The sequence below is a fragment of the Mus musculus genome, chromosome 14 (assembly GCF_000001635.26).
Source record: "Mus musculus strain C57BL/6J chromosome 14, GRCm38.p6 C57BL/6J".
Taxonomy (NCBI): Eukaryota; Metazoa; Chordata; class Mammalia; order Rodentia; family Muridae; genus Mus; species Mus musculus.
In genome coordinates this window covers 109930006-110002094 of record NC_000080.6, presented here as the reverse complement: position 1 = coordinate 110002094, position 72089 = coordinate 109930006, and positions in this window count along the sequence as shown.

Genomic DNA, 72089 nt, shown 5'->3' with positions numbered 1-72089 from the left:
TAGATATTATCAGTAAATGCCTAGTGTTTCTAGTGCAATAAAAGTCAGAGATTTTTTTCCCTTCCCTTTAGAAAAGTAGACTGGCATTCAGTGCCAGCTCATATTGCTTAGCTCCACATTAAACCTCTATTTTGGGTACATGGATGTTTTCATCTTGCTTTTTGTCCACGGAAGGGAGTGAAAGCATTTTTTTGATGTCATCATTATTTTATTTTCTTCCACCAACTGTCATATCGAATCAGATTCTAATTCATTTTTAAAGTTGAAGTTACTGTACCCAGGTATAACACTGTCTAAATAAAAATAAATAAATAAATAAATAAATAAATAAGTCTACTTTTGACTATTGTCAGGGCAAAGAAAAATGAAATTTTCTATCCTAATGATCTATAATTTTGCAATGTATCTAAATTGGACTTCCAATAATGTACCTTCTGAAATGAGAAATAAATACTTATGTTTTATTTGTTTTGATTTTGTGCCTACACCATATTTGATGAAGCATTGTCCATGTAACAAGGCATAGTATATAAAATTATGAGTGTAGGTTTCAAGTGTCATATGTAGAGATTATTAAGTGTTCTTTTCATCTTGGCCAGTAACAAGACAAAATGAGTGTTTTACAGAAGTCTCCATTTCTTTTTCTGAGGAAAATTATCTTTGCAATATACTCTTTCCAAAAAAACATAGAATCAATCCTTATGTCCTCATATTAAGAGACTAATATTACTAAAGTTCAACCTATAGTCACTGCCCCTTATTTTTCCCTTTTCCACAAGTGTCTTAAAATGTTTAGTTGATAATAAGATGATAAATCCCATTTCAAAAGCTTTAAATTCTACTGATACCATTTGTCTAATATACCCAGAACATACCAATTCAATGTTCTCTTTACTAGGAGCACAGACAATATCATGCCTTCTCCCCTAAATACTAAAATTGCCTTCAATCTTGCTATATCATGCCAGTGTTTCATGAAACTTCATGACTTCACTCTACTTATTTGTCTTGGGTAAAACAGAAGAAGTTGTGATCCATTGCTTTCCTGTATAGGTTGAGATTCGGTTTCACTTTGACTCAAATTATATTAGGTTTGAAGACTGTTAGAATATAAATATATATGTATTTGGTTCCAGAAAAAAATGGTTAGCCAGAGATTTACACACAATGTGGCTCTCATTATTCATATGGACTGGAACTTAGATACAAAGTGGGAACAAAGAAGCCAACAAAGGCATCCACAGTATTGTTTGTTGACCTATCATGGTAATAGCATAGTTTCCATGCAGGCTTAACCTCAATGTTGGGTTGAATCTTCTACATTTGTGATCCAAAATAAACTCATCTTTCTTCAGTTGGTCTCTGCCTAATTTTGTGGTTAAAATGGCAAAATAAATAACAAACAAAACTAGTACCAGGGTTAAAACTTGTATGATTATTTTTGTCAAGTAGTCTTTGGGCTTTGCATCCAGTTTGTGGAAAAATTTGCAAGAATTTGGAAAGGGTGGTTAGAATACATAAATTGTGATGTAAGCAACACACTGTTCTCTTTTATTTGATTGTTTAGTTCAGGTTTGGTGATTCTGTATATAGATGAGAAGAAAATTCTAGAAAAAATATATCAAGTAATAACTATGCTGGTGAAATGTCAAACAAAAACAAGAATTCTGTTCAGAATTGAATTTCAAGTCTTTCCTCTTAGATGCTTGAAACTATTTCATCTACATTCCTTTTTAATAAAACTTTCTGGAAGATGATAATGAGAGATGATGGGCCAATTAATTTGATGAATGAAATTTAAAAGCTGCCATCCAGGAGCCTACCATAACATTCCTCTGGGAGGCTATACCCAGCAGTAGATGGAAACAGGGACAAAAACCCACACCAAAACATTAGCAGAGTTTGGGAACACTCATGGAAGATTTGGGGAAAGGGTTGAAGGCCAAAAGGAAGATGGGAACTCCCTAGAAAGACCAACAGAGTCAACAAATCTGGACCTGTGGGAGCTCTTAGAATTGAGCCATTTACCAAAGAATATGCATGTGCTGGAAAGAGCACCCTTGGTACATATGTAGCAGACAGGCTTCTCAGTCTTCATGGCCTCTCTGTCTGGACATTGCAAGTGCTTTTGATTCTTCTTCAGCCTCCTATCTGCCTAAATCACTTGTATCCAGTTGCCATCAACCATGAGTCCTGTTCTCATGAAAGACACTTGTGGGAGAGCATTTGCTGAATCTGGTATAGACTTGATGTGCCAGGGTAAGAGGGTTCTCAGGGGAGTCCCACACTTTCAGAGAGAAGAGACAGAACTGGAGGAAGGACTTGGGGAGGAAGAGACTGGTCAGGGTATCAGTATTTGAGATGTATCAAACAGATAAATTAATAGTTAATTAAAAGAAAGATATTTAAAGGCCACATCGTGAAAAGTTCATGTCACAGTCATTGCTAAATATTTTTAGGTTTGGTTACAGTTAGAGTTGAAAATTCAAACCAGACCAGAAGGTTGAGAAAAAAAAATGTAACGTGTTTTTAAAGATTTTTGAATTTTAAAGATGTTACTAGCTTCTGTACTAAGGAGACAAGAGTATATACTAAAGTCATCAGTGAAATTTATGTTACTCACCTCATCCCAAGCTCCAGGTATATAGCTATAGCTATGTCCTATGTGAATCAGTCAGAATTGTATACGATAAAGTTAAAATGGTAGTGAAATCTTGGTGTTGTGGAGAAGGGACAAGAACAATAGGCATGAAGAATGTAATAGCTATAAAATGATGACCCAGAATTGTTTTCCTTTTCTATTATTTTAGAATTTCATAGATGCACAAAACATTTTTTAAGCAAATGCATCCTGTTTTGTTTTGTTTCTCTACAGTCCCACTCCTATGTCCTACCGATTTTTCTAGCAAATGTCCTGTGCTCTGTTTCTTTAAGGTAACTGAGTTCACTTAATGAAGTTGATGTGTACATACTCTAGGACCACATGCTCTAGCCTAGAGTCTCCTACATTATGTCCACATTCTTGAAGAACAACGCTTCCACATACCACAGCTGTCATTTATTGCCAGTAGATCCTCAGGTTGTAGAACTTCATGGCAAACATACTTACCCATGTTGGGATTGTATGTAGCATATATTTGTGTCAGTCTTGGGCCTGTTGTCACTACTGTCATGAGTTCATGTGTGGAAGTGCCTTGTTGTGTCTAGAAAACACTGCTTTGTGGTGGTCATTCACTGTCTCTGCTTCTTACAGTTTCTCTGATGCTCCCATCTTCAGGATAATCTCTGACTCTTGCAAATGGTATATCAATATGGGTGCCAGGCAATCAGTAATCTCTTGTACTATGCAGAATTGATTGTTTGTGGTTCTCTGTGTTAGTCACAATGAAATGCAAACAAAAATGATTTTCCATTTAAGATTGAGAAATGTATAAGTCATTAGGAATTGTCTTGACACTATATCCTTTTAGCAGCAATTGGAACTAGGATCTCACTTAGGGACTGTGAATTTTTAAGCCACAGTTTCTGGGCACTGATAGTGGTGCTAGGCATAGATTATTGAGTGGGGCTTTAATTACATTGGAAAGTGGTTGGGTGCTCCAATAACATCTGTACCAGTGATATACCAGCTGTATAGTGTTCCAGTCAGATTATCCTGCTGGAGTATTCATCATTGTAGCATGCAGGCTTTCACTTTGGGTAATACAGATACTTACTATTGTCCTTTATGGTATTACAGGGACTTAGGGGACAACTCACTAAACTTGGTGAAAAACACATTTACTTACCAAGAGATCTCACTGGTACAATACCAAAGAGACCCAAATTGGGATCCAACTCAAGGGGAAACCCCAAGTCCTGAAATCTTACTGAGACTATGATGTGCTCACAAAAAGAGGCCTATGATGACTGCCCCCGAAAGGCTCAACAAGCAACTGACTCTTACAAGCAACCAATGGACAGAAACTGCTGACCCCTGTAGTTGAATTAGGGAAAAGCTGGAAGAAGCTGAAAAGGAGGGTAACCGTATAGGAAGACCAGCAGTGTCAATTAAACTGGACCCTGAGATCACTCAGACACTGAGCCACCAACCAGGCAGCACACACCAGCTGATATGAGGTCTCCAACATGTATACAGTAGAGGACTGCTGGGACGGAACTCAGTGGAGAAGATGCACCTACTCCTCAAGAGACTGGAAGCTTAAGGGAGTGGGAAGGTCTGGTGGGGTGGGACTTTGGAGGTGGGGACATCCTCTTGGAAACAGGGAGAGGAAGTATGGGATTTGGAACAAGTCAGAGTGTGGACCAGGAGGGGGATAAAATCTGGAGTGTTAAAAAAAGATTAAATAATAAAGAAAAAAAAGTTATTCAGTCTCAGTGAGCATGGAATTCATTTTGGGTGTCACCCCTCAATTTTATTGATTCTTCATGATTTTCACAAAGAATGAATCATGCACCCCCAGTCCTTTTAATCACCCCATCCCTTCATATCCACCTTCCCCCCCCCAAACAAACAAACAAACAAACAAACAGAAAATAAATAACCAAACCAAACCAAAACAAAACATAGAAAACATCTTATCATGGAAGCTGTGTATCACAGTTTGTCCCACCGGATATCCTTCTGTCCACACATATTCACTTGCAAATAATCACTTAAATGAGTCATTGATCTGGCTCAAGGCCTCTGGCTACTACCATCAATATCAGATTCTCACTGGGACTCCTCCTATTGTTGCCCTGTGTCATGAAAAGCCTGCAGCTTTGTATCAACAGGACCAGCCCTTTCGTGTACTCTAAGAGTTCATGGATGCTGGAGATTTAGGGGTATACCAACTCAAAGCCCTGAATCTGGGGCTGAAGGTAGCAAAGTTGTTCATCCATTTTTTTTCTCCATAATGTGCTCCACTAGGGTGAGTGGTGGTGCAGAGGCAAAATCACTCAAGGAAGGCTTAGCTCTCCAGCTCTTGTGCCTTCGTGTGGGGTCACTAACATCCAGATCATCAGAGCCAAGAAGAGTGCTGTCCAGTAGAGGTTCAGAGTTCACTCACCAGAGTGCTATCCTCAGTGAGAAGCAAGGTCTCTTCTCCATCTCTCTGGACCTGTTCTCCTGATTACTCTGCTGTGCTCGACAGGCAAGGTGCAGGGCCTGGAGCCTCGTATTCTTAAACGTTATATGATTTTTACCCTTTAAAGACTTACTAGATTTAGAATAAAGTTACAACATAGTAAAATAGATTGTATGAATAAAGTTATATAACCAGGCTGGGGTCAAACTCAAGATGCTCCTCCCTCTTCCTCCTTCAGCACATCCTATCTGCATGTACTGCTCTGGATCTTGTCAGAAAACACTCTTTTCTGAACTTTATCCATGTTTGTGATGTTATCCGTTCTCATTTTCCATGAAAGGCCTATATAAGATAGTTGTACTGTTTTTATGGTAACACTTCAGGAGTAGATGTTAATTTTGACTTGAAGTAACAAGAGAACTTTTTCTTGGTGTAGAAGTTAAGAACAAGAACAATCATTGGAAGCAAGACTGCATGATCCATATGTTAAGGTTGGGTATGCATAGACAGTGAAATAAAATTTGAAAAATAGCAGTCAGGATTAAATCTCAGAACAATTGTGTCTACGGCAAAAACAAATATCATGTAGTATACAAAAGACAATAGAAGAGTCTGGAAAATGTATGCTTAAAAACAGAGTGAATCACATTTTTATTATAAAACCCACATTATGCATTCGCCTATGAATGTTACTGACCAAGCCAAAGGGAAGAGAAGACAGGCAAGAAAATGCCTGATATCAACAAGTGAACACAGCCAGGCAGTGGTGGGGTATCCCCTTAATCCCAGGACTTGGGAGGCAACAGCAGGCAGATTTCAGAGTTTGAGTCCAGCCTGGTCTACAGAGTGACTTCCAGGACAGCTGGGCTACACAGAGAAACCCTGCCTGGCAAAAACCAAAAACCAAAGACCAAAAAAAAAAAAAAAAAAAAAAAAAAAGTGAACCTGTTTAGTACAAGAGAAGTTATGGGAAGGGTGACTTCTTGGAAGAAATAGACATTTATCTGTTGTTTTAAAAATAGAAGGATAGGAATGCAAGGGTAGAATTAACGAATGGAAATGGAAAAGTTTCTGTTTTTGTCCTTAGATTGGCTGTTCTTAGGATCGACTCAAAAGTAATGGGTAGTGAGTAGAAGCCAGTAATTGAAGAGGTCATCTGGGTTAAGGTTGGCAAAAATGTAGAAAAACAACTTAGTCAAGTTCTGAGAATGCTAATCACTTAGGATTTGAAAATTAGTATCAATTAACCAAATTTGCAGAGTTTTATGAAAACGTGTTCATGTATGATTACAACATTTGATTATTTATAAACAAAATTTAATATTAAGTAATTACAATATATTTTATATTTGTGCACATGAGCATGTGCACACACACACACACACACAGACACACACACACACACACACACACACACATCCTCTGAAGGTGATAATGCCAATAGTTATATGTCCAAAAAATAATGTTTCAAATAAGTAGTTAATGTACATAAAAATATAGTTGATAACATTTCTGTATATCTCATCAAATGTGTATTATTTATGGGAGTGTAGTAGCTAAGAAAAGGATTCTTAAAATTATTGAAAACTTCCAGTCCTTTTGAAAAGTAAGTTGTCTTGAAATCAATGTCAAATTTGAGTAGTTTTACTAATTAAATAATGTATTTAGTTTACAAATTAGATCTTACAACTAAAATATTGAATCATTATTGTATTGCTACATAATGTATTTACATTTAGAAATATAGAATATTTCATAGCTGACTAGGCTGTTTGTCTTAAACCATATCTTATTTTAGAATATATCAACTGTAAATTGTTTAGATGACAGAAATCATGCAATTACTACAAACAGAAACATGGGCTTATAGAAGAATATATTTCTTGATACATAGTTTCTTCCAGTTTAGAATCTTAAGGTTGTCTAAAGAACTAGAAAATTTTTCCCTGAATGAAGATAACATTGAAATAATATGATGAAACTTTTCAATACTAGACCTACAAACATTAAATAAAATAAGCTGTGCAAATTTCAGCAATGTGGCTTTTATTATAAATGTGTTATTGTTCTCTGCATGAAAGTTTTTTTTTACAGCAATCAAAAAAGGCAAAACATGATAATGGCAGGCTCACAGAGAAAAGATATATGAAGTAAGGACATTTGCTATGCATTGTTACTCTTGCAAAAATGTAGGCACATAGAATCATTGTTGATTTGCTTAATGTTCAAATATTGTTTCATCTATTTGTTTAAGGATTGTATCAGTAAGCATTCATCAAACAATGGAACACAATCGAAGCAAAGACTGAAAAACTCTGGAACAAATATTATAAAGACATTGAACAGAATGCCATCTCTGAATCAATAACATTTGCCTATATAAAAGAACAATTGATAATGCAATTGCAAAGGTTCTTATTATTTTGATGGCCATGTGTAATGCAGTAGGTATGATATCCAATGAGTTTTCACATTTTCCATCCACAATATATTATGCTACAACGTTTTTACTCACTTAACTTGAGTCTGATTTGTTTGATATTACAGAAGGTTGACTTGATTGTGTTTAAAATGAGTAGATCCTTCTCAATACTTAACTTTTTACTCATTGAAGGGAACTAGAGGACATGAAGTTCTCCTTAAGGCCCTGAAAATGGGCAATGCAGGCTCCATCTTCAGGTTCATTTGGAAATGCAACCAGTGATAATACTAAGCAAAAGACTTGTAATATGTGCTAGCTTATAACTGTTTCCTCTCTAGGGAATGTCACAACACATACATGTTCTAATACATGTTGTAAACTCTCTTCAAAATATTATGTGCATAAAACTTGTGTCTTTGGTTAGTGTTCTAGGCTATTTATTTCATTAAAATAAACTCCCTCTAGACTCAGAATCCAGTGCCAATATAACCAACTGCTTCATATGAATATATAAAGTGTGTTCAAAATGTAAGATTTTAAATTATTATTGCGAAATAAATTTGACTTTGCATCACTGTGGAGACTTAACACTACAATAACACATTTTTATAATGATTTATTTTATTGTATAAAATCTTATATATCCTTATATTAATAATTTTTAGCCAATAACTTTTACATGCTTAGAATATATTACTAACATCCAAAAATATTAAATACAGCTTATCAATATAATATCAAACAAGTATATTATGGGTAATTGTGAAATATATAAATATAAAAGATTGACTTCCCATCACAATAAATTTATGACATGATGATTGACAATAATAATTCTTTTTTTTTATTATGTATTTTCCTCAATTACATTTCCAATGCTATCCCAAAAGTTCCCCCCCTCCTCACTCCCCTCCCCACCCATTCCCATTTTTTGGCCCTGGCGTTCCCCTGTACTGGGGCATGTAAAGTTTGCCTGACCAATGGGCCTCTCTTTCCAGTGATGGTCGACTAGGCCATCTTTTGATACATATGCAGGTAGAGTCAAGAGCTCTGGGGTACTGGTTAGTTCATAATGTTGTTGCACCTACAGGGTTGCATATCTCTTTAGCTCCTTGGATACTTTCTCTAGCTCCTTCATTGGGGGCCCTGTGATCCATCCAATAGTTGAATGTGAGCATCCACTTCTGTGTTTGCTAGGCCCCGGCCTAGTCTCACAAGGGACAGCTATATCACAGTCCTTGAAACAAAGGCTAATTCTTTTTGTTTGTTTATTTTTACTAGACATTTTCTTTATTTACATTTCAAATGTTATCCCCTTTCCTAGGTTCCCCTCCAAAAATCACCTATCCTCTCCCCCCTTCCACCTGCTAATAACAATTCTACTATGACTGATAACCTCACCATGGACAAAGGGGCTGCAACGGAATCTTTTTAAAATTCAGAAAGAGTCTACCTACCTAGCACACCAGAGTTCTAGAGAATATTGTAACTTTCTTGATAGAATTGCACTTCAAAGTGATTAAAATACTAAAAAGCAAAAATGGTTCAAGTTTGATTACTTAACTTGAATATTTAGAATTCTATTCACAAACACTGTTCATGGCAAAAGATCAATAAATACATCTAAACAGACAGATGAATAAGGGTCAGACATTTGCCTTTTCTGCTTTTCTCTGAGTTTCTTTTATTTTTCAACAATAAAATATGTTGAAAAGACCTATCTTTTTTTTTTCAGTAAGTTAGCTATAAGATACATACTCATGCATGAAATTGAATCTTGTTTTCCTCAGGGATTTTCTCCTGGCTTCTAACTATGTCCCTGCCAAGTTTGTTACAACAAAATTGGTTACAGTGGGAAGAGGTGAGTTTGAGAAGCTTAAATATTGAAAAAAACTCATAATAATTAGATGCTATTATTAAATAATTAGCATTCTCTAATTTATTGGAAATTTATTATAAATTATATTTCAATCCATGAGTGTATAGCTGTATTTTAAACTTTTCCTCACTTTATGGAAGTCTTATAACAACTATCACATATTAAAACAAAATGTAAAACTATTCAGTAACACATGTAACTCTAAATGATTTATGAAATAAAGAACAACTTTTTATGGTTGCATATTTTAAAAAGTTAATGAAGTAAGACTTTTCCTAACATTTAAAACAAAAATAATGAAGCATTACTATGATTCTTAAAAAGTCATTAGAAAATAGTGTGCCTTTTATAATCAAGGAAGAACAGGTACTCTGCCTTAAGACATTCCCTTCTGTTCCCCTAGACCCAAGCCTTAAGGCTGTTGCCTGTCAAGGAAGCAGATTAGGACTTGTGGCCTTTCTTCTCCCTTCTTCAAGTGCCCTATAAGTCCCAAGGAGCATCTTCTCCTGTCCTTCCTCTTGGCAGTCATCACTGCCTCCCAGGTTTCAACATCAGCAGACATTCCCTGTGGACACACCAGCTAAACAAGCCAGCCAAACAGGAAAGTCACAGTTAGGTCATCACATCATCTAAAAATGCAGATATGAAACAAAACAAACAAAATCCTCACCAAACAATAACAAACATGGATATCAGTATCTAGCCCTATATTCTATAACAGTAGGACATAAATATTCCAACATAGCCAAAAAAAAAAAAAAAAAAAAAAAAAAAAAAAAAAAAACGAGAAAAAGATCTTAAAACCAACTATATTGGTACTTAAAGAGGAAATGAATGCATCCCTATAGAAATCCAAGAAAGCATAAACAAACAAACAAACAAAAAAAACTAGAGGAAATAAATATTTGCATTCAAGAACATCAGGAATATAAAAGCAAGTGTAGAAAATAAAATAAAAAATGCTTAAGAAGGTCAAGAAAAAGAAACAGTGGAAAGAAATGAATAAAACTCTTAAAGTCCAAAAAAGAGAAATCAAAGCAACACAACTCTGTTGTATAAATTTGCCTTCATCTTAAAATTTAGATATCCATAGGTTTGCAAATTTACATCTCCATGAATTTATATCTCTGTCTCTGGTCAATTCTATTGATCAATCTGTCTGTTTTAATTCGAATACCATGTGATATTGTTAATGGATATCTGTAGTGGTGCTTGAAATCAAGTATAGTGATATCTTCAGAAGATTTTTCTACTGTACAGGTTTTTAAAAATTTTCCATTTTGTTTTTTTATTGTTCAAGAATAGTACTAAAATATGCATTTTCAATTAAAATTGATGAAGCAATTATGACATATTTACATCTTGTATTATTATATCTACTATGCTTCTAGAGAACTGAATTCTGATTTATTCTAATGTTCCAGTATTTCTTTATAAAAGCATCAACAAATGGTGGTAGTATAACTACATGTCAGCATATAGAAGAATGCAAATATGTTCATACCTATTGTACTGCACAAAACTCAGGTCCAACTGTATCAAAGACCTCAATATAAATTCATATACACATAAATTGATAGAAGAGAAAATAAGGAATAGCCTTGAACACATTGGCACAGGAGACAGCTTCCTGAAAAGAATGCCAATACTACAAGCACAATAAATAAAAAATTAATAGCGTGATTTCATGAAACTGAAATACTTCTGTAAGGAATAAATATCAGCAAGACAAAAAGGAAGCCTTCAGAAGGGAAAATTTTTTCACAAAATCTACATTTCAAACAGGGCTAATTTACACATATATTACTCATACATATATAATATATTCATATATATTACATGTACACATATTATATATGTATATTACACACACAAACACACATACACACACACACATACACACAAATATATATACCTAATCATAGTAAAAGGAATATACAGCAAACCAGTAGCCAACTCAAACTAAATTGACAGAAACTTGAAGCAATCCCACTAAAATCAGGGACTAGACTAGGCTGTGCACTCTCACACTACCTATTAAATATAGTACTGTAAGTCATAGTCACAGCAATTAGACAACCAAACAAGGTCAAAGGGTTACAAACTTGAAAGGAAGAAGTCAAAATATCACTATTTGCAGATGATATGATAGTATACTTATGTGCCCCCAAAAATTCATCCAAGCAGCATTTAAACCTGATAAACAACTTCAATGAAGTGGCTGGATATAAAATTAACTCAAACAAATCAGTAGCCTTCCTATCCTCAAAGGATAAACAGGCTGAGAAAGAAATTAGGAAAATGACACCATATACAATAGTCACAAATAATATAAAATACCTTGGTGTGACTCTAACTATGTAAGTGAAAGATCAATATGACAATAACTTCAAGTCTCTGAAGAAAGAAATTGATGAAGATCTCAGAAGATGGAAAGATTCTCATGGACTGGCAGGATTAATATAATAAAAATGGTCATCATGTTGAAAGCAATCAACAGATTCAATGCAATACCAATCAAAATTCCAACACAATTCATCATGGTGTTAGAAAGAACAATTTGCAAATTCATTTGGAATAACAAAATCAAAAAAACAAAGCAAACAAAAAACCACAATAGCAAAATTTGTTTTATTCTCAACAATAAAAGAACATCTGGCTGAATCACCATCCCTGAACTCAAGTGTTAAATCTGCAGAGTATTTGTACAGTGACAGGCAGGCAGATCAATGGAATAGAATTAAAGACCCAGAAATGAATCCACACACCTATGGTCACTTGTTCGTTGATAAAGGAGCCAAAACCATTCAGTGGAAAAAAACAAAACAGCATTTTCAACAAATGGTGCTGGTTCAACTGGTAGTCAGCATGTAGAAAAATGCAAATTGATACATTAGTATCTCCTTGTACAAAGCCCAAGTCCAAGTAGATCAAGGACATCCACATAAAACCAAATACACTAAAAGTAATAGAAGAGAATTTTTGGAATAGCCTAGAGCATATGGGCACAGTGCAAAATTTCCTGAACAGAATACCAATTGTTTATGCTCTAAGATTAAGAATTGACAAGTGGACCAGGTGGTGGTTGCACATGCCTTTGATCCCAGCACTTGGGATGCAGAGGCAGGTGGATTTCTGAGTTTGAGACCAGCCTGGTCTACAGAGTGAGTTCCAAGACAGCCAGGACTGCACAGAGAAACCCTGTCTCGAAAAACCAAAACCAAAACCAAACCAAACCAAACCAAACAAACAAACAAACAAACAAAAAAGAATTTACAGACAGGACCTCATAAAATTGCAAAGCTTCAGTAAGGCAAAAGCACTGTCAATAGGCAACCAACAGATTGGAGAAAGAGCTTTATCAATCCTACATATGATACAGTGCTAATATCCATTATATACAAAGAACACAAGAAGTTAGACTCCAGAGTATCAAATAACCCTATTTTTAAAAATGTGGTACAGAGCTAAACAAATAATTCTCAACTGAGGAATATCAAATGTCCAAGAAGCACCTAAATAAATGTTCAATATCCTTAGTCATTAGGGAAATGCAAATGAAAAAGACCTTGAGATTCCCCCTCACATCAGTCAGAATGGCTAAGATCAAAATCTCAGGTGACAGCAGATGATGGGGAGGATGTGGAGAAAGAGGAACACTCCTCCATTGTTGGTGGGATTGCAAGCTGGTACAACCACTCTGGAAATCACTCTGGCTGTTCCTCAGAAAATTGGAACTGGTACTACCTGAGGATCCAGGTATACCACTCCTGGGCATATATCCAGAAGATGCTGCAACATGTAATAAGGACACATGCTTCACTATGTTTATAGCAGCCTTATTTATAATAGCCAGAAACTGAAAAGAACCCAGATGTCCTTCAATATAGGAATGGATACAGAAAATGTGATACATTTACACAATGGAGTACTACTCAGCTTTTAAAGACAATGACTTCATGAAATTCTTAGGCAGATGGATGGAAATAGGAAATATCTTCCTGAGTGTGGTAACTCAATCAACGAAGAACACACATGGTATGCTTTCACTGACAAGTAGATATTAGCCCCAAAGCTCAGAATATCCAAGATACAATTTACAGACCACATGTAGCTCAAGAAGAAGGAAGACCAAAGTGTGGATGCTTCAGTCCTACTCAGAAGGGGGAACAAAATACTCACAGGAGGAAATACTGAGATGAAGCTAAACAAAATTCTCAACAGACTCATCTCAATGGCTGAAAGGCAATTGAATGTCATTAGCCCTCAGGTAAATGCAAATCAAAAGGATCCTCAGATTCTAACTTATACCTTTCAAAATGGCTAAGATCAAAACCACAAGTAACAGCTAATGCTGGTGAAGATGTGGAACAATACTGTGCCATTGTTTGTTGGTTTGTACAGTCATTTTGCAAATCAATATGGCTGTTTCTCAGAAAATTGGCAATCAATCTACCTCAAGCCCTAGTACTCCACTCCTTGGAATATACCAAAGCACTCCACCATAGCCAAGAACACTTACCAAACTATGTTCATACCAGTTTTATTCATAGTAGCCAGAAACTGGAAACAACCTAGGTGTTTCTTAAATAAACAGATAAACAAAATGTGTTACATTTACACACTAGTCAGCTAACTTTTAAAAAATGAGATATTTGGCAAATGTATGGGTCTACAAAGCAATCATACTGGGTAAGGTGACCCAGGCCCAGAAAAATAAATATGGCATGTATTCACAAATACAATATATATACAACACTGAGAAAATGATACATCTATAATCTATAGACATAGATAGGTTAGGCAAAAAGTAAGGATCCTGGGGCTAGGGATTCTCCCTAGGAAAGGGAAATGGAATAGATTTTGCAGGTAGACTCACAATAGGTGGGGATTGGTGTAGTAAGGACCAGGTATAAGAATGGGAGAACTGGGATGAAGAGAGAAGGTATGCTAAGAGACTGCTGGAATTTGGAGTCATTTAGGCTGTGGCATGGAGATCTAGTGCGGGGGAACCTTCCTGGAATCTATGAGGTTTATCTAGGTGAGGACTTCTAGTAATAAGAGTCATGGAATCTCAAGTGGCCATTGCTTGTAGGTAGGCAAAGATTCCAGTACCAGGACATAGTTGTGCTCAGTTGAGATGTCCAAAAGGATCATGTGAAAATGCAAACAACACAGGCTGGTGTTAGGATAGAGGGGTGTTCTATACAAAGTGACAGCAAAGCCCCTTTGCTGAGGACAACCACAGAGCTCACTGTATAAGGAGAGGTGGAGCTGGTGCCTTCATGGGAACTTCACCCATGCAATCTAGTCTCTTTGCTGTAGGAAGAATCTCTACAGGTTACAGAAAGAGAAAAGTGGACACCACCCCAGTCATACACCTTTAGTCAACAATTAATCTTTTCTGCAAGATATGTTGGGGCAATTGTGGCACAGAGTTTGTGGGGGTGGCTAATCACTATCTGATTTAACTTGTGTCCTCTTCTAAAAAAGTAAACCCATGTCTTATACTTTTCAGAGGGCCAGGAACCAGAGACCTAGAGAAGAGACAAACGTAATTTGTGCAAAAATAATAGTGAGATGATTCTTAATGTTATTCTGTTATGCTCATAGATTTGTGCTTTGTTCCGTTGTTATATAATAGAACTTTCCTCCAGCAGGAGATGAGAGTGAATGCAAAGATCCACAGAAAGGACGGCATTACATAAAGAAAGAGTCTAAATTGGAGGTGTCTATCAGATTGGGTCCCTCTCCCTGAACTCTGAACTCTGAGTATCCCATAAAATAGAGAGCAGTAAGGGTGTAGGAGTCAGAGCATGGAAGACACAGGAGATCAAGGCCCACTAACTCAAATAGTGAGGGCTCATATGGGATCACAGAGATTGAAGCCGTAAGGCTGTGGCCTGCATGGTCTTCACTAGGTCCTCTGTGTATATGTTGTGGCAGTTAGCTTGGTGCTTTGTGGGACTTGAAACAGTGGGAGCACATATGTCTCAGACTCTTTTGTCTACTTTTAGGACCCTTTTTCTCCAACTGGGATTTCCTTGTCTTAGTTTTTTTTTTTTTTTTTTTTTTTTTTTTTTTGGATTCGGGTGCAGTCTCTCAGGTACCTGTGCTTTTTTTATGTGAGCAGATAGATTGGGTCAAGCCAGGAAGGGAGGTAGGAGCTGAATCTGAGAAGACTGTAGTGAGAAGAAGCTATGGTAAAGATTTATCAGATGAGAGAAGAGTCTATTGTCACTTTAAAAAAATCCTTATAAATCACCAGTTAAGTTAATAATGAACAGCAGTTTCTTTATTTCAAATGAGTCCTGGATTTCAAGTATGCAAATATCTTAGTTCTTCATATAAGCTTATATAGACAATTCTTTTTTACAACTGTAAGTCATCAAGCAGTTGCTGGGATTTGAACCAGGGTCCTTTGGAATTGCAGTCTGTGATCCTAACTGCTGAGCCACTGTTCCAGCACAACAATTCTTTATCACTGTGTTCATTTACCCACTAAAAAGCTCTTCCTGCTATTCTACTGTATTGTTTATTATTGGGTATGCTCATATGTTTTGTTTATTGCATTAAAATGGATTATTGAGAGCCAGGGAGATGGCTCTGTAGTTGGAAGAACTAGTTTCTTTTTCATAACCCTTGAGATCAATTCCCAGAACGACAAGGTGTCTCACAACCATCTATAGCTGTAGTCCCATGGGAATAGATGCTCTCTTCCACTGTAGAGATAGAAAGATATATATGCACATTAAACATCCACATACATAAAATAAATACTTTTAAATGTGTATTGTCCTAAACTATATAATTTAATAAACCCACATAGATTTTGCAATCTTTATAAACCTTAAATAAATTGTTTGAAAATATGCTAGATGTTACATAACTTCTCTAATACATTTATAGAAAAAAGTGCCAGATTCAAATGTCACAGAATGTGAAATTCTTGCTTTCTATAATGCTGTCATTAAAAGGAATCCTTCTAATAAAGTTCTCTAACATTGCATAATAAAAATTGAATTCTTCATCCTCATATGAACTAGTAGATTAAAAGTGCCAAGGTTTTAACAGTTACATAATTGAAGTACATTGTTTAGAGGTTATAAAAATAAAACTACTCACACACTGGCTGAACAGAATAGTCACCTCAGTAACAACAACTTGCACATCCCTGTTTCTTTGCAGGAATTGGGACTTTCAAAAGGCACATTTTAGGCTATTTTTGTCTATTTGTTTTTGTTTCTAAAGGGAAGCATTAGAGATTATGCAGTAAGTCTGTGTTCACATAAAATGAAGTCAAGTCTATTGCACCCGGATTTTCAAGGCTAAATCCTCTGCTCAAGGAAAACTATTTTATTTTAATCCGTTTCAAATGTACAGTCTAAATTCATAATTAAATTTTCTCAGTGTGAGAAAAGTATAGCATGTATTTCGGGTGTCACTATTGAGTGTCATGAGTGCAATTATCCATCTTATACTAGTCTGACCCTGTCTGAAGTTGTCTGTGTTCTCTCACAATTGACCATGTGGCGAGGCATATGGTATTAAACACTGGCATGAACAGACAGCATTAGCCAGCTTGAAATGTTATCAAAATCTGTCAAAAGGTCTTCTAACATTCTGGTATAAATATAAGTCATCTTTTATTTGTAAAAAAAAAAATAAATGTAAGGCATAAAAACCTACCAAACAACACAATAACGATTATATTTTTGTTAATTGTTGATCCACATTGTCAAACTATATCCTGATCATCTTGTTGCAAAACAGTTTACTCTGCTAAAAGTCTTTTAAACAATTTTTCTAAGCCTCAAAATAATATGGTAAATGTATTTACATATAAGGAAGGTATTCTCAGTTTTAGAATATTGTTCATATAACTACAGTGAATATAAACTAGATTAAAACGAGAATCTGTGAACTTTGTTTCTTTTACAATCATTTGTACATCTATTCTCACAGTGGTAATTAGCCTTATGTGAACCACAAGCATAAAATATACATTATCATATTCAATAAATTATTGTTATATGTAATAAGATTTGTCATAATAAAATATTAAAACAGAATATTATCCTATTAAAACATATATTTTATTGCATGTAGTGTAATATGTATTTACGTAGTGAGTGTATAGGGTTATGGGGGTACTCAAAATCTATTGTGCATTTGTGGAGGTGTGAGAAAAAATTTCACTGGCTCAGTAAATTTTTTAGTACAACTTTGCATCAAAACATGAATCATATTTCTACACTAATAATTACACAGCTAGATATTGAATCTGGGTTTACTTTGCTGTCAACATTTATAGATTCATTATTAGATGCTCAGAATATTTTAACCATCACAATACACATTCTCTTAAGCTGTCTTAGTAACTGCTATGGAAAACTCTGATGCTGTTCCACAGGCCCATGGTACCTTACTAAATATACTCTTCACACTTTTATAACCTGCTCTGAGTGCAAACCAATATCTATTATCCCAAGGGGCATTGCTTTTGTTTTTTTGCTTTTTTTCTTTAAAGAATATAAATACACATTTTTTTCTGTCATATACATATTGATAAGATCTTTTTTATTAGATATTTTCTTTATTTACATTTCAAGTATTATGGCTTTTCCTGGTTTCCCTTCTGAAACCCCCCTATACCCTCTCCCCTCCCCTTGCTCTCCAACACACCCACTCCTGCTTCCTGGTCCTGGCATTCCCCTACATTTGGTCATAGAGCCTTCATAGTATCAAGGGCCTCTCCTCTCACTGATGAACAACAAGGCCATCCTCTGCTTCATATGCATCTGGAGACATGAGTTCCCCCCCCCCATGTGTCTTATTTGATTGGTGGTTTAGTCCCAGGGAGCTCTGGGAGTACTAGTTAGTTCATATTGTTGTTCCTCCTAGGGGGCTACAAAACCCTTCAGCTCCTTGGGTCCTTTCTCTAGATACCCCATTGTGGACCCTGTGCTCAGTTCAATGATTGTCTGAGAGCATCCACTTGTGTATTTGTCAGGCTCTGACAGAGCCTCTCTGGAGACAGCTATATCAGGCTCCTGTCAGCAAGCACCCAAGGAGCATTGCAATGCTAGTTGAATGTTAGATATTATATGCAAAGAAAGTAGAGAGTTTTCCTCTGCTTTTCTACTATTTGTGTTTTGTTTTGTTTTGTTTTTTGATATTTTATCCTTTGTCAGCAACCCAGCTGTTCTTAATAATCATGCCCCAAAGGTAAAGTTTACCTCATTCCACAAATACTCCTACTTCTTACTTTCCTTTTCCTTGAACAGATAAACCATGATTTATCCTAAGTAAGATGAATATTTTCAAAATTAAGTTTGAGGACAAATTTTACAGGAATGTATGGTAAATCTACTTTATTCTTGCTCAAAAAAGTAGCAAATGCTATCAGAATTCCAGGAACAGAGTCTGAAAATTTGGAACACATTGTCCACATATATAGAATAAGAAATATTTTCTTCTTAGAAGAAATAGAGAACTAGCATTCTTGTTACTTTAGCAAGGTAAATTATCACTATATCACTCTCAGCCATAGATAGCCAGCGGTACAAACACAAAGTACTTTTAACCCGCTTATTGGTACAACTTTTATGGTAAGAAGAATGATAGTAAAGGTTTTATAATCATAAAACTGTCCCTGGTCAGTTTATGTTCATTCAATGTGTATAACTATGAATATATGTATAATAATATACTTGTAAAACTGTAAGTCTTGGGGATTTTTCAGAGCTAGAGAAAGTACCCAAGGAGCTAAAGGGATCTGCAACCCTATAGGTGGAACAACATTATGAACTAACCAGTACCCCAGAGCTCTTGACTCTACCTGCATATGTATCAAAAGATGGCCTAGTCGGCCATCACTGGAAAGAGAGGCCCATTGGACACGCAAACTTTATATGCCCCAGTACAGGGGAACGCCAGGGCCAAAAAGGGGGAGTGGGTGGGTAGGGGATTGGGGGTGGGTGGGTATGGGGGACTTTTGGTATAGCATTGGAAATGTAAATGAGCTAAATACCTAATAAAAAATGGAAAAAAAAGGTAGTAATCTATCAAATGGTTTAAAAGTGTTGTTACTGACTCTACTCATTTTCTAGTAACTGGCAAGGAAGTTCTTTTAATGATAGCTGTTTTCCTAATCTAGAAAAGGAGTATATGATTTTAACCCATACATATGCAGGTATGTGATTTGGTATCAAAGAAAAGTAATTTTTCCTACAATAGAGAGTACTGAAAAATTTTATCATGAATATATCAACATGTGCAAATCTGAAATAATGACTCTTATATGAGAGGATTCTGAATAGATGGTCATCCCTCTAATATAGAGTATTTATACATAGGCATGGATTTTTCAAGCTTCCAGAATAAAAAGTATTACTCAGTTGATAGACAACAAAATATCTGCAGAGGTATTTATTGTTTTGTAAGGAAACAAAAGTAATAAATACACAAACAGGTCTTTTGGTATAGTGTGTCTGTATCCATCATATTAATTTAACCTAACATATAATGTACTGAAATAATCAACACATGTGTCAATGTCTATAGGTTACATGTAACCATCTTTGTAAATCTTTACCTAATTAAGACATATGTAAAATGAAGCCAGGCATGGAAATTTATGACTATATGCCCAGTACTACAAAAGACTAAGATAACCAAGTGTTTGAAGACAGATTTGCTTGTGATATCAGTAGCTTTAGATGCTGAGGCAGAGGTTTGCTCAAATTTTAGGAAGGCCTAGTAAAATATTTTTAAAAACACTATCATAAAAGCAAAAGCAAAAATCAATAAAACATAAAGATAAAAGACCACTTGACAGTCCCTAAGCCTCAAAGTCACATATTTTCCTTTTATACAAGAGAAACTTTATGAACTTTGTTATCTATTATTACTGAATTTAGGTTTATAGGGTTTTAGAAATAATGCTCAAATATTCCTGAGGGGGGGGAATATGTTTTTTCTTAGTATGCACTTTCCTGTGAAAAAATTTTAGGGCTAGAAATCAAGACCACTTTCTCTTCATTTTACATATTTTTATTGGTTATTTTATTTATTTACATGTCAAATGTTATCCACCTTCATGGTTTCCCCTCTGCAAACCCCCTATCCACTCCCCTTCACCATACATCTATGAGGAAGCTCCCTCACCCACTCACCCACACTGCCTCACTGCCCTGGCAGTACCCTACACTGGGGCATGGAACAACCACTGGACCAAGGGCCTCCCCTCCCATTTGTAGATTGTTTAACTTTTTATAATTTTTAAGATGGTGTCACGTTGTAATTTATCTCAAAATGAATTATCCTGTTTTCTAAAGATATTTTTGCTTTATATATATAAAACGAGTATATATTTTCATTTGTCATCCCTTTGTTGTTGTGGAGCTTCTAGCATCACAACATGGACCTCAGCACAGTATCAAACTTAACCAAAGAAATCTTTTGTTGAAAGTCCATCCTCTATCAAAAGAAACTATTAAATAAGGAAGTAGGCAATTAAATATGGGGAAGTTTGACCTTTCATTTTCTTTTAAGTAGAGGAAATTTGAAACTGCTTAGATACAATTTTATTATAACTGCTAAAGAATATGAGTTAATAACAGTGACAGATATAATTTCCATAGTGTGACACATTCTGCACACTTTATTATATTTTATTTATTTATTTAATTATCATATATGACTTTAAAATAGAAATATATTTACATTTTATTGGTAAAACAATATTTGCTGCTTTGAGAATATAAAATTATTACAACATACTTTAGGAATAAATAGATCATGTGTAAGGACAGACCTTTCCTCAGGGGAATAAGATAGAAAGTGATAGAGAACAATACAGCCCATTCTCCCATGACTTCCTCCCATTCTCCCACACATGCACACCTGCTTACAACTGTATGCATACTTTAAATAAACTTACTCCATGCACATACAGAAGTAAAGTCAATCTAAACTATCGCATTTTCCTAGCTAGTATCTATTATTTGACTGAAAGGACAAAGCTGAACCTTGAAGTATTTTTATCATGTTCAAAGTTTTCTTTACAAGTCATTGCCAACCATTGGGCCAATGACCAGGAATAGGTTCATGATTTCAATCACTCATATCACATTCCATAATAAGACACATCATTTATTTTGTCTATTAAATCTAACACCTTAGAAATTTAATCTTAAATCTATTTTGTACTTTTTCACCTGTGAGTGACAGAAAAATTGTATGATTTTCTGATGTAAAGTTCATTACAAATAATCAGAGGATCTTTTTCTGGAACTGTCAAACTGACACATCAGTACTTTTCCTTTATTTTTTATTATTTATTCTTTCTATAGTTCTGGAATGTGTCCTTAAATAGCCAAACAAAGGCCTATAAGTTTCTTTGTATGAATGCCATATGATTGTCTTCTTTAAGAATCTGAAGTACAGTGTCTAGGTTTGGTAACTGTATATGGGATTGATCCCCAGGTGAGGCCGTCTCTGGGTAGCCTTTCCTTAGCCTCTGCTCCAAAGTTTGTCTCTGTATCTCCTCTTGTTGGTATTTTGTTCCCCATTCTAAGAAGGACTGAAGTATCCACCCTTTGGTTTTCCTTCTTAGATGGGGGAACAAAATACTCATGGCAGGAAATACAAAGACAAAGTGTGGAGCAGGGACTAAAGGAAAGGCTATCCAGAGACTGCACCACCTGCGGATCTATCCCATATACAACCACCAAACCCAGACACTATTGTGGATGCCAAAAAGTGCATGCTGACAAGAGCCTGAATTAGCTGTCTCCTGAGAGGCTCTGCTAGAGCCTGACAAATACAGAGGTAGATGCTCACAGCCAACTATTGTGCTGAGCATGTGTTCCCCAATGGATGAGCTAGAGAAAGGACTGAAGGAGCTGAAGGAGTTTGCAGCCCCATAGGAAGAACAACAATTTAAAAAAAAAAAAAATCAGACCCTCAGATCTCTCAGAGACTAAACCACCATTCAAAGAGTACACATGGAGGGAAATATGGGTCCAGCCACATATGTAGCAGAGGATGGCCTTGTCTGGCAACATTGGCAGGAGAGGTCCTTGGTGCTGTGAAAGCTCGATGCCCAAGTGTAGGGCAATGGGAGGGCAGGGAGGCAGGAGTGGGTGGGAGCAGCATAGAAGCATGGGGAGGGGGATGGTATAGGTGGTTTCTGTAGGTGAAGTAGGGAAAGGGGATAACATTTGAAATGTAAATAAAGTATCCAATAAAAGAAAGGAAAAATGGTATATAAACAAAGAAACTAAGGATTAAGAGAGCAGATAAGATAAAATAAATAAAATAAAATAAAATCAGAGTATAGACATCCAGAACCTAAGAAATTTCCTAATTATATAAGGCATAAAATGATAGTAAAACTTGGGAATACATCAGACTTAACAGGAATACAACTTCAAGAAAGGTAACCCATGCCTGTCACTAGACTATTTGAAAGTCTCTGTTTTCTTGTAGAGACACTATTGTCCTATTATGTGTGTGTATATATATATATATTATAGGAAGCTAATAGCAGGTCTCCATATCACCTTGAAGTGGAAACTTCTGGTTTGTTTGGAAAGTCAATTATGTCAAATGATGTTTTGCTGGGGCACACAGGTGAAAGGATGCCTCTTTAAGCAGACACATGAAATCATGTATTCCTAAAGCAGACACAGGTGAAAGGATGTTTTGCTACAGTGGACACATGAAATGATGTGTTATGAAGGATTATAAATATATTCCCACAGAGTGGGAGAAGAGCATAAGTAGGGTTGTCTCTGCCTTGCTATTTTCCCCTAACAACAGGCTTGTACAGTTTCACCATGCATAGCTTTCGTTAGTTGTGCTTATGATAATGCCGAGATTGAGAGAACCTCATCAAAGAACTGCTCATGAGGTTTACAGAAGCAGCATCCCACTTCAGGGTTGTTGCTTCAGACTGGTTGGCAAACATTGTGGCTTAAAGGATGTAGCTCTAGCTACAGGTTCATGTGTTGTGTCTGTCTGCCAAGAGAGAACTAGACTGAAGCTACTGGATCATATTTGGTATTTGTTACAGGACTGAACTGCTGGAAAAGAAGATTGAGTTTGCTCCTAAAGAATTATTGCTAGACAGGTTCACTTCCCCCATATCCTAATAACTTTTTTCTTCTACTACATCTGGTGGGTGGTGCACAAGAGGAAATTTATAATGGTTATTAAAAGTAGGTTGCAAAAATTATGCCTACATCACCTTTTTCAAAATGGCTTTACTATTAATTCCCTCTACTTTCCAATATGAGGACCAAGAACTTGTGGCTAGAAACAATAGAAATAGTTTTAAATTTAACCTATAGAATAATATGTTTTTATTATTTTTTTCCATTTTTATTAGGTATTTAGCTCATTTACATTTCCAATGCTATAGCAAAAGTCCCCCATACCCACCCACCCCCACTCCCCTACCCACCCACTCCACCTTTTTGGCCCTGGGATTCCCCTGTACTGGGGCATATAAAGTTTGCAAGTCCAATGGGCCTCTTTTGCAGTGGTGGCCGACTAGGCCATCTTTTGATACATATGCAGCTAGAGACAAGAGCTCCGGGGTACTGCTTAGTTCATATTGTTGTTCCACCTATAGGGTTGCAGTTCCCTTTAGTTCCTTGGGTGCTTTCTCTAGTTCCTCCATTGGGGGCCCTGTGGTCCATTCAATAGCTGACTGTGAGCATCCACTTCTGTGTTTGCTAGGCCCTGGCATAGTCTCACAAGAGACAGCTATATCTGGGTCCTTTCAGCAAAATCTTGCTAGTGTATGCAATGGTGTCAGCGTTTGGAAGCTGATCATGGGATGGATCTCTGGATATGGCAATCACTAGATGGTCCATCCTTTCGTCACACTTCCAAATTTTGTCTCTGTAACTCCTTCCATGGGTGTTTTGTTTCCTATTCTAAGAAGGGGCAAAGTGTCCACACTTTGGTCTTCGTTCTCTTGAGTTTAAAATGTTTAGCAAATTGTATCTTATATCTTGGGTATCCTAAGTTTCTGGACTAATATCCACTTATCAGTGAGTACATATTGTGAGAGTTCCTTTGTGATTGGGTTACCTCACTCAGGATGATGCCCTCCAGGTCCATCCATTTGGCTAGGAATTTCATAAATTTCATAAATGTTTTTAAACTTCCCCAAATGGCTATTCACATTGCTCTTAGTTTCATTCAAGAACTTGAGAATAGAAAACCAAAACTAATATAACATCATATTCTTCACTTGTATAACATGGATAAATTAAGTTGATACTGGCAAGCTGATGCACTATGCAGCAACTGCTAGAAAGGAATATACCTGATATCGCAGGTTAAATTTATCAAGAACCTTATTCATCTGTGAACCATCCAAGCTACAAAGATGAATGTTCTGATGGATACATATGATGGAGCTACAGGGGTAGTAATGCCTTAGAAGGAACCAAACTCTTACTACATTTAAGGTCTTTCCTACAAGATAACCCCCCCTCTTTCACTGGAAATAGATTCTTTTATCCTACAATATATCCTGACAGTAATTCACCCTCCCTATACTTTTGCCAGTTCCTCCTCACCTCACTTGTCTCCTGGATCAACTCCTTTTCTGTTTCTCAGTAGAAAACCAAACTAATTCCATCCATTTGCCTAAGAATTTCATGAATTCATTGTTTTTAAAAGCTGAATAGTACTCCATTGTGTAAATGTACCACATATTGTGTAACCATTCCTCTGTTGAGGGACATCTGTGTTCTTTCCAGCTTCTGGCTGTTATAAATAAGGCTGCTATGAACATAGTGGCACAAGTGTCCCTACTACATGTTAGAGAATCTTCTGGGTATATGGCCAGGAGTGGTATAGCTGACTCCTCAGTTAATAATATGTCCAATTTTCTGAGGAATAGCCAAACTGATTTCCAGAGTGTTGTACCAGATTGCAATCCCACCAGCAAAGGAGAAGTGTTTCTATTTCTCCATATTCTTGCCAGCATCTGCTGTCACCTGAGTTTTTGATCTTAGCCATTCTGACTGGTGTGAGGTAGAGTCTCAGGGTTGTTTTGGTTTGCATTTCCCTGATGACTAAGGATGTTGACCATTTCTTTAGGTGCTTCTCAGTCATTCATTATTCCTCAGTTGCGAATTCTTTGTTAGTTCTATATCCCATTTTTAATAGGGTTATTTGGTTTTCTGGAGTCTTTCTTCTTGAGTTCCTTATACTGGATATTAGCCCTGTATTTGATGTAGAGTTGGTAAAGATCTTTTTCCAATCCTTTGTTTGCTGTTATGTCATATTGACAGTGTCCTTTTCCTTACAGAAGCTTTGCAATTTTATGAGGTCCCATTTGTGAATTCTTGATGTTAGAGCATAAATTATTGATGTTTGATTCAAGAAATTTTCCATCATCCTGAGTGAGGTAACCAAATCACAAAAGAACACCAATGTTATGCACTTACTGATAAGTGGATAATAGCCCCAAAGCTCAGAATACACAAGATACAATTCACAGACCACATGAAGCTCAAGATGAAGGAAGACCAAAGTATATATACTTCAGTCCTTCTTAGAAGGGGGGATAAAATAACCATGGGGGAAGATACAGAAACAAGTGTGGAGCAGAGACAGAAGGAAAGGCCATCTAGAGACAGCCCCACTTGGGGATCTATGCCACATATAGTTACCAAGCACAGACACATTGTGGATGCCAACAAGTGCTTGCTGAGAGAAGGCTGATATAGCTCTCTCCTCAGAAACTCTTCCAGAGCCTGAGAAATACATATGAGAATACTCACAGGCAACCATTGGACTGAGCATGTTGTCCCCAATCTCCATTGAGTTAGAGAAAGGACTCAAGGAGCTAAAGGGGTTTGCAGCCCCATAGGAGGAACAACATCAACCAACCATTATTCCTGAAGCTCCCAGAGACTAAACCACAAACCAGAGTACATATGGAGGGACCCATGGCTCCAGCCACATATGTAAAAAAGGGAGGCCTTCTTGGACATCAATTGGAGGAGAGGCTTTTTGCCTTGTGAAGGCTTGATGCCCAGTGTAGGGTAATGATAAAACAGGGAAGTGGGTATAGCAGGGGGTAGGGAAGTGGGATAGTGGTATTTGGAAGGGAAACCAGGAAAGAGGAAAACATTTGAAATGTAAATAAAGCAAATATCTACTAAAACCAGGAAAAATAAACCGAGTTTTTCATTTGTACATTTTGCTATTTAATTTAGGAAAGAGGGTACATCTGGTGATGAAATATCGTGAACACATCTCATATTCTGCACCTTTTGCAGTAACTCACAGCCAATGTTAATGATATTCCTTCAGGGCACTCAATATTTAAGGCTGATATCATCCTGTGTATTGAGTCTTTTTCTTATCTGCTTTAAGGAAACAAGGTAACAACCAGCGTTCCTTGAATTAATGTCCCATGTAATCAAATTTTACAACTTAAGCTAATGTGTAGCTCTTAAGTTTCTTTCTCTTCCTTGGCTTTGATTCAAAGGTAATGCAGATGTATTAAGATGACAATTTGCTGGGATAAGAAAATAGGCTAAAAGTGTTCTCATACGTGAATATATACCATAAATACCAGAACTACCAAACGAATATTGATTGATAAACAGTAATATTTGTTAAATTGTTTATTATGTTCGTGAATTGGATTCAGAATTAGTGACTCTTTATTCCTTGCAATCTTATGTTAAACCTGAATGCTAGAGGCACAGCCATTTAGCACCAGTACTCGAGAGTCTGAAATGTTGTGGCACATGCATTTAAGACCACTGTGCAGAGTTACATACCAGTCTGTTTGAAAGTTTAATTTCCAGGACAGTCAGGACTACATAGACAAACTCTGTCTCAAAACAAAGAAACAAACAAGCAAATGAACCAATGTTTGGTAAAATACTTCTAATACATTTCTGCTATGATGGTTTCTGTCCTGTTCAATGAGAGAGAGAGTGGGGAGGAGAGAATCTCTTTGTTAAGGACACACAGACACAATTGGAATAACGGAACAAGACAGCATAAAGTAGCAATTTCATATATAGGTTCACTCTTGGATAAATAATACCAAGGGGAAGTGGGAAAGTGCTTGGATTTCTTTCCTTAAAGATACTGACATCTTTTAGGGGATTCAGAGTTTGCTATTAATGTGTTCAATTGAACCTCAATTTTATCTAAGTCTCTTAAAATGAAATGTACTTCAAGAAATTAATTTTAAGGTCTCAAACATTAGTTGTATGTGATTCTGCTTTCTGTCTCTCCACCTGAGGTGTCCAGAGGCTGCAAGAACACTGGATCAGAGAGAACAAGATGAAGTCCGGAGTGGGCAGGATCTGGGACTTGTTGGGAGCCAGTGTGTGGGCAGAGGCTTTCTTCTGCAATGTTTAATGAAGAGGTTCTCTGAGTTGATCTTAACTTGTTTGGGTGGGTTTGAATTTATAAATCCTATTAGGGCTGATCCAATGTTTATATAATTTTGGAGAGGGAAAATATCCAGAGAAGGAAAAGGTCATTTGCAGAAGGTTAGGGCAACTAAGATGTCTCATTTGCATGTGGAAGAATTCCAGATGCTGAGCTGTATTACAGACTACCTATGACCACCTTCTTGGGGGTTACCCCGTCTATGTGCTCATAGGCAGCCAAAGTAGAAATTAGTTCCACTCATGCCAGTCTCAAGTTTTGTAATTTCAGGATTTGAAAATGTTCTACCTCAAAATTTTCACACCAGTTCCTCTAAGTGACAAAGTCCAGGGACTCCACAGTTGTATTCTGAAAACATTGTGCAATCTGTGACTTTAATTTTCAGTGTCACAGAATGAAATATTTATATTGACATTCATTTTATACTCTATTCTTGTTTTATACTTTCATTCAAACGAGCCAATTCAAACGTAAAAAAAAATTCACTAAAGTAATGCATTGATTTTTATTCTTCAATAATAAGAACCAGTTCTTTAACATGCTGGGTTTAATTTACTTAGCTTAATCAATAGCAATTTAATCACATTGATTTGTGTCCTTGGAGAGGTAGTTAACACATTTTATTATTACTACTTTTTTAGGCTAGAACTGCAATTCCCTTTGAATTTATCCAAGTGTATTTAAAGAAGAGGCTAAAGATATTACTTAAATTTTACTATCTAGGAGAAAGTGTGTGTGTGTGTGTGTGTGTGTGTGTGTGTGTGCGCATGTGTATACTGACTTAAAAATATACTTCCAGAAATAGCACAAAACACACTAAATTTAAAGCTAATAAATATCTATAGCTTATTCTCTTTATATATTTTTAATTTTTCTGCCATGATGGATACAGTATCTTCTTGAATCATAACTCCAAAACAGCCCATCCTTCTTTGAGTCGATTTTGTTGGGACTTTTTCTATTTTCTTTTTTCTTACATATTTTCTTTATTTATTACATTTCAAATGTTATCCTCTTTCCTATTTTCCTCTCTGAAAATCCCCTATCCCCCCCCCTCCCCCTGCTCACCAACTCATCCACTCCCACTTCCTGGCCCAGGCATTCCCCTATACTGGGGCATAGAACCTTCACATGACCAATGGCCTCTCATCCCATTGATGACCAACTAGGCCATCCTCTGCCACATATGCATCTAGAGACATGAGTCCCACCATGTGTTTTCTTCAATTGGTGGTTTAGTCCCAGGGAGCTCTGGGGGTACTGGTTAGTTCATATTGTTCCTCCTATGGGGCTGCAAACCCCTTCAGCTCCTTGGGTCCTTTCTCCAGCTCCTTTATTGAGTACCCTGTGCTCTGTCCAATGGATGGCTGTGATCTTCCACTTCTGTATTTGTCAGGCACTGGCAGGGCCTCTTAGGAGACAGCTATATCAGGCTTCTGTCAGCAAGCTCTTGTTGGCATCCATAATAGTGTCTGTTTTTGGTGGTTGCTTATGGGATGGATCCCCAGGTGGTACAGCCTCTGGATGGTTATTCCTTCAGTCTATGCTCTGAACTTTGTCTCTGTAAGTCCTTTCATGGGTATTTTGTTCCCCCTTCTCAGAAGGATCAAAGTATCCCCACTTTTTTCTTCTTTCTATTTTCATTGTAGTCATTGACCAAGTGTCATTCTGTGTGTGTGTGTGTGCACATCATGTGTGCACACGTATGTGTGTGCTTCTGTGTATAATGAATATAGAGACCACTGATTGAACTTGACTACCTAGCTTCTTGCTTGAGATAGCATCTTCTCCCTTACCTGAAACTTGACAAGCAAAACAGACTGGCTGCTCTTGGGGGCCAGAAGGATCCACGTGTCTCCATCTACATTAAAGTTTACACGCATTCCACCATATATTCCCTTTTTAAAACACGGTTCTTGAGATCAAATTTATGTCTTCAAACTTTCACAGCAAGCACATATAGAACTGAATCAGATCCCAGCCTAAGGAAAGTGATTGTTCAATTAACTTTTTTGAGCTGTTATGAAGTACTTCCGTTAAGACACTGTAACGATGTGATTATACAAATTGCTTTTTGAGTTTGAGCCCTGCAGTAATTGTGGATGTCTGAGAATCTCATTCTTTTATTTCATATTTGATTAAATTGTCAAAAGCATCACATGCAATTTTTGCAAGTTTTCTCTCCCTCCTTTCTCTACCCCTTTCTACCTCTACCAACTTCACTGCTCTGATAGTCTAAATATGAGAAGATGTAAAATGTTTTCTTGAAATCTTCTGAGCACAAAATTTGATTCTATATTGCACATGCATATCCTTGTTTAGAATTTAAGAGCAAACTAAAAGAAAACCGTATGTAGCATAGAAATAAAGTAAAAGTTTAATGATTTGTGTTATTGACTTGACAACAAGAATATGTTTGCTTATAACAAATATCTTTTTAAGAGCAATAAAAATAAAGAATATGAATTATACAAATAAATCAACTTTATTTTTTAAGTTATGAAGAAAGGAGGAAATGCAAATTTCCCTGGAACAAATAAAGCACTATATAAATATCTAATTCCACTATTAAATTAAATTGAGAGCATTTTCATATAAAATTCTACTATATTGTTGATAGTCTTAATTCATCTTCCTAATTACTACATTACTCCCTAATTAAATGCTAAAACAAAATATTCATATTGAAAAAGGACCAATAAATATATAATAAACTTCTAATGAAACACTCTGGAGTGCAACACCATTCTGTAAGTTGGTGAGCAGGATTCAACATAAAAGAGGGAGCAGTGGAGTACCAGTTTGATTTTTCTGTATTGTGACTGGGCATGCAATGTGGCTAGCTGCATAACAATCTTGCAGTGTGGCTAGCTGCATAATCCTCTTGCTATCATGTTCTCCCCATCACAATAAATTGTATGGTCAAATTTACAAAATAAGCCATTCCTTTCTTTAAAAAAAAAATGAAGAAAATCAAAATAAATCTAAGCTAAGCAAGGAGAAAAGATACACACACACACACACTAGATTTGTATATATGTGTATATATACATTATTATCTTAATACATCTGCAATACTATTGAATCAGAGGCAGGGAAGAATACCTAGTTTAAAGTTAGGTTGTAAAATGTGATTACATGGGATATCCAAGGCAAGGAATGCTGGGTGTTACATAGCTTCCTTAAAGCAGTAAAAAATAGACTCAATACACTGCATAATATCAGCCTTAAATACTAAGTGCCCTAAAGCAATGTTATTAACTCTGGCTGTGAGTTCCAGCAAAAGTTATAGTCTCATAGAGTAGGAGATATTTTCATGATGTTTCATCACCATATGTACCTTCTCCCTAAATTAAATAGCAAAATGTAAAAATAAAAAAAAAATTCTGATATTTTCTACTGAGAGGCAAAAAACAGTGTGGATCCAGAAGACAAGCAAAGTGGGAGGAGCTGAAAAGGATGGGGGGAGGGGGTAATTATAATCAGAATATATTTTATGACAAAAGAATCTATTTCCAATGAAAGGAAGGGGGTCATTTTCTATAAAAGACCTTAATTGTAATAAGTGTTGGTTCCTTTGAGGGCATTAATGCCCCTATTGCTCCAGTGAATATATCCTTCAGGACATTCATCACTGTAGCTTGTAGGTTTTACAGATGAGTAAGGTTCATGAATATTTTTGACCTGTGCTATCATGTATTTGACATTCCATCACTATGGAAGTTACACCTTAGTGAAGAAGCTTGTCAACATCAACTTAATTTATCCATGCTATACAAATCAAGCATGTGATGTTATTTAGCATCGGGTTCTCATTCTCAAGTTCTGGAGTGAAATTAAGAGAATTTAGTTAGCCAGTAAAGCTTGGGAATATATCAGACTTAGCAGGACTACAGCTTCAACAAAGGAAACATATTCCTGTAAGTGCAGGTTTGATTGCTCTGAATACCCAAGATACAATTCACAGACCAAAAGAAGCTCAAGAAGAAGGAAGACCAAACTGTGGATACTTGGTCCTTAGAAGGGGGAACAAAATACCCATGGGGGGAGATACAGAGACATGGAGCAGAGACTGAAGGAAAGGCCATCCTAAGACTGTCCTACCTGGTGATCCACCCCACATACAATTATCAAACCTAAACACTATTGTGGATGCCAAAAAGTGTTTGCTGACAGGAGACTGATATTGCTGTTTCCTGAGAGGCTCTGCCAGTGGCTGACAAATGCAGAAATGGATCCTCACAGCCAACCATTTGGACTCAGCACGGGGCCCTCAGTGGGGGAGTTAGAGAAAGAACTGAAGAAGCTGATGGGGTTTGCAGCCTCATAGAAGGAACAACAATATGAACCAACCAGTAACCCCCTAGAGCTCCCGAGGACTAAACCACTAAGCAAAGAGTACATCTGGAGGGACCCATGGCTCCAGATGCATATGTATCAGTGGGAGGAGAGGCCCTTGGTCCTGTGAAGATTCATTGCTCCAATATAGGGGAATGCCAGGACAGGGAAGCAGGACTGCGTGGATTGGTGAACAGGGGGAGAGGGGATGGGATAGGGTGTTTTCAGAGGGAAATCAGGAAAGGGGATGACATTTGAAATGTAAATAAAGAAAAAAATTAAGAAAAAGGAAAAAAGAAAGTGTCTGATATCTATTAGAGGCAATAGTGTTCAATTATTATGTAAATCAATTAATATTATTTTATATTTATGTATTATAAGAACCTAGTAATAGATCTTCATATCACCTTCTCAAATCATTTTATTGTTAATTTCCTCTATTTCCTAATATCAGGGCCAAGAACTTGTGGCTAGAAACAATATTGTCCTTGAGGAAGAATGTATTACTTTTAGTAGGCTGAATAGAAGTTGTTTTAACTTGAACCTATAGTTTAATGTGTCTTCTAACTTCGTCCAAAATCTTCTTATTGTAATAGATGATAATATACGATGAATAGAGATTCGCGACTGGTCAAGGTGCATAGAATGAGATACCATGCAATGCTTATCTACCCTAAAGGAGATATCTTGTCACACTCTAGTTTTCAAGTCTCAGGGATCATTGAGAAAAAGAAGGCAGAAAGAATATAATAACACAAAGAATTATCAAAAAAAAATACAGTAAATTCTTGACACAACAGGGAATTTGATCACAGGGACTCAATACAGTAGCAAACAAAACCCGTGCAGCAGCTCAACCAAAAAACAAACAGACAAAAAACCAAACAAAACCAAAAAAACAACAAAAATTCTCAACATAGAGATCTATGTAGAGCATGAAATCTTACCTTGTACTAATTGCTAGCTTCAGGAGAGGAAAAAATTATGTTCTTTATGGAAATATGTCTAGATTGGTTTACCATGCTTAGGTGGAAGGTCAATTACCCTTGTAAATGTGTGGAGAAATGCTTATGTAGAAACATGGCCTCCCTGACAAAGGATCACATCCCAACGCTCTGGAACATGACAGAATATGGCTGTAATACAGAATATGGCTGACACATTCTCAGTATATACCCATTATCTCAATGATGAGAGTAGATTGAAGCTGCCATATTTGAAAGTGAGGACTCGTTGAGGAACAGACAAGGTGGAAAATCTGAAAAAGGTTTAACAGAATGAGTTAGAGAGAAGGAAAGAGGGAGAGGGGTGGTGGATGGGCAAGGGAGGAAAGGCAGAATGACCTGCAGAATTCTAAGGACCCAGAATACTATAAGAGTTGGTCTGAGGCCAGGCAGAATAGTTCAGTTAGAACCTGAGAGAATCCGGATTGAATCAGTCAGCTTGGAGAGGAGTTTGAGCCCTAACAGCGAAGTTAATCCAGACACCCAGAGTCTAGAGAGAACTGAGAAGTGTTACATTATTGAGCAGTAAGGCTCTGAGATGACAATTATCAGGTGAATAACAGTTACATTTACATAAATGAACAGCTAAAATTGTATTTGATGCATTTGAAAAGCCTCTAGCTGCATATGTAGCAGAAGATGGTCTAGTCAGCCATCACTGGGAAAAGAGGCCCCTTGCTATTGCAAAGTTTATATGCCCCAGTACAGGGGAATGCCAGGGCCAAGAAGTGGGAGTGTGTGGGAAGCAGGGTGGAGAAGGGTATAGGGAACTTTCGGGATAGCATTTGAAATGTATATAAAAAATATCAAAAAATAAATTCAAAAATTACTGAAAGAACACAAGGATAGGCAAAGGAGAAGGAGGTGGATGGTGGACCTGGAAGAAGCTGAAGAAGAGAATATACTCACACTATAGTTTATAAAATTATCCCCAAATGTTCATTAGATTTTTTTTTTTTTTTTTTTTTTTTTTTACAAAATGGGACAGGAAAATGGCCAATGCCCTTATAGCACAAATGGTGCAGCTAGGCTTTGTAATAGTGAATCATGATTATAACATTGGGGTTATTTTGAGTCATAATGAAAAAGAAATTAGTGTAGGGTCTTTGTGGAATTTTGTAGATTATGTTAACTCAGTTAGAAATATCAACACTAAATTGAGGAAGGCTATCTCATGGGTTGTCTTTTTGAACTACATAAAAATGGGGAAAGAAATATCTGGGTCCTTTCAGTAAAATCTTACTAGTGTATGCAACGGTGTCAGCATTTGGAGGCTGATTATATAGGATGGATCCCCGAGAGTGGCAGTCTCTAGATGGTCCATCCTTTTGTCTCAGCTCCAAACTTTGTCTCTGTAACTCCTTCCATGGGTATTTTGTTCACAATTCTAAGAAGGGGCAAAGTGTCCACACTTTGGTCTTCGTTCTTCTTGAGTTTCATGTGTTTTGCAAATTGTATCTTGTTTCTTGGGTATTCTAAGTTTCTGGGCTAATATCCACTTATCAGTTTTAATTAACATATTGTGTGAGTTCTTTTGTGATTGGTTTACCTCACTCAAGATGATGCCCTCCAGGTTCATCCATTTGCCTAGTAATTTCATGAATTCATTCTTTTTAATAGCTGAGTAGTACTCCATTGTGTAAATGTACCATATCTTCTGTATCCATTCCTCTGTTGAGGGACATCTGGGTTCTTTTCAGCTTCTGGCTATTATAAATAAGGATGTATGAACATAGTGGAGCATGTGTCCTTCTTACCAGTTGGAACATCTTCTGGATATATGCCCAGGAGAGGTATTGCCAGATCCTCCAGTAGTTCTGAGGCTATGCTGGGGTCTAGCAAACACAGAAGTGGATGCTCACAGTCAGCTATTATATGGATCACAGGGCCCCCAATGGAGGAGCTAGAGAAAGTAACCAAGGAGCTAAAGGGGTCTGCAACCATATAGGTGGAACAACAATATGAACTAACCAGTAAACCCCAGAGCTAACGTCTCTAGCTGCTTATGTATCAGCAGATGGCCTAATTGGACATCATTGGAAAGAGAGGCCCATTGGTCTTGCAAACTTTATATGCCTCAGTACAGGGGAATGCCAGGGCCAAGAATTGGAAGTGGTTGGGTAGGGGAGTGGGGGGGGGTATGGGGGACTTTTAGGATGGCTTTGGAAATGTAAATGAAGAAAATACCCAATTTTTAAAAAATGGGGAAAGCATACTGAGCCACTCACAATAATAATTGTCTTACATCTACTACAGATGCATCCCCATATTCGTGATGCCATGTTTCTCTTTCAAGACAGAATCTGTTCCTTAATATGGTGTATAAACTAATCCATATGCTATGACTATCATCTTCAAGTTCAAGTACACTGGACTTATACCCAATTATAGACTATGCTCATTATCTGTAAGCCTGAATAAAACTTTTCTTCTATTAGTTTCTTGTCAGAATATTTCAATATAACAACAGAAGAAGAAAGGAAAATCAACTGTAGTTAAAAATGTTCAAATTGCTCAATTTACCTTACCTTTCTATACTTTGAATACTAGTTAATACATTAATGCATTCACAATTAATATGTTACATAACGATAATAAAGAAATTATGTGCTTGACAACTTGAATTAAAGTGGCAACTATTTTTGGTTTTGTTTGTTGGGTGTTTGTTTGTTTGTTTGTTTGTTTTGAGGCAAAGATGATTGGATTGCCAAACACAGTCACTACCCTGACACAGTCTGCCCTTTGGTCCATCATTCACTTTTGATCCGTTTACTTTCCCATTGTAGGTATTCTGGCTAGGGGGCATACCTTCCACCCCTCTAGAAAGCCTCCTTGAGAGAGCTGAAGATGCACCTAAGTTGGTAGAATGCTTTCCTCATGTGGGCAAAGCTGAGGGTAAACCCAGTAGAGCATAAACAAAGTTTGAGGGTGAATTTCTATAATTCCTGAGTTCTAAAGGCAGAAATCTCCCTGGCCTTATTGGCTTAGAGCCATATCATAATGAAAAATGGGTTTAGCCCAACTTCAAAACTTCCTGTATTCTACAACAGTTCAAAGTCTGATATTCATGACAATCTCTTAATTAGTCTCCCCGGTAAAATCGAACAGAAAAAGCAGATCACATTCCTTCAACCTATTGCACAGTATATACATTACTATATCAAAATGAATGAAAGAGAATATTGAAGAAATACTGAACAAAAATAAGACTGAAAATTGGGTAGGCAAACTCCAGTTTCTGTATCTCTATAATTTGATGCCGAAGTGCTCTGCTGAACTCCAACTCATTTTAGCTTTGTTTACTACTACACATTTCTTTCTCTCAGGATGTTTCTATTCCTTGTTAACAGATTTTCTCGACAGGCATACCATTACCCTGACATCTCAGCTAGGGGTCTCTAAGGAAATCTAGGTTTCACAATTACAGCTTCATGCCGGCCTTTATAGGTCTTCATGCATAAATATAGTCTGGACATGCTTGGCCTCAATAGATTTTCTTCATTGTTAAGAGAGGATCTGTAAGTCCTTCTCATATCTTGATTCTAAAACAAAACCAAACCATGTGGCTAAAGCTGCCATGTTCTGCTCCTTACTGAGCCTAGAACATGGACTTCTATCATTAAATCTGCATCAGCTTTCTGCTTTCAGTGGTTTCCTTTATTGTTTAATTTTGGCTTTCCTGGAACTTTGCTATGTGGACCAGACTGGCCTTGAAGTCAGAGATAGGCCAGCTTATGGGATAAAGACATACACCACCACACCTAGTTTTACCTTTAATTATTTTATTCACAAATTTGATGTTTAGCTTAGTGGGTCTTGCCCTGAGGTCACCACTCCATTTATTCCATTTATAATCAGGCTTTTCTTTTAACTTTTTCATGGTGTTACTTTTTTCCTCAAACTGTACATTTTGTAATTTTCCTTGCTCAGCTTGCTCCTTTTCAGTATAAGTCTGTATGAGAATGACCACAGAGAACCACATGATACAGTCAACACTAGGATGTTTTCAAATCTCCTATGCCAAAACATTTTGTGAGGAGCCGCCCTCACATTTGCCATTATAAGATGGCGCTGACAGCTGTGTTCTAAGTGGTAAACATAATCTGCACACATGCAGGGGCAGTTTTCCCGCCATGTGTTCTGCCTTTCTCGTGATGACAACTGAGCCGATGGGCTGCAGCCAATCAGGGAGTAATACGTCCTAGGCGGAGGATAATTCTCCTTAAAAGGGACGGGGTTTTGCCATTCTCTCTCTTGCTTTCTTGTTCTTGTTCTTTTTCTCTCTCTTGCTCTCTTTCTCTCTTGCTCTCTTGTTCTCTTGCTCTCTTGCTCTCTTGCTCTCTTGCTCTCTGGCTCCTGAAGATGTAAGCAATAAAGTTTTGCCGCAGAAGATTCTGGTTTGTTGCGTTCTTCCTGGCTGGTCACGAGAACGCGTGTAAGAGTTGGTGCTGAGACCCGGGACGAGAAGACCCGGGACGAGAAGACCTGGGACGAGAAATCCCGGGACGAGAAATCCTGGGATGAGAAAACCTGGGACGGTTACCATCACCGGCGCAAGGAAGATCCCTCATTCTGGAACCAGAACTGCGGGTCATGGTAATGAAGTGTTCCCGTAAAACAGACTGTTGAGAAGGATTCAACTGCGTGAATTCAGAACTCTTCAGCTGGGGAATGGTGGTAATGAAGTGTTCCCGCAACACAGACTGTTGAGAAGGATTCAACTGCGTGAATTCAGAACTCTTCAGCTGGGGAACAGGGTACCCGTAAGTATAGCTTTACAAGGTAAGTCTGGCCTTGAACTTTCTAACGAAATTCAAGACAGTCTATCAGAAGTAAAGTGGGAAATAGCTTTACAAGGTACATCTGGCCTTGAACTTTCTAACGAAATTCAAGACAGTCTATCAGAAGTAAAGTGGGAAATAGCTTTACAAGGTAAGTCTGGCCTTGAACTTTCTAACGAAATTCAAGACAGTCTATCAGAAGTAAAGTGGGAAATAGCTTTACAAGGTATGTTTGGCCTTGAACTTTCTCCAGTGTTAGGAGCCTTTTTGTTCCTTTTCACATGTTATCAAGCGGTTAAGGCAGGGCTGAAAATTCTGGATGAAATTCAGGGCAATCTATCAGAAGTAAAGCGGGGAGAGAGAGTAGGAGCAAAGAGGAAATATGGTACACAAAATAAGTATACAGGCCTTTCCACGGGTCTTGAACCTGAGGAAAAGTTTAGGTCAGGTAAGAATACCTGGGGAGAGATTAGAAGGAAGGAAAAGAAAAAAGATCAATCAGCGGAGGTTTCTAGGAGAAAAAGCCTATACTCATCACTAGGTGAGCTCAAGGAGCCAGTTCTTAATAGTTCTGAATCAGATGAAAAGGCTATTAGGGCCTGGAAGGCGCTCTCCCAAGCAGGTGAAGCCACTGGACAACTAACAAAGATCGTCCAGAGACCTCAGGAGTCATTCTCAGATTTTGTGGACAGAATGACAGAGGCAGCAGAGCGTATTTTTGCAGATTTGGAGCAAGCCGCACCTCTGGTAGAACGCAGGAATGCAGAGCGGCCATAGCCCCAAGAAAGAACAAAGGTTTACAAGACTGGCTTAGGGTTTGTCGGGAGCTTGGGGGACCTCTCATTATGCGTTACTTCCATTCAGTATGAGAAATTTACTAGGGCAGCTAACTTGTCAAAAAGTCTTTCTCAGTATATGTTACAGAATTGGACGGCTGAATTTGAACAGACACTTCGGGAATTGAGAATTGCCATCATTCAGGTCAACTCCACGCGCTTGGACCTGTCCCTGACCAAAGGATCACCCAATTGGATCTCCTCAGCATTTTCCTTCTTTAAAGAATGGGTGGGATCGATATTATTTGGAGATACACTTTGCTGTGGATTAGTGTTGCTTCTTTGGTTGGTCTGTAAGCTTAAGGCCCAAACTAGGAGAGACAAGGTGGTTATTGCCCAGGCACTTGCAGCTCTAGAACATGGTGCTTCCCCTGATATATCTATGCTTAAGCAATAGGTCGCTGGCCATTCAGCTCTTGCACCCCACGAGGCTAGTCTCATTGCACGGGATAGAGTGAGTGTGCTTTAGCAGCCCGAGAGAGTTGCAGGGCTAAGCACTGCAGTAGAAGGGCTCTGCGGCACATATGAGCCTATTCTAGGGAGACATGTCATCTTTCATGAAGGTTCAGTGTCCTAGTTCCCTTCCCCCAGGAAAAACGACACGGGAGCAGGTCAGGGTTGCTCTGGGTAAAAGCCTGTGAGCCTAAGAGCTAATCCTGTACATGGCTCCTTTACCTGCACACTGGGGATTTGACCTCTATCTCCACTCTCATTAATATGGGTGGCCTATTGCTCTTATTAAAAGAAAAGGGGGATCTGTGAGGAGCCGCCCTCACATTTGCCATTATAAGATGGCGCTGACAGCTGTGTTCTAAGTGGTAAACATAATCTGCACACGTGCAGGGGCAGTTTTCCCGCCATGTGTTCTGCCTTTCTCGTGATGACAACTGAGCCGATGGGCTGCAGCCAATCAGGGAGTAATACGTCCTAGGCGGAGGATAATTCTCCTTAAAAGGGACGGGGTTTTGCCATTCTCTCTCTTGCTTTCTTGTTCTTGTTCTTTTTCTCTCTCTTGCTCTCTTTCTCTCTTGCTCTCTTGTTCTCTTGCTCTCTTGCTCTCTTGCTCTCTTGCTCTCTGGCTCCTGAAGATGTAAGCAATAAAGTTTTGCCGCAGAAGATTCTGGTTTGTTGCGTTCTTCCTGGCTGGTCACGAGAATGCGTGTAAGAACATTTAATCCATAACTCTTCAAAGTAGCTTCAGGAAGATTCTCTGGACAAGGAGAGAATGCAGTCACATTCCTTACCAAAATATCACAAGTCTGGTCTCTAGGAGACAAATTCTCCTCCTCTTCCTCTTCCTCCTCCTCCTTTTTTTCTAAAATCTCTTGATCTAGGCCTACACAGTTCAAATCACCATCAGCATCATTGTGTTTAATGTTCCTAAGAGTATGTCCCATTAAGACCCACTTAAAGCATTCAGCTACTTTTGTAGTTCAAATTTCCAAAGACTTCCATATTTTCCCAAACAGAAGTATATGCTGGGCTGTCACAGCATGTCAAGAACATCGTAGTGAAAGCTAAAAACTAGCAGGTGAATTTCTTGAGATGGTCCATCTTGCTTAAAATCAATGATGGCTCTGGTAGGCAAGGCCCAAGAGAAATCCATTTTAGGAAAAAAATCCTGCTATTAATATGCTTATCCTGTTATCATTAAACTATCACTAAGTATTAGCCCACCTTTTGGAGCAGATCTCTGCAGACCTATAAAGAAGTATTATCTTGTGGTGATGCTATATAGAAAAGTAGATAATAATTCTCTAGAATTACTGATTTTATTCAAATAAGTTTAGGAAGAAAGTGTTTAAAGGTAGTCTTAGTTGCTAGAAAGATGCAATAAAGTTTGAATCAGGAATAGAATGTGCACACTCCTCAGAATAGCAAGTAAAGGCTGCATAATGTGAAATTTAATGAACTTTCATAAGTAGACTAAAAAGAGATATAGACTTGGGGCAATTTTGTGGCCATGGAAAAACATTCAGGTCCATGGATAAAGTCACGGGTGTGCACTCTGATAAGGCAAGGCCATGTGAAAACTGGTGCTTTGTACTTTTAGTGGGAGTATTATAATGAAACACTGCTTTGAACTTTATCAACATTTTTGTGTAACTCCCATTTTATTTCTGAGGTAATTTTCTAAAGAACATTTTGTCTAAGAAGGTACAAAAAGACCAGAAGAAAAGGAATAAAGTTGCTGTTTATTGTTTGAATGGTGACTGGCTGCTTTTGTGTCAACTTGACACAAGCTGGAGTTATCACAGAGAAAGGAGTGTCAGTTGGGGAAATGCCTCCATGAGATACAACTGTAAGGCATTTTGTCAATTAGTGATCAAGGGTTTCAGGCCCCTTGTGGGTGGGACCATCTGTGGGCTGGTAGTCTTGGTTCTATAAGAGAGGAGGCTGAGCAAGCCAGGGGAAGCAAGCCAGTAAGGAACATCCCTCCATGGTCTCTGCATCAGCTCCTGCTTCCTTGACCTGCTTGAGTTCCAGTCCTGACTTCCTTGGTGATGAACAGCAGTCTGGAAGTGTAAGCCGAATAAACCCTTTCCTCCCCAACTTGCTTCTTGGTCATGATGTTTGTTCAGGAATAGAAACCCTGACTAAGAAAAATGGTTTTTCTTGGGAAGCTTTGGCCCATCCATCCATCCATCCATCCATCCATTCATCCATCCATCTGTCCATCTATCCAAATATGTATATCTATTTGTCTATATGTTTGTATGTAGGTATATATGTATAAGTGTACACATACATGAACAGTTGTAGAGTTGATTGTGATAGATGGTTGGGCCCAGACAGAGTGTCAGTGTATTATTGTTTGAATATATGTGTCTGTGCAAATTTGCCTGTATAGCATTTTTCTTATTTATTTAATAATTTTATTATATTTAATCTCTTTTTACAGTCTACTCATTATCCCCCTCCTGTTCTGCCTTCAGATGCTTCCTCCTTTCATTCCTTCTCCCCATTCTCCAAGAGGAAGTCCCTTCCCACTCACCCCAACACCCTGCCAGGTCTTCCCACTCCCAGAAACATCAAGTCTCCCAAGGATTAGGTGCATCTTCTCTCAGTGAGGCCACACCAGACAGTCCTCTGGGGTATATATGTCAAGGACCTGGGATTGTCTAGTGTATGCTTTCTGATTGCTGGTTCAGTGTCTAAAACATCTCTGGGGGGGGGGGGGGTTAGGGTGTCCAGGTTAGTTGAAACTGCTGCCCTCTGAGAGATCCTATGAACTGCTGACTGAGAAAGATGCAGATACAACCAACCAATGGACTAAAGTTAAAGACCCATTTGGTTGAATTAAGGAAAGGCTGAAAGAAACTGAGGAGGAGGCAGACCCTATAGGAAGACCAGCAGTCTCAACTAACCTGTATACAGAATCTTAATTCTTTTTCTTTTCTTCCTCCCTGGTTCACAAACAGTTAGACAGTTTATTCAGAGAGGTTTCTGGATGATTCACCAGAGAAAAGAGCACCAGCAATAAATCTTTTACTTACTCCCTGCTGTTTTATGGTAAATAGTTTCTGCCTCAGAGGAACTCAGCCAGGAAAGTTAGCTACCACAGCTAAGGGAGTTAGACTTAAGATGGCAAAATGGTTTATTATACAATAACCGAAATATCTCCTAAGACAAGGTCTTACCACCCTGATGCCCTTCCCACTCTGCTGCCTCAAGAACAAAGAACAAGAAAGAACAACCACTGGGGCTGGCTACCAGCACAGCAATACTCCAGTCCCTGATACCAACCTCTGCCTTAGTTAGGGTTTTATATCGCTGTGAAGAAACATCATTACCAAGGCAACTCTTATAAAGGAAGTATTTAATTGATGCTGGCTTACAGTTCAGAGGTTTAGTCAATTGTCAGCATGGTGACACAGAAGCAGACATGGTGCTAGAGAGGAGTTGAGAGATTGTGTAGTAATTTTCAAGAAGGTTTTAGTTAATTTTATTTAACTGGACTAGACCTGATATCATTCTTGTAACTACTGAATCTCTTTAACATGCTAATATACAGGTCTGTTAGTGATTAAAATTCTTGAGTACTTCTCAAAGTCCATTATGATATGTTTAATCAATTAGAGGTTTATTTCTGATGCACTCTAGATTACATTCTAGATACACATTTACATTTAAAATATGACCTGATATTCAAAGAATGCCTTCATTAACATCCAGCTTTTATGCAATATTTTTATAGGTTCTAATTGACTAACTGTTTATTGAACCTTGAGTGGTTATAATAAAATTTTAATATAATAAAAATGAAAAAGTTCAAAGAAAATTTACCCATAATTATTCATGACTGTGAAGAATTTCAGATATGAGTAGTAATATATTTATAAGAGAGATTAATATCTTGCTGATTTATAAGATCTTAACCTAGTAAAAAATATTGTTTACTATCCTATACATGAATGTTGTCTTCTTACATACAATTAAATATGCACAATTATTGTGTGCTACATTTAAGGTTTAAAATAAGAAGTCTTTGAGTGTGTTCTGTCTTTATATGTTTGATTACATAGCTAACATTGTTTTTTTTTCTAATCATATATGAAGTAGGTTAAAATATTTTCTCACAACTCTCATAGGCTGGCTGCCTTTTGTTTAGGCAACATGGGCTTTCTTCAAGCAAAGAGAAACATAATGCAGAAATCAAGTAAAATGTTTATGTTTAACAAATCTAGGATGTGGCATTTACAATGTACTATTTGGACCCACTGCAGCAAGAAAAGAACTGTGTTGTTTGTGAGAAACAATAAATATTGAATAGCATTTATTTCACATGATCTAGAAGTAATAGTCTCTGTGTTCTAATATATCATAAATGTATCATCTTTATAATATTTATATCTATTTAAAATAAAATCTATAGACAGTGTGGTCTCCATCTAGGAAGCTTATACAAACCATATTTCACAGTACATATATTTACATTTATGTTTTCTAGGAGAAATTAGTGAATATTGCTCAATAAGTCACTCAAATTATTCTCAAATTATGTTTTGATACCTCTCGCTTAATATAATAAAGTATCACAGTTGCTATGACTACCAACACTCTGTGGCACTTCACTGTTTCTTCCCACAGATAACAAGAGGAATGAATTGAACTCAAGGGTTTTCACCATATGCTAACGTCTGCTTCACTCAATCTGCTTCATTATCTGAACATTTTCTTCACTGGCTGATATAATAACGTCAACTAAAAATATCTTCTAATGAATTCACTACAGAACATAAAATGCTTCCTTAATTTTTCCAAAATTACTTCCTCCTTCTGTTAATTCAAAATATGTAAAACTGCATTATTTCATTTTTTCTCAATATTAGTTTTATGTAGACCTAGGCAAAGTCCACAGTGATTATGTTTTATGTAGTGATTTCTCCACCAAAATCATATTCTTGGATTGGTTATGCTGTGGATTCCTTTAGCAGTGTCCATATCTTTTGTTTGTCTTATTTGGTAGATTACTCTGTGTAAAACATCTGCTTGTGAAAATCACATAGATACATCTGGCATCATGTTGACCCACGATATTGTGATAATGGTTTCACTTGCAGCTCTTACAGATATACTTGAATCTGTTCATGAGTCATACTGACATGGCCTTTCTAAAGACACTTGCTTTTCAATAGACACAACACATTAGTGGTTGTTAACTTCTAGGTTGTAGACCTTTTCACAAACTTTCTATCTCCAAAAATACTAGGATTGCAATTCATAGCAGTAGGAAATTTTCAGTTATGAAGGAGCAAAGAGAATAATTTTAAAATTGTGGGTCACCAGAACATGAGGAATTAAACTAAAGGGTCACATCTGTAGGAAGGGTGAGAACCATTATCATACATGAATATTCATTCTGATCCTGGCTAAATGCAACATGTCCTGCCTGTCTGAAGCTCCAACACAGTTTTCTTCTTGAGGGATTCTATCTAAGGCTACACTCCCCAAGTTCTTATATATAAAATTTTATCTGTTACTTTTCTTAATGAATTATATCTCAATATCTTGTCTTCACTGCCTGACTCACTTTTAGAGGTTCACATTATATCTTTTATTCTGTAGTCCAGCTTTTAAGAAGTAATGGATTACCATACCACAAAGATACATGCTCTAGTATGTTCACAGCATCCATATTTGTAATAGCCAAATGCCAGAAATAACCCAGATGTCCCTCAACCAAAGGATGGATAAAGAAAATGTGGCTCATTTACACAATCATGAATTTTGCAGGTAAATGGATGAAATTAGAAAGTATCATGTTGCATGGGGTAAGCCAGATGCAAAAGGACATGCCTGGTATGTACTCCCTGATAAGTGAATATTAGCCAAAAAGTTCAGAAAACCCATGATATAACACATAAACTGTAGAAAACTTAACAAGAATGAATGCCCAAGTGTGAATAACTTAAACCCACTTAGAAAGAGGAACACAATTATCATGGGAGGTCAAGGGAGGGAGGAACTTGGGTGGAAAAAGAGAGAAAGTAGGGGAAAGAGGACACAGGATCATATACAGGGGAAAGAGGGGCTGGATAATGAATGGAAATATGCAGAAGTGTGTCTGGCTACGAGGACTCAATGGTGATGACATTAGACAAATTGCCAAATAGTGGGGAGATGAAAGCTGAAAAGACCACCTCCAGTAGACTGACATGTCCCCCAAGTTGAGGCAAGGGATCACCCACCCCTCTTCAAAATCTTTAGTCCAGAATTGTTCCAGTCTAAAGGAAATGAGGGGACAAAAATGGAGTAGAGACTGAAAGAAAAGCCAACCCAACTTGGGATCCATCCCATGTGTACACACCAAACCCTGACACTATTACTAATGTCATATTATACTTGAAACCAGGAGCCAGGGATGGCTGTCTTCTGCAGCTCTGCCAGCAGCTGATGGAGTCAAATGCAGATACTTACAGCCAACCATAAGTTTGAGGTCCAGAAACCCCATGGAAGACTCGGGGGAAGAATAGAAGGAGCTGAGCTGAATGGGGTTGCAATCTCACAGGAACAACATCAGTGTCAACTAATTCAGACCCCTAAGAGTTTTTAACTAGAGACTAAGTAAAAAGAAAAAAAAAAAAAAACAAGGAGCATACAAGGGCTTGTTGGTGGCCACCAGGCATATGTGTAGCAGACAACTGACTGCCTTGTCAGGCTTCAGTGGGAGAGGAAGTCCTTAATCCTGTGCTAATTGGATAAGAGGGATGCAGGAGAAAATGAGTTGTGTGGTGGGTGGATACAGGAGCACACTCTCATAGGTGCTGTGGGAGGAGCAAGTGTGGTGTGATAATGAACTCTGGGAGTGGGGATGAGGAAAGGGGGCAATTTGTGGAATGTAAATAAATAAAAAAAAGGAAAAAAGAAAAAAATGAGGAAATTGTGGCTTTCAATACATGTCTCCCTTATCCATAAAACCTATGATGTTTTTCTGGAAATTTATGATAAAAGCTTTAATCAATAATACTTGAATTTCACATCATAATATATTTTATTATGAATAAAATGAGACTTTTCTCAGGAATTTGGAGTCTCAAGCATTACCCCAGCATTATTTCCAAGTAATTATATATACTCTGAAATTTGACAACCTTGTTGTAGAAATCTCTCCTTAAGTACTTTTCATAGAAATATACCTCCTTTTTATACTCAGCAGCGTATTCCATTGTTAAGTTTAATAAACTTTTGATTTTGAAAGTCGTGTTTGAGGTAGGTTAGAACTCATGGCAAAGAGATAAATGTTCTGGTGCCCTTTAATTCACAACAAAGACAACACTGAAAATGCTGTGCAGTTATTTCTCAGAAAACTAGTCTTATATTATCATAGTAAGTATATAGTCAAGCACATATATAGGCATATATATATACATATATATATATACACACACACATAAACACACACACATATGGGAGGTTACATATAGTAAATATGGAGTAGGCCACATACATTAAAACAAGTCTGTCCGACAAGTTTTACACGTATCGAAGCAGATTTCAACAGGGGGCTTTACTAAGATGAATTTCGCAGTCACCAATTTTCTATTTGTCTAATGATTAATAAAACACAGACATGTGACCTACCATGCATACTGCTTACCTTTCTCTGTACCAAAATAAAACAACAATAACAACAAAACCATAGTGATTGGTTAATATCAGGTCATGAGTTTGCCTTGTTTTCATTAGTCATTAATATACTCATTGCTATTAAGATATGTTGGTCATTTCTTGGCTTCAACGTGTAGCCATCACCCTTAAATACTGCTTCCCTTGTCACTCCTCCCTCCATGGCTTTACAGAAAGCAATGCCTCACGGCAGCCTGTGTACCATTGTAAGCCTCCATTTGTTTTCATGCATCCAACAGTAAGAGAAATTTAGAGACTCACTACAGCCTAAAGTCTTGCTCAGTACAATCCAATAAATGTAAAACTGTACCAAAGTGTAATTTTCAGTTTGCTTAGAGCTATGAGAAAAGCCAGAGAGAAACAAAATTAATCTTAGAAATGTATCGAAATCATCATTCTTTCAACATATAATCAATATGTACAAATATATATAATTATTTTATATTTTCTAACTTATCTTCAAATTTCAATCTGAAGTTTTCCCGTGAGCAAAATTCAGTGAAGACTAATGTCATAAGACCAAGGCTTATACCTCATGTTCAACGTGAACAAATGAAGGAAATAGTACATATCACACCTCAATCTCAGAATTCATGAAAATTTTTCTTTTCAATCAACCATTTCAACACTTATTGAAAATTAACAAAACAAAATTCTTTATGTTCTCAAAAGCCCGGACTTTTATTGTAAATTTATTAGTTTGGGTACATTTGAAAGAATAGTGGACATGGAGAAAATCAGAGCACCATCGAGTTTCAAAAACTTCTATGGCCTCCACCTCTAAAAAGAGGTTTCTGACATGTGGCAAATAATACCCATATTTAATTACATGGTATTTTTTTATAATCACTTTTTCTTTACCAACTACCCTCACCACAGTGTTTTGTGACCAAGGCTATTCTGCGAGTGGACACTATTTAGGTTACCTTTTCTCAACCAACAAGACTTAAGAAATGTTAACCTCTTTAAAATTTCCTTTTTTTTTTTTTTTTGTTCTTTGCATTCACAATTCAGGTAATGACAATCTTGAAATAGTATGGCATAAACAAAGAAACAAAAAAAAAGAGAATGTAAAAAAAAACAGTTTGAACTTCAAATTCTTTCTTTCAAAGACAAATATTAATTTTCAGTTTAATTTAAAACATCATGATATAAATATTTTGATAGACCACATTGTCTTTAAAATAACTATAGTAGAAATTATCCAATTAATTTTTTTAGAATTAAAATATAAAATCCAGATTAAATATGACTAACTAAAAATTCTGTCTGTTATATGTAAACCTAAAATTTTTAAAAGAAATTTGACATACATTTTGCTATTTCTATCATAATACTATGATTCTTTCCCAAATGCAGTGAACTTACAGTTAAATTCTGTGATTCTAGCCAGGTGTTGGTGGCACATGCCTTTAATCCAAGCACTTGAAAGACAGAGGCAGGTAGATATCTGAGTTCGAGGCCAGTCTAGTCTACAGAATGAGTTTCAGGACAGGCAGGGCTACACAGAGAAACCCTGTCTCAAAAAAACAATCAAACAAACAAACAAAATAAATCTATGATTCTCCAGGACTAGGTATTTACTCACTCCTTTGGTCTTTAATGGTAAAGCCCTCAATTTCTGTGTTTAAATTTTTTCAATCATAAATATTTGTTCCTGAAGCCTCAGTGAAAATGTGGTGGTTTGCCTAGTTACAGAAATTGGGATACCTTATAATAAGTGGCTACCAAAAGGAAACATTAAGAAAATAATACAAAATAGAGTTATAATACACAATATATAGATAAATACAAAAAACCATACTTAACCCATGTAAAACTATTTTTATGCTATAATGTAGTATTTATTTACGTAGCAATCTTTCTTATCTCTTTTGACATATAACACATCCTATAGAGGAGAAAATGTAATTGAGGAATTTGCTACATCAGGTTGGTCACTATGTCATGTAATGAGTCTGATGTTTAATATTGAGCTACAGGATTTGGACTGACACAGCTGAACTTCAGTTTCATGGATGAATATTCCTTTTGTTTGTGTGTTTGTTTTGCTTTATAAATGCTCAGGTCTTAATTTTCTTTATGATGACTATTTTTATTTCAATTAAATTCTAATTATTTTACTTCCTTCTGTTTGTGTTATTAACATGATTAAAAAAAACTAATTCATAAAGAAAGCATAATCTGCCTAAGAACCTACTACAAAAGAAACTTCATGGAATTTTGAGAGTAAACCTAGCAAAATATCCTATTAAAGTGAGATACAGAACCTGAGTCAGTCAGCTCCTATAACCAGGGAAGGCCTCAAATGGAGGGGATGGAACACAACTCAGGTACAAATCCTTTGACCTCTACAGTTTGCCTTTCCTGAAGTGTTCTGGTACTAGAACTTAGCAAAATCAGCAGCAGCATCAGAGAGAGCCCACAGGCTTCATCCAGCCACACTTGGGAGCAGATGAAGAGTCCCACATAGCTCAGTGAATCTTTTGGAGAAGGGGGAGAATAGATCAGGTGAACAGGAAGGGTCAGGGACACCACAGGGGCAAGGCCCAGAAAATCTACTAACAAAAATTAATGGGGGCTCACAGAGATCTGAGAACCTGTAAGGTCATTTGTATATATGTTATGGCTGAATAGCTTGGTATTATTACAGGATTTCTAAAGGTGTGAGCAGGGTTATCTCTCACTATTTTCCCTGTTTACCCTTCTGCTCCCACTGGGTTGTCTTGTTCAGCTTTGATATGATAGTGTATGCTTGGTGTTATTGTCAGCTTTGATATGATAGTGTGTGCTTGGTGTTATTGTAGCTTGTTATGATTTGTTTGTTTGATGTCTCTGGGAGGCCTGACTTTGTTTTTCTGAGAGGAGGTGTGTGTGCATGTGTGTGTGTTTGTGTGTGTGTGTGTGTGTGTGTGTGTGTGTGTGAGAGAGAGAGAGAGAGAGAGAGAGAGATCTGAGAAGAAGTGGGGGCAGGGAATTGGGAGAGAAGAAGGAAGGGAAACTGCAATTGAATGTAATATATGAAAGAAGAATAAAAAAGGAGAAAAACATAATTTATAGTAAGCTATTTTTGAAATAAAATTGATAATTATCATCAGTATCTGCATAAGATGTCTTGGAAATTGAGCATAGTCCCTCTGGAGAGAATAACAAACTGATACTGTTCTCAATAGGACCAGGGGGAGGGGGCAGTTTTGAGAATTTCTGTCCTGGTAGAATACATGAATGAAAACAATGTCAAATGCAGCCCAGCTTAGAGGAATAAAGAGATTCATACATGATAATTTGTTCAATGAGTATAAGTGATCTAATAAAGCAAAAGTCAAAAACTCTCAAAAAAACCACCATATGTTTCAAATGGTTAAATTCAAAATATAAACTCCTGGTTATATCAAGTTAAAACAAATATTGAGTTGTATGCTTTTCAATCCTGACATCCAACAAGAGTACCTGAGCTATACTAAAGATCTTAAAATAGCAAAAAACTAAAACATTTCTAATACTAGAAATTACAACTCATTGTTATGTCTTTCCTCATAATGCTTAAAATAGACATGACAGACTTTTAAAAAGATCAAAATTAAGACACTGAGGAAATATAAAAAAAAAATTAAATGAACAAAATAATTAACTGTTGTAACTATAAGAGGTGAATAAATGATTAGGAATCAAAAGATACATACATACATACATATATATATATATATATATATATATGTGTGTGTGTGTATATATAATACACACACACACACACACACACACACACACACATATATATATATATATATATATATATATATATATATATATATATTCATTTTTATTGAGGTAATAAATGAAATTTACTTTTCAGGTGTTTGTAGAGAATGAATACATGCACACACACATACACACACAAACATACACACACACCAGTCCTGAAAGACAATCTGATATTTTGAACAATATAAAATAATAATAATATGATGGAAAATCTTGATAATCAACAATTTCCAAACTGATATTACCTGACAAAACCTCAGATCAAAAGGTAATACAAATAAAGTCATAATGTTCACATCAGAAAAAGGCAGAAAAATAATAAATATATGCTTTCACAATCTATGCAAAATACAATTGTCAAAAAGAAAACACATTACATTATATACTCATATCAGAAAAACAAAAATATAATAAAAAGAAACGAATTAAATACCCAACTTTCAAAAGTGAAAAAAAGAAAACATCATGGAAACTGTTCATAAATGAGTCTACCAAACTTCATAACTTTGTTATAAAATATCAAAAAATTTAAAAGTATCAATGGGAGGAGAGGCCCTTGGTTCTGTGAAGGTTCTATGCCCCAGTATAAGGGAATTCCTAAGTCACGAAGTGGGAGTGAGTGCGTTGGGGAGCAGGGGGAAGAAGGAGTGGATAAGGGATTTTCGGAAGGAAAATTAGGAAAGGAGAAAACATTTGAAATGAAAATAAAGAAAATATTTAATTGAAAAAAAAAAAAGAAGTAAACACTGGTTGACACTGTCAAAAAAAAAGTACCAATTGACTTTTTAAGAATTATTTTATTTATTTGCAACCCAAATATTGCCCTCTCTGGCTCCCTGATTCCTGAGTTCTTAAGACCATACCCTCCTTTTCCTCTGAGAGTGCTCCCCACTCCACATCTCCCTTCCCTGGACTATCAAGTCTCTATAGCATTAGGCACCCCCTCTCACACTGAGGCCAGACAAGGCAGTCCTCTGCAACACATATTTTCCGGGGTGGGGTTGGGGGTCACAGAACAGTCCATGTATGCTCTTTAGTTGGTGACTTAGTTCCTGGGAGCTCCCAGGGGTTCAGGTTAGTTGATACAGTTAGATTTCTTATGTGGTTGTCATCCCTTTCAGCTCATTCAGTCTTTCCCTTAACTCTGCCATAGGTGTTGCTGACCTCAGTCGAATTACTTGCTGCAAGTACTGCATCTGTCTCATTCAACTTCTGGTAGGGCCTCTCAGAGGGCAGCCATGCTAGGTTACTGTCTTGGAAGCCCAACATATCATTGGCTATAGTGTCAGGGTTTGGTGCCTGCCCATGGGATTGATCTCATGTTGAGCCAGTCACTGGTTGGTCTTTCCTTCCATCTTCCCTCCATTTTTGTTTCTACACTTATTTTAGACAGGAAAAATTCTGGGTCAAAATTTTTTAAGGTGGGTTGGTAGCCGCATCCCTTCATTGGGGGCCTGTCTATCTACTAGTCTCTTCAGGTTACATCTCCCCACAGTTGTGCATTTTGGCCATGATGAAGTCCTAACCTGAGGTTCCTCTGAGGGTCATATCTGAGGTTTTTTTTTTGTTTTTTTTTTTTTCCTGTCAAAGTCCAAACCTCAATGACACACTTTCTCTTACAATATCTCCTAATCTCATCCTATGAAAGAATCTCAGAATCCCAATCCATGGTCAGTAAGCATTCAGATATATGAGCCTACTGGGCCATTCTTATTCAAACCACCACAGTATACTTTAAAAATATCAGCAGGCTCCACCTAATTTATATGTGCATTGTTTTAAAGGAGTCATTTGTAACTTTCTTTTAAATTTTTTTACTAGGTATTTTCCTCATTTACATTTCCAATGCTATCCCAAAAATCCCCCATACCCTCCCCCCAACTCTCCTACCCACCCACTCCCACTTCTTGGCCCTGGCGTTCCCCTGTACTGAGGCATATAAAGTTTGCACGACCAATGGGCCTCTTTTCCCAGTGATGGCCAGCTAGGCCATCTTCTGATACATATGCTGCTAGAGAAACAAGCTCCAGGGGGTACTGGTTATTTCATATTGTTGTTCCACCTATAGGGTTACAGATCCCTTTAGCTCCTTGGATACTTTCTCTAGCTCCTCCATTGGGGGCCTTGTGTTCCATCCAACAGCTGACTGTGAGCATCCACTTCTGTGTTTACTACGCCCCAGCATAGTCTCACAAGAGACAGCTATATCAGGGTCCTTTCAGCAAAATCTTGCTAGTGTATGCAATGGTGTCTGCGTTTGGCTGCTGATTATGGAATGGTTCCCTGGATATGGTAGTTTCTGGATGGTCCATCCTTTTGTCTCAGCTCCAAACTTTGTCTCTGTAACTCCTTCCATGGGTGTTTTGTTCCCAATTCTAAGAAGGGGCAAAGTGTCCACACTTTGGTCTTTGTTCTTCTTGAGTTTCATGTGCTTTGTAGAATACCCAAGATACAAGATACAAAGCTCATTTGTAACTTTTACCTATGAGGATTGAATCCTTTTTTTTTAAGTAAAGCTGATTACTTCATTTTACAGAAAATGTAATCCAGTTATTAATTAATAAGGCTGCTTTAGAGTTCCAGACAGCTGAACTTTACTTAAGAATACTAAATTAAAATGTCTTCATGACTACTATAATAATGCGAATGACATATTATTTGGCTATTTGAATGAACATCTTTTTTTTAATTAGATAATTTCTTTATTTTCATTTCAAATGTTATCCCCTTTCCTCATTTCCCCTCCAAACTACCATATCCTCTCCCCCCTCCACCTGCTCACCAACCCACCTACTCCCGCTTCCCTGCCCTGACATTCCCCTACACTGGGGCACTCCACTACTTAGGGCTTCTCCTCTAATTGGTGTCCAACAAGGCCATCCTCTGCTACATATGCAGCTGTAGCCATGAGTCCCTCCACTTGCACTCTTTTGGTTGGTAGTTTATTCCCTGAGAGCTCTGTGGGTACTTGTTGGTATATATTCTTCCTCCTATGGGACTGCAAAACCCTTCAGCTCCTGAGGACCTTTCTCTAGCTCCTCCATTGGGGACCCTGTGCTCAGTCCATTGGTTGGCTGTGAATATCCACTGTTGATTTTGTGTGGCACTGGCAGAGCCTTTCATGAGACAGCTATATCAGGTTCCTGTCAAGAAGGACTTGTTGACAACTGTAATAGTGCCTGGGTTTAGTAACTCCTAAACCAAATAAACAACTTCAGTAAAGTGACTGGATATAAAATTAATTCAATCAAATAAGTACCCTTCCTCTATTCAAAGGATAAACAGGCATAAAAAGAAATTAAGGAAACAACACCCTTCACAATAGTCACAAATAATATAAAATACCTCTAACTAAGCAAGTGAAATATCTGTATGACAAGAACTTCAAATCTCTGAAGAAAGAAAGTGAAGAAGATCTCAGAAGATGGAAAGATCTCCCATGCTCATGGATTGGCAGGATTAATACAGTGAAAATGGCCATCTGGCTGAAAGCAATCAACAAATTCATTTCAATCCCCATCAACATTTCAACTCAATTCGGCATAGAGTTAGAAAGAGCTATTTCTAAATTCATTTGGAATAACAATAAACCCAAGATAGAGAAAAATTTCTCAGCAATAAAAGAACTTCTGGTGGAATCACCATCCCTGACCTCAAGCTATACTAAAGAGAAATTGTGATTAAAAACTGCATGGGATTGGTACAGTGACAGGCTAGTACATCAATGGAGTAGAATTGAAGACCCCGAAATGAACCCACACATCTATGGTCACTTGATCTTTGACAAAGGAGCGAAAACCATTCAGTGGAAAAAAGAGAGCATTTTCAACAAATGGTGATGATGTTTCAATAGTCATTCAGCATGTAGAAGAATGCAACTGATTCATTCTTATCTCCTTGTACAAAGCTCAAGTCCAAGTGGATCAAGGACCTCCTTATAAAACCAGATACACTGAAACTTATAGAAAAGAAAGTGTGGAAGGAATATATGAAAATAACTTATGCTAATCATGTAAAACAGTGGCGATCTAAGAATTTATTCAGCAGGTCTGTAGATTCTTTTGCATTCAGTTGGAAGAAAACAGCAGAGGAATGAGACCCTTGATAAAAGAACAATCAAGGCTTCTTTAGCCCTGCATAGTTAGACATGAAACTTCTATGTGCAAGGTACTGGGAGATTGGGATGTTACTAGGGGTTGAATGAGAAACGTTTTTCATAAGATGCAGAGAACATGGCAAAAACTGGAAAGAAAGAGAAAGACATTATCTTTTCTGATACCATGTTACCTACAAGGAGAAATAGTGCCCGGAGGAAGACTAAGCAACCATAAGACAAGAAGTGTGAAAAGAGGAATTGAAAGGAGTGATGGCAAACCAATACATGCAAAAATGCATATACTAAAATAAAACACAGATATGCATACAAACATGCACACACATACATACCACATACCATACACATACACACATATACCATACAGACACACACACACAAACACACATATATACACACATACATACCATACACCACACATGCACACGTATACATAAACATACACTCACACACACAAACCATACCACCATGTACCACACACACACATACATATAAACACACACACACATATATACCACATACCACATACCACACACACACACACACACACACACACACATACACACACACACACACACACACACACACACAAAATCACTGTAGGTAAAATAACATTGAGGAAGATATGTCAATTGTTTTAATTCTGTGTTACCCTACTCCTTACTAAAATGATCAAGTGGGAAGAAAACAGAAAAAAACTATCAGCTAACATGTGAAACCATATTTAATTATATAATGAAATCATTAAGGTAAAAAGAATTAATTTAATAGGAGGCCATAAACTTGTAAATGAGAATATGGAAATGATTGGAAGAGGAAGTGAGCGGGGAGGAGGAATTGATTTAATCATATTGTAATTACAAAAAACAAATGAAATACTTAAAAGTATATTAAAATACCAAATTGTTATATTTGGCAAGTAGAAAACTAGCTTTAAAAGTCAACTGTTTCCCTGGAATGGACAAAGGAGAAAAATGCACTCTGGAGACCTGTCTTCTGACCTCATAGGTGTGCAGGCCAGGAGAGACAAGCAGTATGCATCTTTCTTCCCTTCCGGTGTCCACATCAAGCTCCTGTTTGCAGTTGTGCCTTTGTTCCTTGGGTGCTGAACTCTAACTTGGAAGCCAAATATGCCCTTCCTCCTCAAGTTGTTTTGGGTCATGTCATCTATTATAGCATCAGAAAGCAAATTAGAAAATGTACAATGAACAAAGTGAAAGTAAATAAAATAAGACATGATGCATTGAAATTAGCATTTATAAACAAGTACAAAATTATTATTCTTATAAATATATAAAAAGCAAACAAAGTCACATATAATGTGTAAATAAATGTATACGTGCGTGCATCTGTGTGTATGTATATGTGTATGTAATAAACATACATAATTCACATGGTACCAGCTTACTCTATCCAGACCATTTTAAGGAAATAAATGATAAAAAGTAAGCAAAATACATTTTCTTTTTCCATTCAGGTTGTTTCCAGTTTCTCACCTTCATGAATAAAGTGGCTATGAGCATAGTTGAGCAAGTACCTTTGTGGTATGGTGGACTATCTTTTGCCTATATGCACAGGAGTTTTATAAACACTGAAAAACCATCAAATTAATTTTCAAAGTGGTTGTACCCACCAGCAAGGAGGAAATGTTCCCCTGGCTCCACACCCTTACCAGCATGTGCCATCTCTCAAGTTGTGCTTTTTATTTTTTTAATTTTAGCCATTCTTATGAGTATAAGATGGAACCTCAGAGTTATTTTAATTTGCATTTTCCTGAAGACTAAGGACTTTTAACAATTCTGTAAGTGCTTCTCAGCCATTTGAGATCTCTCTGTTGAGAATTCTCTATTTAGCTCTCTGTCTCATTTTTAATTCGGTTATTTCATTATTGGTGTCTAACTTCTTGAGTTGATTATAGTTATTGGGTATCAGTCCTCTGTCAAGATAGGTGAAGATCCCTTTCCAATGTGTACACTGCCATATTGTCCTATTGGCAATGATCTTTGCCTTATAGAAGCTTTGCTGTTTTATGAGGTCCCATTTATCAATACTTGATCTTAGAGCCTGAGACATGGATGTTCTACTCATGGAATCATCTCCTGTACCAAGATGATAGTAAGGGATATCTCCCACTTATACTTTTATGATATTTACTGTATCCAGTTTTGTGTTGATGTCCTTAATCCATGTGGACTTGAGTTTTGTGTAGAGTGGTAAATATGAATCTATTTGCATTCATACACACATGCAGATCCTTTAAGACCAGGACCATTTGTTGTAGATGCTTTCTTTTTTCCATTATATGGTTTTGGATGCTTTATTATATATCAAGTGTCCATAGGTATGTGGATGTATTTCTGGATCTTCAACTACATTCCATTGATACACACAACCTTTTCTGTACTAATACCATGAAGATTCTATTTATCCATATTGCTCTGTAGTACAGGTTAAAGTCTGGGATGGCGATTCCTCCCAGAGTTCTTTTATTGTTCAGGATTATTTTAGTAATCCTATTTTTAATTTTGGTTGTTGTTTGGTTGGTTTGATTTATTTTGATTTTTTTTCCATAAGAAGTTGAGTTTAAGGTCTTTAAAAAAATTGTGTTGGAATTTTGATGGAGATTGCATTGCATTTGTAGTTTGCTTTTGGAAAGATAGCCATTTTCATGATGGAATACTTTTGCATATTCACATCAACAGAATAGAATACTATTCAACCATTCAAAACAAAGACATCGTGAATTCTCAGGTAAACAGAGGTATGTTCAGGATATCATCCCGAGTGTGGTAACCCAGACCCAAAATTACGTGAATGGTCTGTACTTACTGATAAGTGAATATTAGCCATAAAATACAGGATACACATGCTACACTCTACAGACTCAAGGAAGCTAAACAAGATGGAATGCCCAAATGGGGATGCTTGAATCTCACTTACAAGGGGGGATAAAATAGTCATAGCAGGTAGATGGATGGAGGGAACTGTATGGGTGAGGAGACAGGGAAGGGAATGGTAAGGTTCAGGATAAGGTGTGAGGAGGAACAGGAGAGATAGCCAGATGGTCATGAGAATGAATGGAAATCTGTACCTGACAAATGCAGGAATGTGGGGGGCATGTCCAAGAAAAGACAGAGAACTGGGATAAGGGACGCACCCAAGAAGTAATTGGGGTGAACGTAACTGTGACTCACTGACTCAGAGATATGGAACCTGAAGAGGTCACCTCCTGGGGCCAGACAGAAACTCCACTAAGGCAATAGAAACACAAACCCACAAAGCTCTCAAACCAAATTTATCCTGTCTACAAGAAATGCAGACAGAGTGGATAGATCAGAAACTGGAGTAAAGGCCAACTAATAACCAGCCTAATTTGAGATCAATTCCTGACACTATTAATGGTAGTCTCTGTTATGCTTGCAGGCAGGAGCCTAGCCTGAGAGTCTCCACCCAGCAACTGACTGAAACCAATGCAGACACCAACAGCCAAACAGTGAATGGAGCTTGGGAACCCTTATTGAAGAATAGGAGGAAGGATTATAGCCCGGAAGGGGATAAAAACTCCATTGGAAGACCAAATAACCTGAATTATTGGAGCTCTGAAAGACTAAGCCATCAACTAAACAATATACATGGCTGGATCTAAGTGCAATACACACACACACACACACACACACACACATACATACACACACACACATATATATGAATGATGTAGTTTCTGAACAACTGGATCAGGGGCCGTTCCAAAAGGTGTTGCCTGTACGCTGTACATGTGATATGTTTGTTGGGTTATGATGCCTTGTTTGGCTTCAGTGAGAAATAAAGCACCTAGCCTTGAAGAGACTTGAAGTACCAGGGTTGGGGAATACCCAAGGGGTGCCCATCTGCTCAGAGGAGAAGGGGAAGGGGTAGTGGTGGAAGGATTGTGGGAAGAGTGACTGGAAAGTGGACAGTGGGTTAGATGTTAAGTGAGTAAGTAAAAAAATAATTAAAATACAAATAATTTTTATTTGAAAATATTATGGTAGATGTGATAAAGGCTATTGAAATAATTTCATAGTACAATATCTTGCATAAAAAAATAGAAAAACGTACCATATACTATATTGACAGACAGAGCCACTATACTTGCCTCCTGTATGCAAAACTTTGGTAATGTCTCTACATATCTCCTTTCCTTGGTGCTCTCAAATGTGTTGAGTCTTACTGTTATTGTCACATCATTTTTTGGCATATCCTGTGTTCAGTACTTAGTTATTAATTCACCTGGTTGATTGCAGCATAGTTTTAATTTTTTTCTTCAAGCATCAAAAATTAGCCCCTTCCCATCACTGAAATTTTCTTTATGTTTTTTTTTCTACCATAATTTTTATGACGACAAGTTCACAGGAGTGTCTTGGATCTATGTCATACATACTTACATTGTTCCTTTTCAATGCCACCTAACATTAAACAGTCATTAGAGCCTGGTGGCTTGCTGATTTAGTTAACTGGTGGAGCACTTGTAGAGCATGCAGGAAGCCCTGGCTTTGGTACTCTATGACAGTGTAATCTGAGCTGGTGAAGTCTTTCTGCAATCCTGCACCCAATTCTGCAGAGAAGATTCATGGGGCAAGGTCAACCTTGGTAACACACTGAGCCTAGGATACATGAAAACATATTATATGCTAGCATAAATAAAGCAAACCAACGGATACTTACCAGTTAACTAATCAGAACATATACTAACAAGTCACAAATGTGATTTTTTTGCCATAATATCATTTTTCAAAATGGGGAATGCTCAGCCATCCATTTCTTACAAAAGTTTGTGTGTGCGCGTGTGTGTGTGACCAATTCTCTCTTTAGAGATTATAATAGACCAAAATAACCTTTTCCCCCCAAACCTTTCTCTTCCCTCTTTTTGTAGGCTCCAAATTGAGATAACACCAGCAGGTCCTGCTATATTCCAATTAGCTATCCTAAGAAAAAATTAATTTATGTGAATATATTTTATGCAGAAACATTTATTTTCAGCTCAATTTATTCTAAATATGATAAGCAGTTTTATTTCAATGTATTATTTAAAAATTTAAGCTAGAAAGTACATAGATAACTATGTCAAATAAAAGAGACCTTTTTCTCTCCCAGAGCATACACCTGCGGTGACTGGGAGGTTAAGCTACAGCAGGATCATAGCAATTTATAACCAAAGAAAAGAAAGCTTTACAGAAGTCATGGACTGTGGAAAGGCCAGAAACAGAACAAAAGACTTTTTAAAGGGCTTAAGAAAAGAGGAGAAAAATCGTGTGTGTAGGGGGAAGAAAGGCGGAGAGTCGAGGGGCTTGCCAGCATGAACCTGGTTTGCTTCAGCTTCCCTTTCCAAGGGATAGCTTTTATCCATTAAACACACATAAAATGAGAAGACTGAACTATATGAAAATTATCTAGAGTAAAATGTGCACATCACTTGAAGTGTAGACAGTCAATCCTAAGACACAATAAATATGTCATCCTTAAAACGGGGTAAATAGAAGGCATCGATTTCATTTTCACCCATAGGATAGCAACTGAGGACTGAATCTAAGCCAGGGGGTCTTTAGGGATGGGTATAATTCTAAATCAGGTATCAGGATACCCCAGGGCTATCTACAACACTCCCCAACTTACTTCTTGGTCATGATGTTTTGTGTAGGAATAGAAATTCTGACTAAGACAAATTGGCACCAGTAGTGAAGTATTCCTCTGACAACCTGAACATGTTTGGGGGAGGAGTGTTGAAGGATTTTGGAACTTTGAGCTAGAAGAACCATTAGGATGTTAAGAGCTAAGTGGGATGTTCTGTAGGAGCTTAGACGATAAGGTTCAGAACAGTGCAGAAGACAGAGGCCTGGCTTGTGAAATTTCAGGGGGAAGATTTAAGTTTCTTATCAGGGCTGCTGCTATTTTGAGCATGAAGATTCTGTGGTTTTGGTTAGCTGGGGCTGAAGAATCAGTTGTGCTTAACAAGATACCAGACCTACTAAAGCAAAACCTTTGCATTGAAGCTGGTTATCTGGAGCTAAGAAATTAGTGGTGATTAAGAAGTGAGCAGCATTATTGAGGTGACATCTTCTGGGAAGTGTTTTCTGAGAGCAAAGAGACTGTGTTCCAGATAGAGCCAATGGTTTACCTTGTGCTGTGGCTAGATTTGGTAATATGTAAGAGTCACGCAGGTGATCCTGGTGTTGAAGGCATGAATGGGTCATGAAGAGCAGGTGAGGCTTAGCACTGTGAGATGCCATGGAAGGCCATTGGCGAAGATGCAGTCTCAATTGCAATTGACAGCCCAGGATTGAATGGGGCATGCAAAGGAGTTGAGGCTTGGCACCATGAAAGACAGCCTATGAGAGGCTATTGGTGAGGCCTAGTTACAGTGGAAGAGAGCAGTGTTATGGAGATTCCAGTACCATGAGATGGCCACTAAGAACACCAGCAGCAGTGGAGTACAGGCAGCTGGAGAGAAAGACAAGGTTTGTGTGCAAAGGACAGAGCTAGAGAAGTGATTCAAGCCTTTGGAGGAGCCCAGAATATTGTGAGTGGTTCCAAGACATTGAACAGTTAGAGTTTGATTTTGGTTTTGATTGTAACTGTGCCCTGACACTTTTCCCTCTTGATGAAGAAAGTATTTTTTTTCCTTTTTTTAAAAGTAGGTATTTATTTCATTTACATTTCCAATGCTATGTCCCCCACGAGCTCCCCCAACCACTCCCCCACCCTCCCACTCCTACCTCTTGGCCCTGGCGTTCCCCTATAGTGAGGCATATAAAGTTTGCACGACCAATGAGCCTCTCTTTCCACTGATGGCCAACTAGGACATCTTTTGATACATATGCAGCTAGATTTAAGAGCTCCGAGGTACTTGTTAGTTCATAATGGTGTTCCACCTATAGGGTTGCAGATCCCTTTAGCTCCTTGGTTACTTTCTCTAGCTCCTCCATTGGGGGCCCTGTGATCCATCCAATAGCTGACTGTGAGCATCCACTTCTGTGTTTGCTAGGCCCCAGCATAGTCTCACAAGAGACAGCTATATATGGGTCCTTTCAGCAAAATCTTGCTAGTGTATGCAATGGTGTCAGCGTTTGGAAGCTGATTATGGGATGGATCCCTGGACATGGCAGTTTCTAGATGGTCCATCCTTTCCTCTCAGCTCCAAACTTTGTCTCTGTAACTCCTTCCATGGGTGTTTTGTTCCCAATTCTAAGAAGGGGCAAAGTGTCCATACTTTGGTCTTCATTCTTCTTCAGTTTCATGTGTTTTGCAAATTGTATCTTATATCTTGGGTATTCTAAGTTTCTGGACTAATATCCACTTATCAGTGAGTACATATTGTGTGAGTTCTTTTGTGAGTGTGTTACCTCACTCAGGATGATGCCCTCCAGGTCCATCCATTTGCCTAGGAATTTCATAAATTCATTCTTTTTAAAAGCTGAGTAGTACACCATTGTGTAAATGTACCACATTTTCTGTATCCATTCCTCTGTTGAGGGGCATTAAGGAACTCCACATAAAACCAGAGACACTGAAACTTATAGAGGAGAAAGTAGGGAAAAGCCTCGAAGATATGGGTACAGGGGAAAAAAATCCTGAATAGAACAGCAATGGCTTGTGCTGTAATATCTAGAATCTACAAGTGGGACCTCATAAAATTGCAAAGCTTCTGCAAGGCAAAATACACTGTCAATAAGACAAAAGGGCCACCAACAGATTGGGAAAGGATCTTTACCTATCCTAAATCAGATAGGCGACTAATACCCAATATATATAAAGAACTCAAGACGGTAGATTCCAGAAAATCAAATAACCCCATTAAAAATGGAGCTCAGAGCTAAACAAAGAATTCTCACTTGAGGAATACTGAATGGCTGAGAAGCACCTGAAAAAATGTTCAACATCCTTAATCATCAGGGAAATGCAAATCAAAACAACTCTGAGATTCCACCTCACACCAGTCAGAATGGCTAAGATCAAAAATTCAGGTGACAGCAGATGCTAGCAAGGATGTGGAGAAAGAGGAACACTCCTCCACTGTTAGAGGGATTGCAGCTTGTACAACCACTCTGGAAATCAGTCTGGTGGTTCCTCAGAAAATTGGACATAGTAGTACCTGAGGATCCCGCAATACCTCTCCTGGGCATATATCCAGAAGATGTCCCAAACGGTAAGAAGGACACATGCTCCACTATGTTCATAGCAGCCTTATTTATAATAGCCAGAAGCTGGGAAGAAAGTCTTTTAATTGAGCCCACAGTTAAGAGATTTTGAATTATAAACATATTTTGAATTTTTAAAAGATATTGGATATTTTAAAGGGATTGAAATTTTAATATGTCAGAATTTGTAAAGAGTGTGGTACTTTTATAGTTATTTACATCTTGGGGCTGAATATGAAAGCAAGGGTTAAAGCTTACTAGTTATGTGTTTGTGTGTAACGTTGACACAAACTGGAGTTATCACAGAGAAAGGAGCCTCCCTTTAGGAAATGCCTCCATGAGATCCAGCTGTAAGGCATTTTCTCAATTAGTGATCAGGGGTGGGAGGGCCCATTGTGGGTGGTGCCATCCCTAGTCTGTTAGTCCTGGGTTCTATAAGAAAGAAGCAAGCCAGGGAAAACAAGCCAGCAAGTAACTAACTTCCCTCCATGGCCTCTGCATCAGCTCCTGTTTGCTGACCTACTTGAGTTCCAGTCCTGACTTCCTGTGGTGTTGAACAGCAATGTGGAAGTGTAAGCTTTCCTCCCCAACTTGCTTTTTGGTCATGATGTATGTGCAGGAATAGAACCCTAACTAAGCCAATAATGTTGAGGATGTATATTAGGGGACAGTATTATGATAGTGTTATAAGAAAAAAAAAAGTTTCAAAGAATCAAATGTACAATTCTGTACATAAGTTCATGTTAGAATAACTTGGTGGGGACCAGCTCTACAAATCTAGTCATTGACATATATTCATATAAAGACTATTCATTTTTTATTGTGTGTTTGAGATTATTATTCATTTCAATATTTCTCCCTTCCTTTTTTCTCTTATGACCCTTCCTTATTCCTTTAACTGCTGTTCTTCAAATTGTTGGCAAATTTTTGTACTAATAATTCATTTTATAAATTATATATAATATATAAATCATATAAATATAACATATGAATATATAAACAATATAAATTATATATATATATATCCTGTTAAATGAAGTTTATAGTTCTCTAATCTTATGTTAATTCCATATTAAAATTAATATTAACAACTAAGAAAGAGCTGTCAATGTGTAAATGCACAGTGTTCCTACATATGTATTAAAAACCAAAGAGAGATGTGTGGGTTTAAGATTCCATGAATGTTTCATAAACTTATTCATATTGCACAATGGACAAAATCAGCTCACAATGATGGCTTTGTGAAGTCTGTGTATTATAAGTGGCCCAAGAAAACAACCTGTTCTATTTCTCAAACATCACCTAAGATCCGTGTAAAATTACCTGTATTTGAAATGGCTTATTTCTTCATTCAAATGTCAGGTTATTAAATTTCCTTTTTATTTCTCTATGGAACAGTCTGATTTTTCCATTGTGTAAAAATGTCACCAAACAGCTGTGACCTTATGTTTGGAGCCGACTGGCACAATGAAGTGTCAGAGAGACTGAAAATGACATTCTCTCATAAAGTAAGCTGCCGCCATTGCATTAATCACTGGTTTACAATCACTAGAACAGGTGTAGACTGATGGATAGATGCTAATAAAAGTCATTATTTGTTCTTCATTATCAGTAAAGTAGAAAAAATTGAAAGTGTAGTGAGGTCACCTTATGCAATAGAGTTTCGACAGCCAAGCGGGAACAGAGTGAGCGTCTACTTGTTTCAAGGTTGAAGTTATGAAACATTTTAATTTCTGATTTCATTTTAGTCTTATTTTAGTAAAAACAAAAAAATGTTTAAGCTGCATTTATCACATTAATCACTTGTTTATAATCACTAGAACAGCTATAGACTGATGAATATTTACTAACAAATTCACCATTTGCTCTTCATTATCAGTGAATGAGAAAAGAAATTAAAGATGTTGTGAGGTCACCTGATGCCACAGAAATTCAACAGCTAGGCCAGAACATAATGAGAATTTACTTTTATCAAACTCTAAAACTAGGAAACACCTTAATTTCTAAGTTCTTTTTTTGTATAAAATTAGAAATGTGTTTAAGGGCTGGAGAAATGGGACAGTGGGTTGGTATACATACTTGACAAGCATAGAGCCTGGCTTTCTATCCCAGTGTTAATATATTCTAGACGCATCTACATTTCATAGTACTCTAATTCTATTACTACTGCTACTGCTACTGCTGCTGTTGCTGCTCCTACTACCACCTTATTACAGGGTCTCCACTGGTTGCTAGCTTCCTGCTTACCTCTAGATTCAGAAAAAGACCCTGTCTCAAAGGAATTAGACATAGATGATAGAAAAACACATCTGTATCTTACATCAGTCTCTGGCTACACACACAGGTGTAAACATGCATTCATATTAACAAAATAACCTTTTGAACATCCATATATAATTGATTTTACATTCAAAACACCATGTCAACAGACTATAATTAATTATGTCTGAGGTAGTTACTTAAGGGCATTCATAGAGCCATAATTTCATAGGAAGTATTTCTCTGTATTTGGACTGCCATCTATTGAATATTATCCTGTTACAAAATTTTACTGTCATCTATTGAATATTATCCTGTTACAAAATTTTTGTGAAATATAATTTGACAATTGTTTGTTAGTTTTAATTTTGGGTTTCTGTATTTTTCAGAAACATTGGATTTAGAATCTTCAATTTTAAAGACATATACAATTTGCAAAACACATGAAACTCAAGAAGAACGAAGACGAATGTGTGGCCACTTTGCTCCTTTTTAGAATTGGGAACAAAATACCCATGGAAGGAGTTACAGAGACAACGATTGGAGCTGAGACAAAGGGATGGACCACCCAGAGACTGCCATACCCGAGGATCCATCCCATAATCAGCCCCCAAACGCTGACACCATTGCACACACTAGCAAAATTTTGCTGAGAGGACCCTGAAATAGCTGTCCCTTGTGAGGCTATGCCGGGGCCTAGCAAACACAGAACTGGATGCTCACAGTCAGCTTTTGGATGGATCACAGGGCCCCCAATGGAGGAGCTAGAGAAAGTACACAAGGAGCTAAAGGGATCTGCAACCCTATAGGTGGAACATCAATATGAACTACCAGTACCCCCGGAGCTCGTGTCTCTAGCTGCATATGAATCAGAAGATGGCCTAGTCGGCCATCAGTAGAAAGAGAGGCCCATTAGTCTTCCAAACTTTATATGCCTCAGTACAGGGGAACGCCAAGGCCAAGAAGTGGGAGTTGGGGGGAGGGTTTGGGGGACTTTTGGAGTAGCATTGGAAATGTAAATGAAGAAAATACCTGATTTTAAAAAAAGATAAAAGAAAAAAAAACTTTGGAGAATACAGTGGGAGCTTTTGACTGTGAAATGGCAACCCCATCCCTCTATTTGTTTCCATTATTTCTGCTGGCCATCAGGACTTCAGTCCTGTCCTCCCACCCCCACATACCTGACCATGTTTCCCGTTCCCTGCCTGTCCCCTCTACTCCTCAGGTCCCCCTTCCTTCTCCCTCCCCTTCCTGCCCCACATGATTGCTTTCTTCTCCTCCTGTGGGATTGAGGCATCCTCACTTGGGCCCTTTAGCTTGTTAACCTTCTTTTTAGCTTCTTGAGTCTTTTTGGCTGTGTCCTGGATATTCTGTACTTTTTTTTATTATTATATACACTTATTAGTGAGTATATACTACGCCTGTTCTTTGGGGTCTGAATTACCTCACTCAGGATGATATTTTCTACTTCCCTCCATTTGCCTGCAGAACTCAGGATTTCCTCACACACACAGGCAAATGCTCTGACGCAGAATTGCTCCTGTCTGAAGGAACTTCAGGGATAAAAATGGATAAGAGCATGAGAGAAAGGAGGTCCAGTGACAGGCCCAAATTTTGATTGAGCTCAAGGAGAAGCCTGTTTATTGATGCTGTGGTGTGCTTGTAGACAAGAGCTGCCTTTTAAGAGGCCCAGCAAGCAGCTGTAAGAGTCAGGTGCAGATCCTAGCACCCAACCAATGGACAGAAGCCAGGGACCCCAGTGGGTGAATTGGGGAAAAGCTGGAAGAAGCTGAGGAGGAGGCCAGCCCATGGGAAGTCCAGCAATCTCAACTGAGCTGGTTGCCTGAGATCTCTCACATGCTGAGCTACCATCCAGTCAGTATACACCTGCTAATATAAGGCCCCTGGCACACATATACAGAAGAGGACTGCCTGGTCTGACCTCAGTGAGAGAAGATGCACCTAACCCTCCAGAGTTTTGAGACCTCAGGGAGTGGGGAGGCCTGGTAGGGTTGGGGTTGTTGGGGGGGGCGGGGCATCATCTTGGAGACAGAGGCAGAGATATGGGATAGGGAGCAGTCAGGACACAGACTGGGAGTGGGATGAAGTCTGGACAGTAAAAAAGGATTAAAGAATAAAAATGAATACATTTAAATTTTAAAATAGAGTGAAGATTACTTCCGTCCTGTATGGGTGATCTCTAAATGTGGTCCTGTTTAAGATGTCTGGTAGACATTATCAGGTTGAAGATCCCTGAGGATGGAGCCCTACCTCATATTCAGCTTAGACATTAGCTCCTGAATCACCAATAACACTAGTTTTAATCAAATGTAAGGTACTACAACTGCTGTCCCTAGAGTTTAAACTGCTCTCTGAATGACAGAGCCTCATAGTTCTTCCTCCTTGAGATTTGAAACATAACATGAAACAAAAGAGTATGTAGGTGAATTGGACTTTATTGACTATCTTACTGAATATTATCCTTTTTATTTTATTTTATTTTATTTTGTCTAGTAGTTTTAATTTCTGGAAAGGAAAACAAATTTCTTCTGAAAGAATCTGGCTATCTGTTTCTGTTTCTGTATTTTACTTCAATCTATTTTCTTACTGAATTTTGTTAAAAAGAATGTGATGTCCCAGCATAGGGGATGTTGGAACAGTGGGACAAGAGAGTGTGAGTGGGTGGTTGGGGGAGCACCGTCATAGAACAAAGGGGAAGGGGAAGAGGATGCATGTAATGTGGGGGTTGTAGACAGGTAACCAGGAAGGCAGATACCATTTGAGATAAAAAGGAGAGGAATGATTAATAAAATGTGGAATGACTGTTATCTTTCTTTCTTAATTCACATTGTGAGTAAAGCTGTTAAAATTTTGGAACTGTTACCTCAAATGTACATTCACTAAAATGAATCTTAATTAACCTGTTATATGAATCAGTCATGACACAGGTTCTTATATTACTCCAAAAAATACCTCATTGAAATGAAATATTTCTGGTTGGGAATTAGACAGTCAAGGTTAGAGTGTGAAATGACCAACTGCCTCAGTTCATATTCAGTGAGCTTGTTTCTCATTTATAGATAATGAGGATAAAGGCAACACAACCAAATATGAAAAACTATTTATTTAGATATTTGGAGATGCAGGTGAGAGATATGCTTGTCACCTCCTTTTAGTGTTAATTTATACGGACTGCCATTCTCCTCTGGGAAAACATATAAAGGGATGATATGTTTCAGAGATGTTGTAAAATAGTATATAGTCTACCTATAGCAGGTAGGCTGGCATAACAGCCCTTTGGTTGTTGTTAACATTAACATAATGAGAGTGGGTTCCTTTCTATTTAGTCATTACTAAATGTCATCCCTTGGGACATTAAACTCTAATATACTTCTCCTTTTGTGTTTTACTGTGTGTCTTCTGTGAGCTCCTTTGACAGATAAAAGGACAAGGAAACTAGAAGAAACCAGAGTACTATTATGGTCATATTAGAACTGCAATTCTTAAACTAATTTTTATTAAAGTTTAAATATGTTATACAAGTGTTACACTACAAGGATAATAATTGTGTTATATGATATTTCATATTCATGGTAGGTACAGACGGATGCAAATTAGGTGTCCATTCGTGTCCTGATAAATGAACTATTGAATTTATCAAGTTTCTCAGAGGAACACATGACATATGATAGTATTCCTTCCTCACGTGATGTAGTAGTAACACATGACTCAATCCATGCTAAATCTTTGACCGCTGATATTCTCTAGCACTCCCAAACTACATATATCTGTCACAGAAGGGAGATTTCTAAAACTTTCACTTCTTCCAGCTGGCCTCGTAAGTATCTCTATTTTCTCTATATAAGAACTAGATATAAGTGTACTGTTCTGACAATTTCATTGTCATGTCTATAGGCACAGGACTTCTGTGGGAAACCAGAGCAATTCTATCTCATGATAGGGATGGTAATGTCAAACTCAGAGAAATAGTGACATTACAGTTTTATTGATAAACAGTATTCCGTTTACAGTTCTACTAGTGAGTGTGCTTTAATAACTTGTGGCCTAATGAGCTCCTAAAAAGTCTATTTCTAGCCTAATAGAATGAGTTTTGCAGTACCTTTCTGGGGTGCAGGAATGATTTCCTGGATGTGCCAGAGACCTGTTATGGGGAGAGACATCAGAAGGTCTAAGAGGGCTTCTCTAGCTGAGATTTCTAGAAGGGGGAGGGGGGGATATGGACTCTGAAACAGCCACTTCCTATAGCCAAGCAGGACTCACAGTGGAAGGTTTGGGACAGAAATCTCCCACGAAGCCTTTGTCCCAAAATGTGTCTTGGTAAAAGATGTTCAGGAAAGAAGATAGGGCAGAGACTGAGGAAATGGGCAACCAATGACTGTCCCAAACTGAGACTCATCCCATGGGCAAGAACCAATCCATGACATAACTAAGGATACTCAGTTATACTTGCGAAAAGGAACCTAGCATAACTGTCCTCTGAGAGACTCCACCTAACAGCCAATGGAAACTGATGCAGAGGTTCACAACCAAATATTAGATGGAGCTCTGGGATTCTTACAGAAGAGTTGGGACAGGGATATAAAGGAGTCAGGGACCCCCACAAGAAGACTAACAGATTTAACTAACCTGGACCTTTGGAATTTCTAGAGATTGAATCACCAATGAAAGAGTAAACATGGGCTGAACCTAGGCTCCGTGCACATATATATCAAAAGAGCACCTTAGTCTTCATGTGGGACCCCAAACAATTGCAGCAGGGGCTGTCCCTGAGCCTGTTGCCTGCCTGTCTTCCTGTGGATCCCACACTCCAAAAGGACAGTACAAGAGGATGTGCCACGTCCCACAGGAACTTAATGTTCAGAGAATAACGGTAGGGGTGGGTGTTTGAGACCCAGATGGGGGCTTTTTTTTGTAAGGGGAGTCTGGGGAGGAATTGTGTGAGGGGGTACTGGGCAAAGAGGATGAACTAATACTGGTATTTACTGAATAAATAAATAAATTTAATAAAATAAGTGCATTTCACAGGACTATCACATTGAAAATTAAATTTTAAAATACTAAAATTAAAATTTTATAGTTAAACTATTAGATAATAAACTTGCAATTATAAAATGTGGACAGAGCAAACACCCTTTAATGTCTGACACGTTGGCACTGGACAATAATTCAGTACTTTAAAGGTAAAGGGAAGATTAGCTGGTCAAATTTATCCTTGAAGGCATAGCAAGGTAAAAAACAGCATAGGATACATGGGACAGGACCAGACTAAAATTAACTGATTACATGAATAAATAAGTAAGTAAATAAGCAAATCAATAAATAGATATATAAAACTAAAAAAGAAAAAAATGTTTACTTACAGTTGGTTAATCTGGGGAGCTATAAATACTCAGAGTTTCTCTCTGTTTTTCAGTAGCAGTTAATATAGTTATACAGAAAAAATAAGGGGTAGAAAAACACTTGTACATTTCCATGTTCATGTGTTGTCAGAAAGATGTAACAGCTTTTTCTGGGAGGCAAGCTCTTCCACTGGCTACCTCAGGCTTCAAGTCTTTCCTTTCCTCCCTTTTAGTTTATTCCTTTGGGACACAATTTTACAATGGTCTAATAATTAAAAAGAGGGCACTGTGTCTGCTTTATATATCTCCTTTCCTGTCAGGAAAATATTACATCCAATAATGTTATCAAGGCACAGAAACAAGCAAGATATTTTTCAGTTAGTTCTTTTGACTTTTGAAGAAATCCCAGTCATAATCTTAGAAAATTTATTTCTCTGGAGATTTAATAATCTTAGATATACAGACAAACAGCATGCAAAATGAGTTTACAAAGATACACAACATGAAATGTGTGGGGTTTATAGCCCTGAGAGGTTTCCGCTTACTGCCCATGACTTTGTCGCCTGTCATTTTCTCTACATGATTAACAGATGAAACATACATGAATATTCCTTCCATAATTCTTCCCTGATGTTTTCTCATATTCATAGACAAAATGCTTTTATTTGCTCTTCAAATATCTATAGAGAATGATGAAAATGAAAAAAAAAAAACCTTTATGTGGGTTTATAATATATGGCGATTTCATTACATGTCAGCAGATTTAGAGCCCATTGAAAGACAATAAAGAGAATCTTTTGTTTTATATAGTGTTAGATTTTAGATGAAAGGAAGCCTTTGTTATTTTTGCACTGGTAGAAGCTGTCTTCTTAGTGTAACATGAAGGCAGGATACTTTTCTTCCCTGTTACGGTTAAATAGATGAAAGAAATTTTCCTAGATAGGGTAGTCTGCTTTTACCTTGTATTCCAAATATGCTCTATTCAGAGATGGAATTTTTCCCTCTGCAGCTACAGCTTTGAATAAGTTTAGAAATAGCCCTCATTCTTAGTATCGCCTTCTAGAGCTTAGTGGTGACCTAGGATTTTTCTCATCCAACATTTTTTGTATTCTTTATGATGTAAAAATCATATTAAGTTATAATATGATCCCATTAGGAACTCAGTGAAAGTGTGCACCCTGGTCTCCTTTGATTTCCCTTTAACCTACATGAAGTCATTGGTTTTTATTATCCACTGGGTCACATTAAAGTTTAATGTAAACCTTGAGTTCCAACATTTAATAAAAATCATGTGCATTTATAAAAAACAAACAAACAAAAAAAGATATAACATCCCTGAATTCTGAGCACATTGGAAGTAGATCTAGGAGAATCAGCAACTCAAGGCTACTCTAGGCTTCATAGTGAATTTGCAGCTAGCTAAGGCACATGAACTCTTATTTCACACCACCCAATGAACAGGAAGATAGGGACTCCTGTATCATTATAGGCCAATTGTAAAATCAGGAACCAAA